The sequence below is a fragment of the Phragmites australis genome, chromosome 1 (genome assembly GCF_958298935.1).
Source record: "Phragmites australis chromosome 1, lpPhrAust1.1, whole genome shotgun sequence".
Classification (NCBI taxonomy): domain Eukaryota; kingdom Viridiplantae; phylum Streptophyta; class Magnoliopsida; order Poales; family Poaceae; genus Phragmites; species Phragmites australis.
This window is the reverse complement of record NC_084921.1, coordinates 42,950,029-43,019,346: the sequence shown is the minus strand read 5'-3', so window position 1 is coordinate 43,019,346 and position 69,318 is coordinate 42,950,029. Positions and strand designations below refer to the sequence as shown.

The 69,318-nt window shown below is 44.1% G+C and overlaps 7 protein-coding genes, 1 long non-coding RNA gene and 1 pseudogene across 21 annotated transcripts in view; 6 read left to right on the top strand and 3 right to left on the bottom strand.

Annotated features, from left to right (window-relative positions):
* LOC133920644 (homeobox protein HAZ1-like) overlaps positions 1-90 on the top strand; it is a 6,855-nt gene extending 6,765 nt beyond the window's left edge. The window contains exon 10 of the mRNA XM_062365247.1: positions 1-90. This exon is cut by the window's left edge and continues 1,402 nt beyond it. The gene's annotated coding sequence lies outside the window, so the exon portion shown is untranslated.
* A 1,240-nt stretch (positions 91-1,330) lies between these two features.
* Positions 1,331-5,790, top strand: LOC133920633 (dynamin-related protein 5A-like). The gene is made up of 8 exons (XM_062365238.1): positions 1,331-1,805; positions 1,931-2,122; positions 2,211-2,417; positions 2,535-2,963; positions 3,067-3,294; positions 3,378-3,573; positions 4,079-4,739; positions 5,283-5,790. Exons 1-8 carry the CDS (start codon positions 1,422-1,424, stop codon positions 5,467-5,469), a joined length of 2,484 nt encoding a protein of 827 aa, XP_062221222.1. The 5' UTR covers positions 1,331-1,421; the 3' UTR covers positions 5,470-5,790.
* Positions 5,791-18,172: 12,382 nt separating this feature from the next.
* Positions 18,173-19,228, top strand: LOC133920622 (VQ motif-containing protein 4-like). Its single transcript, XM_062365229.1, has one exon. It carries the CDS (start codon positions 18,368-18,370, stop codon positions 19,079-19,081), a length of 714 nt encoding a protein of 237 aa, XP_062221213.1. The 5' UTR covers positions 18,173-18,367; the 3' UTR covers positions 19,082-19,228.
* An 8,582-nt stretch (positions 19,229-27,810) lies between these two features.
* Positions 27,811-33,487, bottom strand: LOC133920583 (uncharacterized). Of its 9 annotated transcripts, none has more exons than XR_009910136.1 (10): positions 33,149-33,474; positions 32,970-33,079; positions 31,530-31,661; positions 31,376-31,449; positions 31,204-31,301; positions 31,034-31,102; positions 30,612-30,676; positions 30,405-30,503; positions 30,113-30,212; positions 28,233-29,636 (listed from the first exon to the last, which is right to left on the bottom strand). XR_009910136.1 is itself a non-coding variant. In XM_062365189.1 (10 exons), the coding sequence occupies exons 4-10, from the start codon at positions 31,408-31,410 to the stop codon at positions 29,357-29,359; spliced, it is 696 nt and encodes a 231-aa protein (XP_062221173.1). In that variant the 5' UTR covers positions 31,411-31,449; positions 31,530-31,661; positions 32,970-33,079; positions 33,149-33,487; the 3' UTR covers positions 28,233-29,356. The 9 variants fall into 9 exon arrangements, 3 of the variants coding, with proteins under 3 accessions (XP_062221188.1, XP_062221173.1, XP_062221180.1); XR_009910137.1 differs by having other exon boundaries at positions 31,204-31,309; positions 31,404-31,449; XM_062365189.1 differs by having other exon boundaries at positions 28,233-29,578; positions 31,204-31,309; positions 33,149-33,487.
* Positions 33,488-37,282: 3,795 nt separating this feature from the next.
* Positions 37,283-39,729, top strand: LOC133920575 (uncharacterized). 2 transcript variants are annotated; one of them, XR_009910126.1, is made up of 4 exons: positions 37,283-37,715; positions 37,788-37,992; positions 38,201-38,795; positions 38,885-39,729. It is a non-coding gene; the product is annotated as an uncharacterized LOC133920575 (long non-coding RNA). The 2 variants fall into 2 exon arrangements; XR_009910125.1 differs by having other exon boundaries at positions 38,201-39,729.
* Positions 39,730-39,766: 37 nt separating this feature from the next.
* On the top strand, positions 39,767-41,300 carry LOC133885070 (pentatricopeptide repeat-containing protein At2g27800, mitochondrial-like; annotated as a pseudogene).
* A 16-nt stretch (positions 41,301-41,316) lies between these two features.
* Positions 41,317-48,555, bottom strand: LOC133920559 (dihydroorotase, mitochondrial-like). Of its 2 annotated transcripts, none has more exons than XM_062365172.1 (7): positions 48,170-48,555; positions 47,866-48,047; positions 43,601-43,737; positions 42,694-42,859; positions 42,502-42,618; positions 42,014-42,174; positions 41,317-41,804 (listed from the first exon to the last, which is right to left on the bottom strand). In XM_062365172.1, the coding sequence occupies exons 1-7, from the start codon at positions 48,403-48,405 to the stop codon at positions 41,601-41,603; spliced, it is 1,203 nt and encodes a 400-aa protein (XP_062221156.1). In that variant the 5' UTR covers positions 48,406-48,555; the 3' UTR covers positions 41,317-41,600. The 2 variants fall into 2 exon arrangements, with proteins under 2 accessions (XP_062221156.1, XP_062221151.1); XM_062365167.1 differs by having other exon boundaries at positions 42,014-42,066.
* A 3,281-nt stretch (positions 48,556-51,836) lies between these two features.
* LOC133920514 (uncharacterized) lies at positions 51,837-55,532 on the top strand. 4 transcript variants are annotated; one of them, XM_062365152.1, is made up of 4 exons: positions 51,837-52,078; positions 52,448-53,733; positions 54,460-54,915; positions 55,142-55,532. In XM_062365152.1, exons 2-4 carry the CDS (start codon positions 52,696-52,698, stop codon positions 55,421-55,423), a joined length of 1,776 nt encoding a protein of 591 aa, XP_062221136.1. In that variant the 5' UTR covers positions 51,837-52,078; positions 52,448-52,695; the 3' UTR covers positions 55,424-55,532. The 4 variants fall into 4 exon arrangements, with proteins under 4 accessions (XP_062221136.1, XP_062221123.1, XP_062221130.1 ...); XM_062365139.1 differs by having other exon boundaries at positions 51,837-52,307; XM_062365146.1 differs by having other exon boundaries at positions 51,837-52,338.
* A 497-nt stretch (positions 55,533-56,029) lies between these two features.
* On the bottom strand, positions 56,030-58,447 carry LOC133920547 (uncharacterized). The gene is made up of 3 exons (XM_062365160.1): positions 58,185-58,447; positions 57,708-57,939; positions 56,030-56,834 (listed from the first exon to the last, which is right to left on the bottom strand). Exons 1-3 carry the CDS (start codon positions 58,359-58,361, stop codon positions 56,407-56,409), a joined length of 837 nt encoding a protein of 278 aa, XP_062221144.1. The 5' UTR covers positions 58,362-58,447; the 3' UTR covers positions 56,030-56,406.
* Positions 58,448-69,318: the final 10,871 nt, after the last annotated feature.

Sequence of the window (69,318 nt, the reverse complement as noted above, 5' to 3'; positions counted from 1 at the left end):
TGACTCGCATCAAAAATTTCTGATGGAAACCTCTTGAATCTGAAGTATTTATTTAACGTTCTGTGAATTTGCGCAATTGCCTTTGATGTACCCTGGGAGTCAGTAACACATGATATGTGGCTAGCATGTGATCTTGGTTGTGCAATCTGCGATCTGACATTGCTAGGAGGCTCAGATAATCCTTTCTGTTTCAGCAATGTACCATTGCATATTTGTGTAGCTCAGGAGCTTGGTGCCCTGGACGGCTGGAACCTACGTTTGTCGGTGGTGATCAACTCACTCTCCTTTTTGCGCAGAATAGAAACTTCACACGTAAAATTAATTTAGTATATAGTAATATGAAGAAATAAAAAAATAGTATATAAAAAATTTACATATTGTACTTCCCAAAAATACGACTACGAGATTGTTTATCAACCGATATAGTAATTTGGAAAAGTAAAAAATATAGTGATATAAAAAATAAATTTATATATCATATTTTTCAAAAATACAAGATTATTTGATCGATTGAATCGTTACTATCGTCGGAGTAACTTGTCTATTTTACAAGGTGCCGTTTGGATACTGGGAAAGGGTTTGGATACTGGGAAAGGAAAATAATATCTCACTGGAATAGAAACAAAATTCAATCATTGTCATCCATCTCTTCTCATAACCCTTCATTTTATTTTCCCTATCTCACCTCTCTTTTCCCAGTTACCAAACGCCATCTAGAGACGTGTTTGGATGCCTGCACGTGCGAAGCAGCGTGCCAGCCTAGCTCCACGTGTGCAGCGCGCTGGCCGTTTGGTTGCCTGCACCTTCACTCGAGCCTGCATTCGTCCGTGCGCCTGCACCTCCCCAGCCTGGCCGGCGAGAAACGCCGGAATGGCCGTTTCTCCCGGGCCAGACCAGCCACGTGCAACGGATTAGCGTTAATGATGGATAATTAGCAAATATTAACTCATATTAGTACATTTTAAATTAAATTAAGTTTTAATATGATAAATTAAGTACTATATAGTGTATTTATGCAAAATAAATATCATGTTAACACTTGTTTTTTTATTTCAATCTCATGCAACGTATACTCATACGGGCAACCAAACATAATCTTTTCTCAGCCAGGCTGAGCATATACAGCCAACCAAACAGATCCTACTGCATCTTCACAACTTATCTCAACTCAACCTGTATGAACTCATACAAGTTAAACTGAAGGTATACGGACAATCAAACAGGCTCTAAGAGATATGAATGTGTTCTACTCACTCCTGATCAATCCTATGGCTGTGAAGCCCAAGCTATCTAATCAACGGGCTGCTGGGCTGGAAATGTCCGTGACCCAGCCCATCTCTTCTTGGATATAACGGCGTCGCCGAACGGCTCCCAAGTCCCGTCCCATCCCTCCCCGCATTTCGAATTCAAACTCGAACCCCATGGCGGCCAGCGCCCTCTCGTCGCCGGCGGCGGGCCGGACGCCGAACCACAAGTCGGCGGCGCCGTCCCCATCTCCATCCCCATCCACCCGCAGGGCTGCCGCGGACGCCGCGACGGCGGCTGCGGCGGCGGCGGCCGCGGACTCGAAGGCGCGGTTCGAGGCGTACAACCGGCTGCAGGCGGCTGCGGTGGCGTTCGGCGAGAAGCTCCCCATACCGGAGATCGTGGCGATTGGCGGCCAGTCAGACGGGAAGAGCTCTCTCCTGGAGGCCCTCCTCGGCTTCCGCTTCAACGTCCGCGAGGTCGAGATGGGCACCCGCCGCCCCCTCGTCCTCCAGATGGTCCACGACCCCACCGCTCTCGAACCCAGATGCCGCTTCCAGGTGCGTGTGCTTCACTTCCAGTCCTATGGTTTCACCCGTTGTCTCTCTCCCAGGTCGAGTCTAGTAATTAGTGGTGAACTCGACGAGCGGTTGACTGATGTGGGTTGTTGTGCGGCGCGTGGCAGGAGGAGGATTCGGAGGAGTACGGGAACCCGATGGTGCTGGCCACGGCGATCGCCGACCTCATCAAGCAGCGCACCGAGTCGCATCTCAGGAAGATCCAGGCCGCGGTCTCATCGAAACCCATCGTCATGAGGGCCGAGTACGCCCACTGCCCCAACCTCACCATCATCGACACCCCAGGTTTCGTGCTTAAGGTACAGAGGTGAACTTGAGACTTCTCAGTTCTCACGCCTCAGTGATGGTGTTGGTCAGCTGTCTGATGGTATTTTCTGTTTGCTGCAGTCTAAGAGAGGTGAGCCAGAGAGCACGCCGGGTGAGATCCGGTCAATGGTGAAGTCACTGGCGAGCCCACCCCACCGCCTCGTTCTGTTCCTCCAGCAGAGCAGCGTCGAGTGGTGCTCGTCGGTTTGGCTGGACACGCTTAGAGAGATTGATCCCACTTTCAGGCGCACGATGATAGTGATCTCCAAATTCGACAACCGCCTCAAGGTATGCCTGCAGAACAATCAGCAATCTGGCACATAAGGTTGACTTGTGTTTTCAATGATAATAAGATATGGGAGCGGTATTGTGTCTTATGATGTCATTGTTCTTGATCATTTGAAGGAATTTACGGAGCGGTGGGAGGTCGATTCCTTCTTGAGTGCAAGCGGCTACCTTGGGGATAACATCCACCCGTTCTTCGTGGCTCTTCCAAAGGACCGTGGAACAATTTCCAATGAGGAGTTCCGGAGGCAGATCTGTCAGGTTGATATTGATGTGCTGCGTCACTTGCGAGATGCTGTGAAAGGGGGTTTTAATGAAGAGAAATATGGACCATACATTGGGTTCAGCTGCCTCAGGAAGTATCTCGAATCTGAACTTCAGAAGAGGTACAAAGAAGCAGCTCCAGCCACCCTGGCATTGTTAGAGCAGCGGTGCAGTGAAGTATCAATGGACCTAACGAGACTAGACTCCAAACTACAAGCAACGTCTGATGTCTCTCAGCTCCGGAGATCAGCAATGCTTCATGCTGCTTCTATTTGCACCCATTTGGTATTACAAACAAGATACAATCCGTCTTACTTAACATTATCTTCTAATGCTGCTGGAAATTGATGAAGTAGAACTAATTGACATTTCTTTTGTGTATCAATAGCGTGCATTACTTGACGGAGCAGCTGATCCAGCTCCGGAGATATGGGGGAAAACCACGGATGAGGAACAAATGCATAGTGGTATTGGCAGCTGGCCTGGCATAAACATGCCTGTAAAACCTGCCAACTCCACTCTTAAGCTGTATGGTGGGGCAGCTTTTGAGAGAGTATTGCATGAATTCCGTTGCGCAACATACTCAATGGAGTGCCCACAAGTGTCAAGGGAGAAGGTACTTTTATTTGGAACTATATATAGTTATATACACAAAATTTTAGGGGAAATTAGCTGAAATTGTGATACTGATGTCACTAGGTTGCGAACATACTACTTGCTCATGCTGGAAGAGGTGGAAGTAGTGGGTTGACTGATGCAGCAGCTGAGATAGCTCGTGCAGCTGCACGATCATGGCTTGCTCCTCTTATTGATACTGCATGTGATCGGCTTGCATTTGTCCTACAAAGTCTGTTTGACCTCGCTATGGAGCGCAACCGCAATAAGAACTCACAATGTAAGAGTTTGATTTTGTTCTGCTGGAGTTCATCTTCCTTACTATATTTACATGGGTACCATGTCGTTCATCATGAAGCTGATTGTCGCCGTCTTTAGAAATAAGTTCATTGTGCTGTGTATTATGACCAAACACAACTATGTAAGCTTTTGTTTGCTAAACTTGTTTGTTAAGAAAAAGGTGTGGATTGCATTTTTCTGGACCAAAGATATAAAGTTAGTCATATGCATTTCAACTTCAGATAATGCACGTTTTTGTTATGATTAATGATCAATGTTTCCATATTAGCATCGGCATTTACTGGCGAGTTACTTGTTTTATTGCATTTTTTACTATGGGTCAGTTGCGTATATGTATATATATTACTGTTTTCAAGCTTTAAGCTACCACGGCATCAGGTCCTGTCAGTTTTTATATTGTCAGCACTCAGTGGTCCTGTCATCCATACTACTTTCACCATTTGCTAAATGCTTTTTATTCTTATCCCCTTTTTTTGGCATAGCAGATCATCAAAATGTTGAAGATATGGATGGCTATGTTGGCTTTCTTGCTGCTCTCCGGTGCTCATATTATAAGTTTGTCAAAGAATTGTCCAAGCAATGCAAGCAGATAGTGCGACATCACCTTGACTCAGTTACGAGCCCCTACTCCCATATTTGCTATGAGAACGACTTTCTTAGTGGTATTGGATCCATAGGAAACTCCATGAATAGGTTTAACCACTTCCCTGGAGTTGCATCCTTTGATCTATCAGACAGCGGATCAGCACTAGAGGAAGCTCAGGAGAACGTGCCTCCAAACGATCAGCAGCATATGACACCAGCTACTAAAGGAAATGAATCAAAAGAGGTTCTCAGAGAAAGCCAGCTAACAGTACCTGAGACACCTTCGCCTGATCTGCCAACTGATTTACATGGTGGTAAGAAGAAAGATAATGGGATCCCAAATGATGGTGGACCAAGGAAAAGACATGCAAGAATGGCAGCATATACAAACAAGAATCACCACAACAACAGCATCATTGGTGCTGATGACATGGGCTCGAAATCAGGGTCATCATACTCCACCATATGCGCAATATCTGCTCAATATTTTGCCAAAATGCGAGAAATCCTGATTGAAAGGAATGTTCCCTCTGCATTGAACTCTGGATTCTTAACACCATGGTATGTTCATACTGATTATTATGTCAGACTTGTTCCTCTTTCTGCCTGTTCAATTAGTGTTTACTATAACATACAAACTGAAATTGACGTTTTCACCTAGCTGACCACATCCACCGATACTCACTTCCAGATCACTTGTCATTGAACTTGTAACTGATTTTGTGTAGCTGAACACATGCTCATATTCAACAAGTGTAACCACTAAGGAACTAACAGATCGCATGTGCATCAAGCAACTTATGGTCAATAGAAATTCTTATTCTACTGTCGACCATGAAAACTGTACATTTTCACTGTTTTTGGCTACTAAATAGTTCGATTTGCAAGGTTGAGCTGTCTGATTCATTCAACTTATGGTCAATATTAGATGTGCACTGTTTGAATCAATTTTCTGTATAGCTGCTAGCACATCTAGTAGGTCTGTAGGTGGGCAGGTGGCTGTCCAATATGAGGATGCTGGGCAGGTGGCTGTCCTTTTTAATGTGTAAGCCTGTCCAATACGTTTGAAGTTCCTGACGTGTTTCTTCCACTGGTGAAATGCAGCCGTGAAAGGTTGTTTCTGGCGCTTGGCTTCGAGTTATTCGCTGTGAACGATGAAAAGTTCATGGACATGTTTGTGGCGCCTGGTGCAGTTGATGCTATCCAGAATGAGCGCCAGTCTCTTCTAAAACGTCAAAAGATTTTGCTGTCCTGCTTAAACGAGTTCAAGAACATCTCCCGGACCCTGTAACGAAAATCTTTCCTGTGCTTCTCCTCAGACACAAGCTATTTTTTTTCTGTAACGAATATCTTGCAGCGGAGTCCGGGATGGTTTTATTGCAGCTGCACATTCTTCTTTAGCCCCATTTTCATGTATCTTTCTTAGCACAAGCTATTTTTTTTTTGTGTCAAATTCCATATTGACAAGCTCTGTACCACTATACGTTTGTTCAGCTTCAACATTGATGTTCTTGGGTATGCTCGACAATCTTACGGTGCGGCACTATTGACATTGCCGTCTTAACTGTGCCTTCTTTTATTATTTGTACATTAAGCATATGTGGTCTGCTTCGATTGTTTCTTTATTAATTGGTGGTTAGTTTTGTGTGAGTGCACCATTATACCGATTCAACACAATTTTTTTTATGCCCCGATTCAACAGAGTTGGCCTCTGAGATGAACTGACAAGGCAGGGTGTTCAGATATGCGCCTAATGAATATACCGGACCATTGTTGGTTGCAGTTGATGACTCCCTGTTTCTATCTATCTGGCCATATCGTTCAACTGTCATACTGTCATCTGCATGAAAAACAGCCGAGATCAGGCAACATCTTCAGCTTTCGTTCCCATTTCCCTGTCATGCTTCCCACTTTCCTCCCTTTGTTTAGAACTGTTTTCTCTTGTATATCAAGGCTACGTTTTATGAGATACTTCCTTCATTATAGCGATATTTTGTCGGGTATTTGAATGAATGATATGTCGTGTTGCTTTCCAGTAGTTCGTTTTGGACTCACTGGTAAGCGTATTCTGGTTCCATTTGGTAGAAAGGACATGCCTACTTTATCCACTTTGCGCCGAGAAAGTGTTTGGCAAGCCTCTGGGACTGTGTTGAACCCAGTCAGGTTTGCACATCGCGTTCATGTCTCATATCGCGTTGTAACTCATCAATCTCAGGCGCCCAACCACTCCGTTGATTTAACTAGTTGGTTTGTTTATGGGTTTGGCCCTGTGCTTTGTCATTTCCCTTTGAATCAAGCCATGCAAATAAATCTCTGCACTGATGCGAAATACCACTCTAGAAGGTCATGTAGCTTCCGGAAGGAATGTCTTGGGCATCGAGCAAGTGGCCTTACTCCTTACATGGTGCTTTGTTGTGAGTCAATGGATGGTGACGTGTCCTATTCCGCCATATTCGCAAGGCGTGGGATTCAGATGGCTCGACCCGGCCCTGCCTGTCTACCACACGGAGCTGCAGCAGATGCCTGCCATGTTGCTATCACGCCACGTTTTGACAATTGCCATTTAGTCTATCTCAGCTCCCAAAATGCTACCACTTTGTGCTGTGTTTTCCGTGACCATATCTTGTTTAAGCAGCCTCATCTCTCTTTCAGGCTCCAACTGTGTCTGACAGGGGGGGAAGCGAGGTGATGGTCAGTCTTGGCTGCAACTGTGGACAGACAGAGAGAAAGAGAGCATCACTAAAGACAGGAATTGGTGCTGGATTTCTCCACCATTTCGCAGGCACCAGATCCAGATGGACATCTCGTGATCGATCCCGTCCTCCACTTGGGTGGTCCATGCGGGGGTGCAGACGTGAAGTGCGAGGAATGGAACCGGAGGACCAGGGGAGTCAGCAGATCAACTGTTGGATGCTTGCCAGGCTGCTCTGAAAAGCGGCGGCCCATGTTACTCCACTACACTCTACAGAGTGTATGGACATATATTTGGTGGCTGTTCGGAGGGGAAAAAAAATTCAATCAGAGTCATAATGGCACTAGCACTGCGTAGATCTCTCTTCTCTCTCTCCAAAACGGAAAGTAAAGTGACAGCAGGTGTGGTCCGGAGCAATGGCCTTGTCATGGTCACTGTTGGATGTGGAATTGGCCGGGATGTGGCTGCACACTTTGATTGCTGGTCAAAGAAGATTTACTGGCCCCAAATGTAGAAATGCGAGAGCTAACACCTGGCTTTCGCCTCCTAATCCTACCGGAGACAAACGAGATACAGTACACCACATGGACTTCACTCGCCAGGAGTGAATGGAAAATACTCTACCGCTAACTGTGATGAGGTGATCTCTGGTGTACTGACAAAGAAGAAAAGCGTGCTCCAACCGAGAGATGGATGCAGAAGGAAATATGCTGAGCAATTTACATGCAACCACACTGACAAACAGTCACTTGGAATCAACCTACAATTGGCAGACGCGGTACCTGTCACGGCATTTCCGTGTGAGCACACTCCCACCGATTCACACTCCATGCTGACATGCATTCCGAAATCAGAGAACGATGAGGTCCACAAGGAGCCGCTCGCCAGACGCCACACGCCAGGCGACCGAACTGCATGATTGGAACGGGCGGTAGGCCAAGCGGAGCCACATGGACCGAGGCTGAAGTGCACTCTAAGGCCAAGGCCAAGACCACGGGTGCGCAAATTGTAATGGAGTGTTTGACCGGTGTTCTTCGCTGGCACCTCTCGTTGGCGGCGGACAATGATTAGCTCGGCGAATGCCCTTGGCGCCGTGCCGAGCCGGCTCCAGCACGGGGGAGGACGATCGCGTCGGACGGTGCGCGCGCGGCAGCTCGGCAATGGGCGCCGCGCAGGGGCGCACTGCCTTTCATCTCCTGCTCCCGTGTGTCCGCCACGCAACGTGCCACCACTGGCCGCGCTGGCAGTGTGGGTGCGGCTGAACACGCGCGCCGGGTCACCCGTTTTGCGAGCTTTTTTAGGCGAAAAGAACGGGAGATTTGGGACGTCTCGGTGGAATGCATCGAGAGATTGATTAGCGGTAGTGTACTCGAGGGTAAAAATCTAAAAATAAACGACAGATATAACCGTATTTACTAAAATAAATAATATATTAGTGTAATTATAAATCTAACATATGAATTCGGTACCTCAAATATAAAAAAATCGATTCAGGTATCTGAAGTACCGAAAACTCCTGTATTCGACACCTGAAGTATTAAATATAGTACCGTATTCGGCACCTCAGGTGCCAAAAACTCCATATAGATGCTGAATACAGGCCGGCTCTGCTCACACCGTGTCGGTCGGTACTTTCGGTGCGATAGGTCACGTCGTTTTGCTTTTGCGGCCTTTTTAAATGAGCGCGCTACCGTGTTTCCCTATAAAATATGAGTGCGCTGTTGTATTCATTGTAAGGAGCCGCAGCGCGACCAGAGAGCAAACGAGCAACGTGAGCAAGGGAGGAGAGGAGAAGCGGCAGCACATCGCATGGAGAGGAGAAGCGGCGCGAGGTGAGGAGTAGCAACAGCACGATGAAAGGAGAATCGGCCGAGATGAAAAGGAGCAATAGCACGAGTTACAATAAGTACTTAAATTATGTATTAATTAGTACTCGTAACAATAATAGTAATTAGAGTAAGTATATTATTTAATCTGTTCAATTACATTTGTATAATTATTTATTTAGTTTGATTATATGAATTTGATTATTTTCTTAGTTAGTGTAATAATAATTAGTGTGAATTCGTATAATAGTAATTATTTGCTTAGTCAGAGTAAGTAGATTGTATAATAGTAATTAGCGTGAATTTAATTAGTCAATGTAATTAGATTATTTAATTATTTTAATAACATTATGAAAGGTGGTGACACTTTGTGCTAGTGGTGGAATAGGGTGATGGCCTAATGCATGTATGCTCTTTATAGATGGAAGTAGGGTATCAATGCAATAAGAGAAAATGGAGAAAAAGAAAGGAAAAAGAAAGGGTAAAGGATAAAAAATAATTTTTAGGAAGATTTAAAAAAATTGGATTGGAGAGAAAGATTTGATAAAAATCACAATGTACCAAAAATTATCAAATTGAATTTTTTAATTAATAGTTGTGTGCGACTGTTTAATTAATATTTTAATTCAATCTATTAAAATAGTGGTGCACACAAGAACTCTTACCCTTAGGTAAAGAAAAGAAGCAGCTATAAAGTCAAATAGAACAATATTTTTAGTGTCTTCTACTCATCGTAGACTAGTTCCTTTCTCTCTTCCGCTCACTCGGCATAAAACAAATCTATGAATATGATAATAGTGCATTGTTAAATGTTCTAAAATTTTGCTAGAAATTATAGGTATAGTAGTATTCACCGTAAAATGGAGATGATCACCCAGGTTGAAAGCGGCTTGCTGATGCTTATGACTTCTGAAAGAGTAAATGTGGTGTAAAGAAATATAGCAAAACTAGCTTTCAAAATATTTTTGAAGTCAATTTATGATGAGATTGAATATTCGGTCAATATAACTTTCATGTTAGTTTAATTAATATTTTAATTCAATTTTAAATATTTTATTTCATTTGAATTCAATATTAATGATTTAATTAGCATTGTTAATTACTTAAATATTTAGCATTGTTAAGTATAGTACTATTTAATTTGCATTATTAATTTATTTATTATTTATCCAGAAGCATAATTAGTTGTGTATCATACACATCTAAGTAGTTATTTTATTAGATGTACTTTGTTTAGCAAATACGATATGACTTTTTATATTTATTATGGAGAATATCCCGTAGTTATGCACAAGAAGCTCATAATAATTCAGAACTGCCAGCATATAGAGAGTTCGGTTGATGTATCTAATGACCTGGATGGTCTGAAATAACATGTTATGAGCTTTTTGCATGTGAACCAGCAATCTCATATTGTTGTCCCAGAGGGTGTGCGGCCACGGTTTATTCCAAATAACTCGATCGTTGTTCATACGTTATTCGAGATAGAAAGGAATAACACATAAGCTTTGTACTCACGTAAGGTATTGAAGGAGAACTTTGATATGGGGTGTATGTAAACATAGTATCACGACTAGTGCAAGATGATGCAGTGACTACCGTGGAAGGATCAGGCTAGCAGATGATGCATGAAGAGATTTAAGGGCATGTCGGGAAGGGCAGTTCTAGTAGAGGAAACTAGAGTGGACCCTTCTAAGGTAGATACAGGATGCATGGATGATGAAGCCGGTGGTAGCGAGGATGAAGAAGTTGCTAACAATGATGATCTGATGTCTGCAATCTAGTACTTTTGTGGTGTTTGGTTGCTAAATTGTGTCGTCATTGAGTGTAACACCTTATTTAACTGGGGATACTGGAACAACAACATACAAGTCGGGCAACAGTTTTGTAACAAGGGGAGATCACCCACTTTATTAGCAACTATACTGTAATGACAATAAGGAATCACAAGTGCGTTCGATCTAACTCTACGAAGTATGAGGTCAGATGTATCAAGCACCTGAATTGTCCTTACTTCGTACGAGCACCTATACCGAAATATAAGAACTATTTTGCGATCAGTAGACACATCCCACATACATGCAATGAAGAGACTTTTAGGAATGTGAACCACGCCGTTGAAGCTTGTTATTCACCTATTTATTGAACCATGAAGCCTATAATATATTCTTATATGTGATTTTTAATTGCCATGATAATTTGCTACTAACTCAATATATGTATTGGATAGCTTTTGCAGTTGCTTCTGTTGCGAGCCCGAAGTGTCCACACGATTAAGGAGTTAGACCCTCGATTCCATGAGCCACTCGCATGGGCAGGACTATACCTTTCGCTCTCATAATGGCCAGAGCTCCCATGGCAGATGGTGGCAGGATACCTTTCCCATCAATTGAGGAGTCACTGCTCACATGTCTCATTGACTGGTGGCTTCCTGAGACGTGCACATTCCACTTTTCTTTTAGAGAGATGGCCGTAACATTGAGGGACATAGCCATGCTTATTGGGCTGCCAATCAAGGGCGCCCTGTTAGTAGTTTCACGATCAGTAAAGGAGCAGTGGAAGGGTTACATTGAGGGCAGCTAACTATTTGTTATGTAATGCTTTCAAATATTGTAGTGCTATTTAAGCTTCATTGACCATCTACATATTGTAGGTTTGGTATGCAATATGACAAGAAAGATGTTGGTCTCTCCATGTCCTGGATTCATAGGCTACTATAGTTCAATCCATGCCAACCGGATGCGGACGAGGTTACATTTTTACAGCACTATGAGGTGTACTTGTACATCCAGCTGGGAGGCATCATGTTGTGCAACAGGGCAGACGATTATGTCGTCTCCCATATTGTATGGTTAGCGAGTTAGCTCACATCACATCCTTATGAGCCGATATCTTACAGTTGGGGATCTACTGTGCTGGCTGCCACATACAGAGGATTGTGTGATGTAACCCAGCGATCAAAGAAAAGGAGTTCAGTTACAGGCTGCCTACACCTATGGAGCTAAGAGTACCTCCCAATTTGTCGGCCTTGGGTGCTCAAGAGCTACTGTCCAGTCCTCGTATCCGATGACATTGCAGATAACATGAGGCCTACGATGGGGTATCATCGCATAATATTATTGGTGTGACTCAGACTTATAGATGATCAAATGTTTCTTATTGTACATGAACAACATGGAAGCATATTCTCCTGAGCATGTATAGAGGCAGTTTAGGTACCAACAGGTGGTGCCAGTACCTCTCCCATGAGACGCCGGTCAGGTGCACGAGTAAGTGTGTTATCGTAGATAGTAATAGTACCTTTGGTGATCCATGTTAATAAATTATAACTATTTCATTCACGTACATAAGGAGCGCACAGTGGGGGAAGCAAAGGCATGCAGGACTGGGAATCAATGAATGTCGAGCACATACAGAGGTGGACGGAGTCAACCACGGTGGATGTCATCATTCCTGCTGGACAATACGACGATGTCATGTATTAGGAGTATCTTTTGTAGTACCATCTGCGCACACGTGCCACCTTACTCAGCGAACTTATAGAGTCGGGCCCCAGACCCTTTCCCGAGGATTGTGCCCACCTTCTTCATGTTGTGGTAATTGTTGCGATAACGATTTTTATTGGTTAAACCTCTATATTACTGACATGTCTCTCATCTTATACAAACCGAAGAGGCATATGACATGCATATGTAGGCAGAGCAAGCTTTTGGGGGAAGCAAGCGGGTCATCAACGTGGAGGAATCGGAAACCTCTCAGTGACTACATGAGGATGAGAGGGTCTCGCTTTCTGTCTGCTATATGTGGTCTAGCTAGTTATGCCCCGTGTTATAGGGGGTATAACCTACTAGTCGTGGAACCGTCCTGGGCCTCACACAGTAGGCGCTCGTCCAGTACCTGTGACGAACCCGTTCTGGCACAGTTGCGAGAGGCATCTTCTGCTTCGGAGCATCACGAGGAGTACGTAGGCTCCTGGCTCGATCAATGTACTTTGGGTTCACATGTCCTAGAGTGGACACAACCTTCTCAAGCTACACTAATACCTCCACCTACAACATCGACTCGTCACGAAGACATCATTGACTGCACGCAGCAGTCGCCTGACTGGAGTGGCACACATGATTTTCACTGGGCTTCTGTAATACAGGCCGCCGACTTCACCGAGCTCCTCAGCACACAATACCCTCAATATCCTGATGCCCCTGGGGGTTCACAATGGTACTAACAGTACGAGCCTTCAACACACCGGACTCCATCGGAGCATATTCTAGGGGCGTCCACACTACCGCATGAGGATCATTCTTCATGGTACATACAAGGTAGAGTTAGCGGGGCGGGATACACATTCGGTAGGGGTTCCACAGGGTAGGACATTAATGATGATGAGCAATGGAATACGAGGCAGGGGATATCGCATGCCGCTGGGATGAGGGCCACACACCCACCAGATGTGTACACTCTTGGGGATTGCGTGCGGTGTCATCGTTGTTGAGTCACTAGTGTAGTTGTTCGGTGCACTTGTATTTGTTAACGACACATGTATTATTGATTTTATTGTCATAGTCATTCCTATTATGTATTATTCATTGTATTGTAAATTTAATTATTTTCAATTTATGTAATGTTTGTTAAATAATTATGGCACACAATTTATGTAATGTTTCAAATAATTGTGATATTTAATACTTATTTAATATTTCTTAAATAATCAAGGATTCGTGCTTTACTACAAAGCCATAACGTTGCAGTGAAGGATCAGTAAATCTATGGCAGAATCTTCGAGTACAGACTTTCCATGGACACCTACAATGATCCATATAGCACTTAATGCCTCATTGCAGGTTGTGCGTGAAGGGAAGGATGATCCCTTCTAGGAAAGCAACTTAATCCAAGCCGTAGCCAAATTGCATGCAAGACTCTTCTATTCTGCGTTAACCACTCTACTCCAACATATAACCACCGAGGACAGTAGAGCCCTCTTGCACAAGCAGGGTCAAACGTATATCAGGGTGTGCGAACTAGCCGACCATCCTTCTGTTCTAGGTTTCTCTATGAGGTGAAGAACGATAGTGATGTTACCTGACCAACATGCATCCCACATTCAGATTTGTAATTTCATATGTGCTCACCCTACCTATATTTTTTCCATTGATTCGAATACTCCTATTTTGCATTGGGCGTTCTCGAAAGACGCACGATTGATTAACAAAGACATCACAAACTTCTTGGTGATGTATATGCTCTTCGACGGGAGTGTCATGTCTGGTTCGCGTAGAAGATGATGACGGTCAGCTAACCTAAGGGGTATAAGGGCACCCTCTACTTCTCATCAGAAAATGATGATAACGATGAGGATGATGATTTCATGCCCGTAATGCCTTGACATTCCACCAGCAATACAGGAGAAGGTTCAATAATCACTGCAATAGGATGTTCACGAACAAACATCGAGATGTCGTACAACCGATAAGGAAATAGGACGTGCTACTACCGTGATAGCTCAAGATAACGACAACAACGACGATTTTATGCCAAAACAACCCCTCCCTCTGAGGCCTCTATCTCCCGAGAACATTGATGACCCTAAAAATGATTATGGATTTACTAGTACCTATCCTTATAACTTCTCATTACCATCTCAGAGACGATAACCATCTTACCCTGATAGCATTGACTGGCACAACTGACATTCTTCCGCTAATTTGCATCGCCACTTTCCTCCGCCACCTTGAGATGATCTTGGTATTCAACATCTATACACTATGAACTATGCAAATGGCGGGCATGACTATTTTATTTTTTTACGAACTATTTGTGAATTATTTATCTAATCAATGTGATGGTAAGTTTATTATATTAACGTACTATCCAAGCACAATTCTTTCCAACATATGAAAGGTATTTGTGAACTCAGTCTTTAAACACGCCAATGTATCACCAGCACCTATACTACAGGGGCGCCCTCTACTACTCATCCAGAAAATGACGAGGACGACGAGGATGATGATTTCATGCCCTTAATGTGCACCAGAAGCGGTGGGTCGACATGAGCATGCGGTGGAGGACAGAAGCATACGAATGTCGGGAGTACGAGCAACAGAGAAAGAACTATGCTCAAGTGTCAGGAGGAGGAGCGTAAGAGTAAGACAGCCAAGGAGCATGCCGCGGCTGAGGCATGTGAAGCAGAGAGGGAAAGAAAGCGAGAGATGGCTCATCGCGCTAAAGCGGAGGGCCCAGATGCCCTATGAAAGGGCAAATATCCTATGTGCACTCAGTAGAGAGCATTTATTGTAACCTGGTCTATTTTCATTCCCTAAGGCATATTTAATTTAGCAGCGACATGCTATTAAATTAGTCTTTAGGCATACCGTACATGCCAACGTTTATGCCAATGTTTGTTATTGTCATCTCTTTATGGTTAGAGTCCATTCGTGCAACGTCGAAAAACTCCATATTACATGTAATGTTTATCAACATATGTGATGTTTATACTGGGTTATATGATATTCGTACTTCACAACTATTATTGTTCGGCAAATTAGATTTTGTATCCTCCCGACGTTACTTCCCTAAAAAGTTACCTGCACAAATACATTAAATGAATAATAAAATGTCGATAAAATTACATTAAAACAAATTTACACACACTCACTCATCCAGTTTCATTCTTTATTTATTCGCTCGTGCCCTAATAAAACTAAATTGTGCTAGAAAACCAGCCCGCTCGTATTTTATAGCGAAACACGACAGCGCGTGGGTTAAAAAAGCACAAAAACGAAACAATAAGACACGATGCGACCAGGTGCACCAAAAGCACCGACCCGACGCGATGTGAGCAGCTGGCTTGTATTCGGCACCTACGGTTCCAAATATGATACTATTCACCATATTTGGCACCTAATACATGGAGTTTTCAGTACATGAGGTGCCAAATACGGTGAATAGTATCGTGTTAGGCACCTCAAGTGTCGAATACAAGAGTTTTTGGTGCCTTAGGTCCCGAAATCGATTTTTAGATATTTGAGGTACCAAATACATATGCTAGATTTTCAAATACACTGATATATTGTATATTTTGGCACATACGGTGACATTTGTTGTCTATTTTTGAATTTTTACCCCATGAATGTGATTCTGTTTCCACAATGATCCCATAATTTGTTCGTAATGACATAAAATATATATATTAATACATAAAAAGCTTCAGATGTGTTTAGCAGAGCTCAGAGATAGTGAAATCAATGGAAGCTCTGTTAAACAATAGTTTGTAGTTTTTAGCACTCAGAGTGATTCTGTGAGAGAGATTACTAAACCAAACTAGTTGTTGGGATTTTAAAAAAGAAATCAGCTTCCCTTGATTCACTTCCCATATAGAATCACTTTTTTTTATAGAGTTCATCATATAAAAATCCCTAGAGAATCACTTTTAGTCACAAAACCTTTTTTTCTTTCCAAAGAGTCACTTCCTCAGAAAATTTGAATCAAGAGGAGATATATCAAACAAGCCAAAAAAAAGCCCCAGTAGAGAGGCATAACGAAAAACATGTCTTCAAATTTAAACATAGAAAGTAAGGATTTTAATTTTAATTTTTATTTTTCAATACTTGAAAAAAAACATGATTATTTTAAAATATTGCACATCTAGACTACATGTTTCGCGGATTCGAAACTTGTGTTAAAAGTTTTATAACTTGAATGAACAATTACGGATGTGCCAGCATACCATCATATATGAATTAAATAAATACACAAATTTGAAATACGTGGAAACGTCACTTTATTTATTCATCGTAGAATTACAAAGTACAATTTAACATGTCTCATACTACACTAAATACATCTGACTAAATAAACACAATGCATGAAATATGGAGTGACAGAGCCTTGTGAGCCTTTAGAAAAAGATATCCGGCCTTATAATGCGGATCCTATAATAAAGTCTAAAAAAGTGTACAACCTGGTCGGTCGCTAACAAAGAAGTTCCAACCTCGTTAACCGCAGAAGAGGTAAAGTCCCAATCTTGTCGGTCAAAAAAAAAAAACAAATGAAAAAACTTCTGAGTGGTACACCGGCCTTGACAGAACATGGAGCTCGGTGCTTCTTACAACACAAGGCCTGAGCTCAAGCGTCTACGGCAGGATGGTGGCACTGTCAGAGGCTTGGCCAGCAAGGGCAGCGTGGCACAAGGCCATGCGGTCTTCAGTGTATGGCGAAGACAGGAGCGCTAGCAGCAGCTCGGTGGCGGGCACAGCGGCGATGGCACATGACGTGGCCAGGCACAAGGCCATGTGCGGTCTTCAGTCTATGGCGACGGCAGGAGCGCGAGCAGCAGCTCGTCGGCGGGCGCAGCCGCGCTGGCACATGGCCCGCTCGTCGGCGGGCGCAGCATGTATCAGCCGGGCTCGAGGCCACGGCCAGCAGGGCCTGCGAAGCGGCACAGGAGGGGCGCTCGGTGGCCAAGAACTCGGCGGCCAGGACTTGGCCGGTCGGCAGCAGGGCCTTGCCCGTTTCTTCCCCTGCGCTGCGGGTGATGACATCTCCGGCCGGGGCGCAATCACGTCGGTCCGGACAGCAGCGGCGGCGTCGCTAACCTTTATCATCTGCTCGTGGCGGCAGGGCCTTAGACCAGGCCCTCTCGATGGGCAGCGGCGAGCAGCAGCATCGACTGCGGCGGGCTTCAGTCGGCACCACGATGTTAATGAGGTGGTGGTCGACGGCGTGGCGTTGACGTAGTGGGCGATCAATGGCTGCAACAGAGCTTCGGCTTGATGATCGAAGAGCTCCTCGGCAGCGCTTGGCGGCAACCAAAACTGGAGGGCAGCAGAACCTCAGCCGGAGAAGAACAAGTTTCCACCGCAAAATGGCATCGTTGTGAAAACGTGAACACCAAAGATGAGTGTAAAACACAGAAACTATGAGGTTCAGTCCACAAGGTTACCGCTCCTGCTTCCCCACCACCACACTACCCAACACAGCCGAGCACTAAAAAAGAGGAAAAAGACAGAGAAAACTAGAGGGAAAAAATAGAAAAAAGAAAAGCAGCGCAGAGCAGGAGAAAGAAACAGACTTTAGAGCGACCACAATGTGTACAAAAAGTTAAATGCACTCTTGTTGTGGATAAGATACATTGTGAAAGTCGATAATAGCAAAAACATTCTTGGGTCCGAAGTAGGTTTATTGCCTAATTATAAGGAATAAAATAATCGAGTAATATCTCCGCTCGGTGTTATTGTCTGAGATGTGCCCCTGTGCGACCGTGAAACAAGAGAGAAGTCCAGTGCGACCGTGAAAAGAGAGAGAAGGGAGGGGAAAGTTGGGAAGATTGATTTTTTAATCAAAACATGGGCTCCAATTTAATACCATCATATTGTGTGAATTACAATAATAAATAACCATTTTATGCAGAATCTACCTTACTACTAACCAGATAGTATATATTGCTCATGCCAAAAACAGTAGTATACATTACCGGGAGACTGAGAGAAAAAGAGATGGAGTAGGAGAGAGCATCCGTCCAAAATCTCACTCACCACCAGCAACGCGCCTCTAACTCATCCCCTTTCCTCTGTTCTTAACCTCCCCACCCTCTTCCTCCACTCAAATCCTCTTCTTCTTCCTCCTCTCTCCTCCCCCCTCCTCAACGACGCCGAAACTCAGGAAACCCACACTCAATGGAGGTTTCGACCAAGCAGCTTCTCCCCATGCCTCATCAGCAGGACAACAACTCCCCTTCGTCTTCCACATCTTCTTCGTCCTCGTCCTCCACCTCCCCGTCTCACCCTCAACACCGTACCCAACCGCACAACCTCCCACCGTCCCCCAGGCCCGTCCCCCGCACCATCGACACCACTCCCTTCCCCACCACCTTCGTCCAGGCCGACACGTCCTCCTTCAAGCAGGTCGTCCAGATGCTCACCGGCGCCGAGCAGCCCACCAAGCACGACTCAACAACGACAGCAACCGCGGGCAACAGCGGTAACGCCGGGACCTGTGGTGGCCAGCCGGCAAGCGGGTCGTGCCGGCCAAAGAAGCCGTCTTTCAAGCTGTACGAGCGGCGGAGCAGCCTCAAGAACCTCAAGATGATCGCGCCGCTGGCGATGGGCCCGCCGCCGTCGCCGCGAAGGGTCGCCACGCCGGAGATCCTCTCACCGAGCGTGCTGGACTTCCCGTCCCTCAAGCTCAGCCCAGTGACGCCGCTCACCGGCGACCCCTTCAACCGCTCGCCGGCGTCGTCATATTCCGAGGAGGCCGAGCGCGCGGCCATCGCCGAGAGGGGGTTCTTCCTCCACCCCTCCCCGAGGGCCGCCGAGCCGCCATGCCTTCTCCCGCTCTTCCCCGTCACCTCGCCCAAGATGGCCCCCTCCGCGGCGGCGCCGTCAGAGTGAGCCAAGATCCCGCCTTTGATCGTGCGCGCCTCTACTATGAAATTAGTAACATGCAACGAACTACTACCAGCGCTGCTACTCCTCTCGCCATACTGCACTTTCTTCACAGTTCATCTAGTTTTGTAAGGTGTTTGCTGTTGTTCTTGATCGTTGTTTCTGTAATTTTTGCTCCCTTCTTGAAACGAAGAACGGAGTTTTTTTTTCTTCTTTTCGGAGCCGCGATAGATTGTACAATCCGAGCCTAGACTCCGGGCTCGATTTCTTGATCGCTCGCGGATCCTCCGAAATGAAATGATGGATCAATCAATCAATTAATTAAGCTTGATTTTGAGATTGCTGTGCCTAGGCCGTTTCCTAATTCTCACCGGTTTACCGTTGTACTCTGATATCAGTTCTCTTTGCCCTTTTTCATCGTTTCCTCTTTGGTTTGATTCCTCCTGAACCCAGGCCACTGTTGGTGCGTCAGCGCTCATAAATACGGTTTTTGTAATTTTGCGGATACATGCAAAATCTGAAGCCACAGTATTCTGGTCAAAATCCGGTGCACCAGTAACCCTTGCAATACACGCTCACGTCTTAACATGAGGTACTAGCAGATGCAGACAACAGGAGTGTCTTTCCTCCTGCAGAAGTTCAGACCTCAGGCTTTCCTGACAAGCTCTGCGTCTGTCAGTCCTATATTTCCGAGAAGTTCTCCAGCAGACCAATGCCAGGTCGGAGCTTGGATCATCTGCAGCGGAGCAACGACTGCGCCAGGGCCACCGCATGGGTCCTTTCTGCAACTGATTGTTGTTCATCGAACAGTTAGCAGTCCAGCTCGGATGACCGGTCGAGACGACGAGGGGCCTGCTATTTGCGTCGCCGTAGCGACTCACAAAACTACAAACGGAGCAGAGTCACCGTGAAGGCTCCCATTTGGTGGCCAGTGGAGACCAGTTAGGCAGCTGCAAACTAAAGCCTTTTGGAATGCAGGATTACGAAAACATAAGAATAAAAAGAACGTCCTAGCACATTGAATATATAGAATGAAAAAAACACAAAAAATTGCAAGAATAACCATTTAGATGGAGCGCAAGAAAAACCTAAGAATCAGATGAGAGAGATACATTAGAATTTTTCATGATATTAGACTGTTATATTCCTTCAAAATTCTTATGAAAGAAGTTATTTTATAAAATTTTCATAGAAATTTGACAAACCAATTTCTTTGTTCCAAAAGACCCTTATAGGAAAATTTTCTAAGGATTGAAATCCTCCAAAATTCGTACGAATCCTCCAAAATTTGTATGAAAATTTTACAATCAAAAGGAGGCCCAAGTCGTGGAACGGAAGGGAGCTCAGCACTAGCAGCGTGTTAGGAATCTGCATCTTTCCGATTTTCTTAGGCGTATTTGGTTGTTCGTATCAGAGGCATCCTCATTCTACTTGAGCGTATATTTTTGCGAAGGAGATCGTTTGGTTGCTTGCATATATTGTTTCTTCTTGCATCCATAAATACGATTATTTTTCGGTTGGAGTCTAATTCGGTAGATATGTTTGAAGCTTATCTGCAGAGTTTGGCTTGTGGATGTATTGCATCTACAACCGGTCCACCATTTGTTACTCTCAGGTATAAAATATTTTATTTGTTCATATTGGTAACTAAACATTTTCAGATATTCATTGCATTCGCAGGTGTAGAGTCATTATATTTGTCTACACATATAACTAAATATTTTTCTATTTAAAATTACTACATTCACTCAGTATACTTCTAGTCATTCAGAATATACATTTTAATTTTATAAAAACCTATATGAACAAACAAACACACATATGCCCCGCGCTCCGCCCGGGCGTGCGTGCCGTTGGGTTGGCCCGTGATCCGACCGCGAGTCGTGTGGCGGGGGACGTTGCCGTGGGGCATTCGGCACGGGAGCACAGCCAGATTCGCCGTGTCCCCACCCGTGGGGTACAGGGGTCGCAGCCTCGCATGCTCGCAGCAGTTGGCAGACGACCGGTTCAAGCGCGTCGCCATGAGCCTGTGGCCTCCAGCTCGTGGCTCACGATCGGGCCAAGACTAGTTTGGTTCGGTGCGCGTCATGGCTTGTTTCGTTTCACGGTTGAGACCACAGCGGAGGGCGAGCGCTCTGTGTTTGTGCGCTCGTGCTTGAATTCTACTACGTATGTGCCGTTTGTTTTGGTTGTAACACGAGACGAGTTCACTGTTGGATAGTTCAGTTATCAGTAGCTAGTTTACGTATGTGCCGTCTGTTTAGACCAACTCCAGCACAGTCTGTTTCTAACACTACAGAGCAAGTGGCACGATGTTTTGGACGCCGGCTAGCCACAAATACCCATAAGTAGAGTCGGTTTTCACCTCTATATTGATAGAGCTACGGCAAAATGAGGAGGGATGAATGGCAAATTTGTGGACGGAAGAGAATGACCGCAACACTATTGACAGTGGATGGATGTGCGTATGAAAAGATAAGAAAAAGGAATATAAAATAAAAATAGAGTAGTTTGTAGATGAAAAATAAAAAATATTATAATAATATTAAAGAAAACTATAATAATATTATAAGAGATAGAATTTTAAAGTAGTTATTAGAGATTTATGTGGTGATTTTGCTGCTCCCTTCTCTCCCTGGCCTGGATAAGCTTCGGCGTTTGGGAAAGGCAGCAGCTTATGTTGGACCATGTTGGATCTCGCACCCGTCTTATCCCACGTCCAGACTGCACGGCGTTTCACGTCCCATGATTGGACTAGTTAGTGGAAGAGTACTGTAATCTACGAGTACTCCAACCCCTACCTTTGGATAAACAAAAAAGGAGTAAGGGGAAGGAAACGGAGCATTCTGATACGAGTTGCTTCAAGCCAAACTACCGCGTTCAGATCACACGAGCCAAATTACCCACCGGTTGGCTTCAGGTTTCGCTAAAATTTGACTACCGGGTGCTTGGTTTGCGCACGCACGCAGCAAACCCCAAATCCCGTCCATCATTTCTGCGAGTCGTGCGTGTGGTCACTCCAAACGCGACACATGTCACCCGTGTTCCCATGGCCACAGCTTTACTTTACGACCGCAATTGCAACCTCATCGCACTGTTCTTTTCGAAAGGACGGGGACATGCACGGAGAGATTGGCCCTTGGTGAAGGGGTGGCCGGTCTCGTTAGTCAAACCCAATCTGTCAGTCCTGTGAATGGAGATCGAGCAGCGTAAAGTTCCCGTAAACCCACCCCGGCTTCGTTGCGGTGCGAGCACTTCTTCGCCCTTTCAATTTGTTGACTTACTTGCAGACCCTAATAATTACACTCGGGCGCTGGGAGCAGGCCATCCCGTTGATTTTTTAAATAATGTTCATTTAATAAAAAATTACAAAATATATGTATTTTCAAAAAAGTTACAAAAATAGTGCTGACATGTCGACAATTGATTTACCGACATATGCTTTTATGTCCCAACAGACTCCTCACATGTGGCTTACCAACGGGTGTCTGTCGCATTTTTTCTGGCGATAGTCACTATTTTTGTAATTTTACAAAAATACATAATATTTTTATAATGTTTCATTAAATTAATATTATTTAAAAACTCATCCCATTCCTCTGGGCAATCTCATAAACTAATCCGGGTCATTAGTTCCTGTCATGTGACGATGCTGCGGTCTGCGGCTATTGAATTGGGTTTAGGACCTCCAGGACCGGGCGCCATGTGGTGCCATTAACTCCACAAAGCCAGGTCGTCAATTTGTGTACGGTTGGCAGCGGCAGCGCTGCCATTTCCAGCACAATTAGTCACTTCACACTTGGCAAAGCAAGTAGGTGCTTGTGTTAGTAGTACTTTAGCGGCCTGTTTAGAGCACGGTATTTTGTAATATTTATTAGAAATGCAAAAAAAACTTTTGTTCCTGCTATCCTGAAAATGAATATATATTGGTAAATACATAAGAAAATGGCTAGCAATTTTCTGTGCTTTTTCAAGGAGATGCGGATCACATGAGAAGGCCGGCTCTACTGTTACCGTCGCAAAAAACGACTCCAAAGTACTTTTCCCAGAGTTTAGCTCAACCAAGAAAAGTCAGTACAGCATTAAGTTCTCCAAGTTAAGCATGTCATAAAGGAGTGATTATGGCAACGGACACGTCTAGTAGAAAATGTAAACCAGAAACGTACAACCAGGGGACTCTTTTAAAGGCATGTCGGTTTAACATTTTTAAAGGCACGTCGGTTTAACATTTTTTTCGCAAGAGTTGATTCAACATTTCTTGTTGGCCCAACATTTTTTTAGAGAATTACTAATTAAACATTTCTACAAGCAATATTACCTAAAGATTTATTTAATAAAGGGTTGATCCAACATTTCTGTTGTTGATCCAACATTTCTTGTAGATTTAACAATTTTAGACACTTAATAACTCAACTCTTTTATATGATTTATTGATTTAATAATTTTTCTATAGTACATGTGAATTCAACCAGACCCGCTGACACACACAACACACGCAAATCCTTTCCTCCTAGTTGTCTTTGATGTCTCTGCTTGCTTTGACCTCCTGGATATTGTGCGGTCATCTTGATAAAAGATTGAATTGTTCCCTGTTTCAAATGAGTCCCTTATTCTCTCATCGCCCCCATTGATCGAGCTACCTTCTGTGGCTGCCTCGTTCTTCTTTTATGGCCTTGATGTTGCACGGAGCCATGCCACTGTCCGGTGCTCACAAATGCACGTGTTCGCATAGCAGGAGCATACCACTGTCTTGCTCTCATAGCCTCGTTGCCGGCCACGGGAGTTCAAGAGCTCATCACCGGGCAGAACTGGGCAACGGCAGCGAAGCGCAGGATATGGAGCCCCAACGGAGGGCTCGTAACCACACAGTAGGAGCAATGGAGACAACGGCATATGGATTCCTGTGGTCATGTGGATCCTCGTCTTCAGTGGCTCATGTCGCGATTTTGGCAGTAGGGGTCACTTAGAGCAGCAGCCGTGGCGGGGAAAAAGGGCGGCCAGAGTGACAAGGTAAGAGAGGGTGGCGGTGGAGAGCGGTTGGGGTTGGGGAAGAAGAAGACTCGCTTTGCCAAATCAAGATGTTCACTGAATAGTGTTCAAGTTAACATTTACCCCTAGTCGGTCCCACAGAAAAAGAAAGAAACATGCATAGCCCCTTGTAACCATTCAAAAATGGCAATTCCTAACCGGCCCTTTGCAAAATATCATACAAACGCGGATAACGTGCATGATTCACATCAACAACACAAGACAAATTTCTCAATCTGAGAAAAAAAAAGTGGGGGCAGAAGCTAACAAAATTGCACCTTACATGCGCCGCGTGTTGTGCATGGTCAGATGGTGTAGTGTCAGCGAAGGCTGCGTTGCGAAGCCGAACGATTACCAAAAGGGTCCAGTCTCAGAGTCCGGGGACAGGTGGTGGCACTGCAGTTTTATCACGATCGGACAGCAACCGACGCAGCCGGGACTCGAGACTCCGAGAGGATCCGTCGCGGCGCACGGTGGACCATGGTTAACAGCGCGCGTGAGGTGGCGGCTGTTGCGGTTCTTGGCTCGCGCGCGCGCGCCGATGATGCCGGGGGTCGGCACGCCGGCGGCTGCATGGTCGGGGCTCGGGCTGCCGTGCAGGGGAGTCGGCATGGCAACCAAACATTCCAGTTAGCCCGGGCGGGCGTTTTCGTGCTGGCCGCCATGCATCCATTCCCCTCCCCGGCCCCGGCTGTTGGATTGTGTCGTGTCGGCGTCGGCGTCGGCGTCGGTTGCGGATGTGGGGTGCATGGGGTTTTGGTATTGCTCGACTGCTCGTACAAAACATGTGAGTGGTACATGATTGGGGTGGGATTAGGGTGGTGCTTGCACGCCATGTGTGATGGAATCAAGATGTAGGTTTTCAGATAACGCGTACGTGTCTGTACTCAGATCGGAATAAGAGCCAACTGAAGCCGCGGTTCAATCATGGTGCTTACTATCTGACAAGAGTTGCTTCAAAATTCATGCCTGCTAGTTGCTACTCCCTCCTTTCTTTTATGACAACGCCCTTTTCCACGTAACATTTTTTTCCACGTCACATGTGTGTTGTTGAGTCATTGTAGATAACTAAAAGCAATCTATTTTGGCGTACTTTTTTTGCCCGGTTCATATATTAATAGCAGCAACGATGAACTGCAGTTTTGTAGGCACGCTACTGATTCCAAGCGTGTCCATTTCCGTATGCGACAGATTATAACATGGCAAATGGGAGGCCGAAACGTGTGACGAAGAGCTCGCTTGCTAGCCGAACCTTGAGATCATCGCGTGGTGCTGCGTTGACTCTTATTTTGGTCTAGGAGTTCACGATGCCCATGCAAAAATCACAAACAGATCAAGTCCAGTAGCGCATTAAAAAAAATTCTGGAAACGTGTGGCGCAACGCCCCAATAGATGAAGTCAGTCGACAACTATAAGCATTGCAGTAATCACCAGAAGAGTAGTTGAGCATGGAAAAGATTACAACATCTAACACATTTTTTTTACTATTCTTTTCTTCTACTCCCCTGGAGTTTAGTTCAAAGGACGGCACGGCCTTCCGGTGGGGACTTGGCTACGTAAGTTCGTCTCGAATCCTCCGAACTGGTCAGGTCTTCTTTGGGGAATAAGGAGGCAATACTAGCTTCCTATTGGCTAGCTTAGGACAAGCAAAAGGTAAGCATTGGGCTTGTGTGTTTTTTAAGTATGGGGAGCGTAGAATCCAAGGAAACTTGAAGCATATTTTAGAGCCCGAGTCAATTTTGTCGCAACTAATCTTGTCTTACAAATGGCACATCCAGTACAGCTCTCAATCAAGGAGAAGCGATTTTCCACTGGTTGGACTGCGAAAGAAACAAGAGGAACGTGATAAAAAAAAGGCACCCAGCTGGAGCAAGCAAACTGGAACTTGACAGTGTAGAGACTAGGGACTAATCTACGTTATCTTCACGCCAGAAATCACATCATCACACCGGCTCAAGGTAAACTTGTGGTGGAAGTGTTCAAATGAGTATGATTCTGTTCCGGAAACTGCAGCTCACTCTTACCTGTTCCACTGATTCAACTCACTAACAACATTTCAAGCCATAACTCTTCAGAATGGTCCACTTTAAAGTGGTCAGCATACCAAATGCTCCTGTATCTTTTGACATACAGACACCTAGGCAAACAAACATCATGATAAACCCATTTGTCCCGTTATAACGAATTCCCAGGATTTATATATCATCAAACTGCTTAGACATTGCAAAACCGGCCTACCATTCAGGATATCAGATGACTGTGAATGGCCTCATATGATTCGACTTCCTTTTGGTTTCCTTCGGCAGAAGAAATCACGAGGTGACAAACACAGTTGGGTTTCGCTGCTGCCATCTGAGACTGAAATGTTTCAATTTTTGCAAAAGAAACACAACTACGCTGGCAGGAGCATGTGAGCCGCAAGGAAGGTAGCTGTAGCTATAGTTCCTGGCCAATTAATTGCCGGGCTTAAAACGAACCCCCCTTGTCACAGGCTGTCAAGTTAGTACATTTAAAGTCCACAAGGATGGATACATCACTAAACCTTTACAAACATGCATGTGATGTTCTGCTTTTCACATAGTACTACTGGTAGTATCTCGTTAGATATAATTGGATATTTCTGTGAAAGAAGAAAATTGTGTTGCTAACTGGGGAGTACTTGCACCTCTTTCTTTCAAGCAGAAAAAAAAAAACACGAACAACATTATCTGAATCTTAATTCCCATATTTTGGGGTACTCTAAACAAGGGTCATCACACAGAGAACACATCCAAAAATCTATATATTCCATTGTTGTATTATTAGGCCCCTGATCCAGCGTGATTGTATGTCGATTAGAACATTTAGTGGTACTAGCACGAATTGCAGCTTTGGAAACAGAATCTTGTGATGATTTTGCAACTGATCAAGAACCATAGATCGCCCCCCCCCCCCCCCCCAAAAAAAAAGGATAGCACCTTGTCAGGCCTTTTGGCATTAAAAGAGCTTTGAATCTAAGACCGGTAGCAATCAATTTTCCCAACTGCGAAAGGTTTTCTATCATCTCGTCATAATCATTTCACATGTTTGATGATTGACTAGGGCTTAGCAAAAATCTCCCAGAACTGAAAACCGAACCGAAACCAAAAAAACCGATAATCGGTGTTCGGTGTCCGGTTCGATTTCTATTTCTAGACTATTCGGTTTACGATGTTTAGTTTGGTTTTGTGGTTTGAAAAGCCAAACCATCAAAAAAAACCGAAGAAACCAACCCATCCCACATTCCACCTACCCACGGCCCACTCCACCCACGACCCACTCCGAATTATCGACTCACTCCATCAACCACAGCCCACAGCCCATCTCACATTCCATTAGAATGTGAATTTCGGTAAAAACAAAAAACTGAATTGTAAAAACCAAAACCAAACTAGACAGTTTTCCAATATTTTCTAGCAACTTTGGTTTGCATATTCTGAAAACTGAATTTTTCAAAAACCAAAAAAACCAAACCAAAAAAACTGAATGCCTAGACCTATGATTGACGATGCAAATAGCCTAGCACTTGATCATTTTGAATGGAAACGGGTATGCTATTTAGCACTCAGGCCTATTTGGTATGAAAAGTTATGTAAGCAGAATAAACAGTTTCCTTTTTTGTTTTTGAAAACATAAACTTTTCTCACTTTTAGCTTTCGATCAGAACAAGTCCTAAAAGGAGCAGTTCAAAGAGTGATTCTGACATTGCATAAAATACTCAACAAGACCATGTCAGTGATAGCACAGAAGCAATCTAAGACCCATGTTATACAATAGAAGCACCCTGGCCCTTTGGTGCTTATTATTTGAAATCTTGAATTTATAAGGACGAATTTATGTAATTGTTGACCTCCGAGAAAATTTGCTTTCCGAAGTTAAAGCAGTCAATGAATCTTACAAATATACTCGGATTTGCAACACTTTCAGCTTCCCTGATATGCTAATACAAGATTCTAGTCACATATAGGTTTCAGCTGTTCAGCAATGCATACCATTCAATTTAGTAGTGAAAGTACTGTAGATCAGTCCCATGCTTATAAATATCGAATCAACTCAACAGCATATTTTCCTTTCCTGGTAGTCACAATTTCTCCAATCTAAAGAAAAAGTGAACAAGTAACATAAATAACCCAAGCAGATAACTTGACACTATATATCTAAGTACATAAGGGACTTCAGAAGTTGCAAAACAACAAAAATTTCAGCAGCATGCATACATTTGGCCATTTGCCTACCATCTGATTCTAAGACCTCACTGTCAGCAAAGCAATACGTTTACTTCATTGATATAGTTAAAAATTTGCTCAATCAATTCTTTACATGTTTACACCAATTCAAGTTAAGGGACAGAGCATCAGATCAGTAACAATACTATGAACTTCGGTACATGGTAAAATGATCTGGCTTCATTTGAAAATTTCGAGCTCATGTTTCACAGAATGGAAAGCCATCTAAGGTCAAAACTGTTGGAAATAATCTGCAAACTCATCGATCCCTATAAATACCAAATGTTATACCATGATTTTACATTAACATATGCATGATAGTCTGTCAGCCATCTAATGCCAATGGGAGAAGTTTGCGGGTGTAAACTCCAAAACATGGCAGTCCAAGACTTGTCACTACATGTTGTCTGAAAAACACCACAGGTGAGGCTGGTTACTCATTAGCAGCACGTGGATTTTGAGGCTGCAAACAATATAGACTTGGGTATCATTTTGGTGCTCTTTATCTGACTAGCTCTAAAACTCTATTTTGTATTCGACACCTTAACAAGTGCCAAGGAGCTACAGGAGGCACTGGATGGTAAATCTGCGGTTGAACAATACCACAATTTCAAGGTGGCCAACAACCAATGGGTGGTGAAGCAGGCTCATGACATCACAGCGATCATGGGTGAGATGGCTCAATATGGTGCCAATGTTGGTGCCAAGTTTGCAGTAGGGGCATTATTGCCAAGCTACCCCGATCCAGGAGGAGTTTTTCCACCACACTTGAGCACAAACATGAGGACATGATGATTGATGTACCGGTTGCCCATTTGAACATGGAGGTGAAGGCACATGCTAAGGACGTGGCTCGACTGGAACATGATGCAAACCATGAAAGCAGCACTGTACGATCTTTGAACATGTCATCTTGAAGTCGTGGCATTGTATCTTTGAACATGTCATCTTGAAGTCGTGGCATTGTTCAACCACATAGATCAAGTGCCCTGTGTCTGAAACCTCAACTTCACAGGCCTATCTGGAAAACAGTACAACCGTGCGACCAGCACTCGAAGACCCTTAATGATGTCGAGTCGATAACACATGCATGTGCTGCTAAGAAGGTGGTATTTGGCAAGAATGTTGGGACCTCGGGGGCAATGCACGAAAGTGCTGCCCAAAAAACTCTACACCACCCCATGCATGCACTAACACGGCATGGGCTCAAAGGCACCGATTGCTGGACTACCTGTTGCATGACAAGAATCTCGGTTGGAATAACAACACATCATTTGAAGCTGGACTAACTGTTGCATGACAAGAATCTCGGTTGGAATAATAGCACATCATTTGAAACTAGAATACAAAAACAAGAAAGAAAAGAATGGGTTGTTATTCTATGCTCATGGGACATCTCACACTGCCATTATATGGCCAACAGATGAGAAAAGCAGCTACCCATGACCCCGAGGACTCCTTGATTAGTTGCTTCATTTACGAAACAAGTCCGTGTATGCATCCCATTACTATTGTATGATCAAAACACAATCAAACAAAAATAACACATACAACTTAATATATTAAAAAGTAAGAGGACTTCCACATATTGATGAAACAATATAGATGAGAGGCCTCTCAAGCAAAACCAATAAAGAAACAAAACCAAGAAACTAGCAGTATCAGAGCGAAGTAGGTGACAATAGCAACTAAATTCTAAATGCGTACAAGATTCATTAGTTATTTATAAGAGAAGATTATCACATCTTTTTTCTTTTTTAATTACCTTTAACCTTCCCATCCCACTGACAGAAACGATGTCTCCTGATTTGAGGGTAACTCCATTTTTCAAAGCTGGTGTCCAATTCACACGAACATCCCCGGCACTGAACAAGCAAAGAGAGGTGTAGATCCAGAAAAATAATTGCTTTAAAAGCAGCAATTTAGAAGTGGTAGGCACTGACGACATAGTCCATATTAGAATAGAAAAAAGTTCAAACGAAACTATTGTGCTGAGATAAAAGTATGCTTTCTAACATTAAGTTGACAATTGACAACTCAATGTTCATAGCTCATACCTTATCAAGCTAGCAAGCTTTGTGCGTGAGATTTTAAATCCAGCGCTGGTCAGGGCATCAACCCTGAGCGATGATTCTACAGTTTTAAATGACTTGGTCCTGCAGTTTACAGAAAAATTGAGTCACTTGTGCCAGACTTTTACAACATAAAACTTTGAAAACAAGCTTATAAAGTTTATATAGAGGTATGAGCGCACATGAGCAAACCTTGGTGGTTCATATTCTAGAGCAAGCAAAGGAATTTGAGTGCATGAAACACCAACTTTCCCCACCTGCAGAATAAAATCCCATTGGAAATAAGCTGTAATTAGAAGGGTTTGCAGCAAGCAAAATCACAAGAATCATTAGAAGGCTATCAGTAATCATAAAAATACAGCAACTAGTCCTAATGTATGATGAGTAAACATAAAACGACAGCAAACTAGTAGCATGGGCATGTGTGTTTTGATCTCAAAAAAAAAGAGCTGTGTGTTTTGCATGACACCAGACCACTCTAAGGTCAACTGTGGGGATAAAATATCTCATATCTTCTCCAGCATACTCATTGATTGGAAAAACAGGGATGAGCACACATCAAGCTTGCGCAAAGTGTGAATTGTGGCAGAGCAGATGTAAGCTGTCTAATCTACCTTTTCGAGAGTGGAAATCAGATAGTCAACAAGTTCTGGATCAACAAGGACCTCAGCACCTCTTTCCCCCTAACAAAAAAATGAAAATAGACATCTCAAATGACGAGAAGGGAAAAGGGTAAGAAATGGCCAAATCATTCAGAAAACAAGTAATTGGGACTGCAGTGCACCTGCAAAAGAATATCTCCAACTTTCTCCCTTGTTATTCCTGTCCCGAGAATAGCACCAAGAAAGTCACCATGCGAACAGGGTTCCAATCGGAAATTACCTGAGATGCTGGGTTGGCCTCAAAATCAGCTTATATAGCAGATGGCAGAGCTTATAAGGTAAAACTGAGAAAACCTCAAAGCAGCAACTACATCTGTGTTACTTGTCATAGAATCTGGGTGTCCAACAAAAATTCGGCACCGCTCGGCCTAGATGAATATAAGAATGAGAAACTAGATAGGCTAATGGAAGCAATTAACAAAATTCCATTTGGGTATTTAAATTTCACCTGTGGGTAGCCACCCTGAGCTACTGCTTTTATATCTGCTTACTTCTCAATTGCCATCATAGCCACCTTTATTATAGGTGGAGTAAGAAAATTGGTGTGGAAAACATCTCTTCGTTGGGAAGCCCTTTCTGCCTACATAAGCTAGATGTTAATGTGAATCCACTAATAGCAAGAATAACCATATCTTATCTTATATCTAAAATAAAGCTGAGTACAAAAGATGGAACTAGAGAGCTCCAGGTGACCAAATTGGCACATTTTATCATTACCATCCGATTCAAATTCAATGGACACAAATGTGCTTACGGAGAAACTTGCCAGATCATAGATCTAGAATCTACTACAGATTTTTGCAAACCATTGTATAGCCCAATGGTGTGGCACCTCAGCTCTCTGGCTGAAGATCATAGTTCGATTTGTACCCCAAGTTGTTAGGGTTATTCCTGTTGATTTTCCAATATGACCTTCCATGGTTCAAGCTTGTGACCTAAGTGTCGTGAGTGTTAAGATGACTATACCAGACAATTGTCCCAACCATCTCAAAGCAAAAAGAATTACTATATATTTCTGAGGAATACTAAAATAAACAAGCAAATGTAGCTATATCCATGTATACTATGTTTTTCCTTCGAATACAAAATTTCCATTTGAGACCATAAGAATAGAATATAATAAAAGTGAGGAAGTGCAGGGTCAATATAGTTAAGATGTAAAATTGCATGCATGCAACTATGTTAAGTCAATAATATAGCCAGGCTAAAGTGACTAACCGATAAGATAGTGGCTTTTCTTTTCCGTCCTTTTTTTTCGTGAAGGAGAACCAGATACTAGTTTATGTTCTGTTCTGTTTTGGCCATAGTTTATAAACTGTAGTAAATATATTTTTCAGCTACAATAACCTCCATAGTGGAATCAAGTCTCTTTTCCATCTGCTGTTTATCTGTTGAATACTTGGAATTTAAACGTGCATTTGCCAACTCCAGAACTGTTGTCACTCATTATCTATCACAAGGACAGAACATCATAGCTTTTTATCTTCAGAGCCTACCAATTGAATGTAGCTGAAAGTTTATGTTGCATGCACCAAATGGACACTCTTATTGACAAACTCTTTCATAGGATAATAGAGAAACAGATGCACTTGAATCATTTCTCATTGCCCCTGTTTTTCACTTACTCCAATATTCTCTTAGAGCTAAAGCTGGAACATTACTCAACACTGGTAATGGTTTGAGAAAGTGTTTATTGCAATGGAAGAGCCTGATTCCAAGGTATTTCATCAAACACAATGCTCACAAGCCAACCTATACACACTCTTACCAACCGTTTATGCTCAATAGACACTACTCACTAGGGTAGTACCACTAGTAGTTCCGAAGTTCATTCAATGTCGATAAACTGAGCCAGATTTCTCAATTGTCATATGAAAAAAAAAATTACCATATCCAGAATGTTCCTGACTTCCTCGGCTGCATTACTGTCCACGCTTCCTTTCACCGCCGAATCCCTAGCTGCTGCGGCGGCAACGGCAAGGGTGGCGCTACAACGTCCTGCGGCGCGGGTGGCCAAGCGTCAGCGGAGAGCAAAAAACGAATAATAAGATGGGCGATTGGGCTTACCTCGCGAGAAGTAGTACGGGGCGGGAATGGCTCGGCGCGGGGAAGGGACGCAGAGAAGACGCCGGAGAGGACTCGCTGACGCCTCCTCCAGGGAACCGAGGAATTCGTCTTCTTTCTCTGCCCGGTGCTCTGCGAGCTCTGGGTAGTGGGTAGGGTTGTGCTGGTCACGGCCCTTTGGGCCTGAATGCTGAAGCCCTGGACCTGTCGAATCTGTGCTCCATTTCTCTTCTTTCCCCTCTCTCTATATGTACTTAAAACAATTTTTAATACATGTATTGTCAGCTTTTTCGCTCCCTACCCTGATTTTTTTCCTCCCGGCATGGGTTAATTACTTTTTACCGCCCACCAGATGGCGCATTTTAAAATGCTATCCATCCAGATTTCATCCCTTAAGTATCACCTGGCCCACATTTTTATCACGCCGCGTAGCGCCGTCTCTTCGGCCAGACGACGGAAGGAAGAGAGGGAGTGAGATGGGCGCTGGTGGGGAGGGAAAGGAGACGACGTTGAAAGGGAGACGACGTCGAAGGGGAGAAGACGCAGCTGGACACAGCGGGGCTCAGCTTGGCGACGACTTAGATTTAGGTGGCTAGGGCACACAGGGGAGAAGAGCGGCGCTAGGGAGAAGATGGTGCCAGAGAAGGATGGGCCAGCGGTGGCGCACTGGCAGGATGGCTGGTTGGGCCAACCGAGCAGTGTGGCACGCGCGCAGTGGCCTTGCGCTGCAACGGTGCGAGATGAAAATCGGACCCGAGCGGCGCGGTAAAGAGAAGGCTGTGAGCTCATCGACAATGGCCCGAAGACGGACGACCCAAGAGGAGTGACACCGAGAGGACGACGCGCGACTCGCGCTAGCGGCTACACGAACAGCGACAGGGTGCACGGGTAGCTACACACAATGGCAGCACGTGGGATAGGCTAAAGACGTCCAAATGGGTCGTACCTACTGGGCCGGTGAAAGGACAATGATGTCGCCTAGAGGGGGGTGAATAGGCGTTTTTACAAAAATTCGTTCCCTTTAACTGTTGGCCTAAACTTACAGTGGAATATAAATTAACGGATTTTTCACAAGTGAAAAACCTAAATATGCTAGGCTCAACTAAGTGCACAATCACCCTAAATAAGTGTAGAAATTACAATCCTAAGGTGATAAAAATTATTCAATTCTAGCAAGAGATATGCAATAAAACTTAAATTGAAAAATGCTGAAAACACTGTTCATATACCTGAAATTACTGTTTACCCGGAGTATCCGGTGTGTACAGGTCCGGAAACTCCGGTAAAGTTCGGATTCTCCGAGTTCTGTACAGAACTGAGCCCGAAACTGAATATAAAGGATGGGTAGAGAGTTCTAGCTCAAACCAAGTGGTGTCATGTGTTCCCGGAGATGATTCCAAGTAGATCCACGGACAACCTACACTCAAATACACACAAACAAGTAGATCGAGCAATATGCACAAAGATTTGAATAAGAACTCAAAAGTAAAGAAACAAGAGAGGAGACACAAGATTTATTTCCCGAAGTTCGGATTCACCACCGTGAATCCTACGTCTCCGTTGAGGAAGCTCCAACGAGTCGGGTCTCTTTCAACCGCTTTCCTCGATCCACTCTTGATTTCTTCTCTTGCGGAGGCGAAATCGAGCCCTTCACAAACTTTCCCGCGGCTCACCACAAGCACGGGAGCTCACCGGCGACACCTAGTCGGCTAGGAGGCTTCACCTCCAAGAGTAACAAACGCTTCGAGAACTTCTTGTCAAGAACTCAAGTGCTCAAGAATAGATTTAGCTCACTTGCACTCAATCTCTCAACCCAACTCACTTTTCTTCTCAAATCACACACTAGAATGGAGTGGGATGGAGTTCTTTTGGCTCTAAAAAATATTTCTTTCGTGCCCTTGCAGCAGCCCCAAAGGATGGGGTGAGTGGGGTATAAATAGCCCACTTCAAAAAACTAGCTGTTAGGCTCTTTTTTGGACTTTACCGGAATATCTGGCCTACACCGGAATCTCCGGCCACTCCAGGTACCGGAGAATCCGGTCTTCACCGGAGTCTCCGAGTACAGCACAGCTGACCTCCGAAAAACGGCGATAGCTTTTGATCCCGGAGTCCGATTTCGACGATTTTTGACTCTATGGAAAGCTTATTCAGAGGGCTACACATCCCAACTGAATTCATGACCTAAAACACATAGGATCAAACTAGGAACACTCCAAAATCCATTTTGGACACTTCCACACTTTCCGCTTCGGACTCTTAACAACAAACTCTCACTTTGGGTTTGGTTAGGAACTCTTGAGCACTGAGACGTGAGAATTAGCTCACGTTGCATCCCTCTTAATAGTGTGGCATATCTAGACTCAATTTCAAAGATAAAACACATTTAAACCAATTTGAGCATTTTGAATACTTTCAAGTACCGCTTCTTACTTTCAAGCCTTTGAGGATTGCTAACTTCCATAAAATCTTCACTCCATCTATTCTTGATTCCTCATGTGATTGATGTGAATCACTCATAGCTTCTCATAGCCTTGCACAGTCCATTGGCACAAAGCTTCACTCGCTCTTCACCATCGCCTTGGTCCTTCGGCGCCAAGCCATTTGCTTGCCCTTCACCACCGGATGGTCCATCGCAGCCGACTCTTGCTTGTCCTTCACCGTCTTGCCATAGAAAACCATTTTGTATTCGACATCTTCAGAGAATTCACTTTTTCATATATAGAGTCCACTTTTGTTCTTCACTCTTGGCATATGTGATTTCAATTCAACTTATGCCTTCTTATAGATTCTAACCCCAACTCACTCTCAGGCACAAAGCACATGGATTAGTCCATAAAACCTAAATGACAACATTTATACCTTAAATTACTTGATCTCCACAAGTAACTTATTAGCCTTCATGCATATTATCAATCTTCATATAGAACCTAACCCCACTCATTCTTAAACACATAGCACACGGGTTAGTCCATAAAACTCTATTGATAAGCATACATTTAGTTACTTGATCTCTACAAGTAACTTAGCCTTCAAGCTTATTGCTAATCTTATTAAGCTTCTTCTTCTTCTTATGAGCATCACTAAAATCTCAATAACTTTTGATGCAATTCTTTGAACTCATGATATTTCTCAAAGAATCCATGCTTCATCATTTATGCATCTCCTATGAAATAACCTAATAACAATTCTCAATATGATTGTTAGTTCATAAGCATTGTCATCACTTACCCGAGCATCACCTAGAGCTCATTCATCTTGATGCATTTTTATTCTCCTCATTCACTTAGAGCTCATGCATATCTCTCATCCATGCATCACCTATGGAACAACCTACTAACAAACTCAATACCATTGTTAGTCCATAGGTATTATCATTAATTACCAAAACCACACATAGAGGCTAGATGCACTTTCAGCCGACCTGAGGCACGGCACTGTAGGCACGGCCCAGGCACGGCACGACCCGAGTCAAGATGGGCCGGGCCGGCATGGCACGAGGCTACGGGCCGTGCCTGGGCCGAGCGCGGCATGACGAGCCGGCACGGCATGGCCTGGTCGAGTCGGACCGGCACGGGCACGGCCCAGCCCAGGACGGCACAGCCCGGCACGCAAATGCCCAATTATTTTCTATTTTTCTATATATTTTTAATTTTGTAGCTATTTTTATCTATTTTTTATATTTTTATCTATTTTCTATATATTTTTTATTTTCTATATATATTTTTTATTTATTTCGGTCCGCCGGACCGAAATCGTGCCCAAACCAGCCCGGCACGACACGGTCACCAACGGACCATACCATGGGCCGAGAGAGAGGCACGCGAACCGGTACGACACGGCTCGCTACAGTAGATAAGCTGTTCGGGCCTGTCCGATTGGTCCATTTGATCATGTTTGGGACAGGCCAAGAGCATGTCTGCGTGCACCACAGGACGATGGCACATGACAGAGGAGACAAGGAAGGACAGTGCGGTGCGGCACGATAGCTTATTTGATAGAAATGTGGGCCCGAATGGTATTTAAAAGATGAAATCTGGATATATGGTATTTTAAAATACGCCATCCAATAGGGGCTAAAAAAGTAATTAGCCCCTACCACGTAAGTCCCTTTTTATCCTTCTGCCCACGCCGATTTGTCTACGTGCGGATTTTTTTCGTTCCAACGTGCGCCTGGACGCCCGAGCCCTAATCCTCCGCGCCGCCCACCCCGGCCTCCAAGCCCTTCTCGCGCCTCGCCTCCGCGCCGTCCTCCGGCCTCTCCACCACGCCGCCGCACACTTCCGCCTCCCGCCGCAGTCCAGATCTCTGCGTCCTGCTCCATCCTGTGCGCCCAGCCCTTGAGCAGCCCCTTGAGAAGGGGCGAGCATCCGAGCTATGGGAGCCTGGGAGGCAGCCGTCATTGGCCGGTTGGAAGTGGGTGCCAGCCAGGAGGTACCAGCGCGGCCTAGTTGGGCCTGGGTGGGAGACGGAAGCTGGCGTGCTTGCAGCAGGTGCGTCATGCGTCTCCTCGTGCAGTGTGGCCAGATCAGCGGCACGAAGCTGGGGCGGCGGTGGGATGACAAGCAAAGTGGTAATCACACCATCTCTCTCTTTTCCGACTGCGTCCCTCCTCTGCATTTCACCACCCGTTCCTCATTCACAGGAAATGCAGACCATGTGCTCGATAGTTCTCCTCTAAGAAGTGAGGTCCAAAATCATCTTGTGACTCAGTATTTCGATTCCCAGCCAAATAACCACGCTCGGGTCTCTGCTCAGAAAAAAATCCTCATTCTTCGTTGCCATCTATCGGAGGTGTCACCATATATGCTGTTGACAAGGGGTTATGATTTGGGGAAAATCTTGGCTTGGTAAGCCGTTAGGATGCAGATCAGAGAGGGATTGTTGTTTCTGTTGAAGATCATATTTTCAACACAATTTCTTGGTTCTTTTCTATCAAATTTTCTGGGGAAAATCTTGGCTTGGTTAAGCTGTTAATTTCTTTAGAGTGTTTTACATTTTTAAAATTTAGGAGAATAACTATTCTGATGACAAATCATCATGCTTGTCCTTTGGCAGATGAAAGCGGCATTGTTTGCAGCTGTTTGCATCTGTCGGTTGTCAGAGGACTTCTCATGCATCATCCTTGAAGTGCTGAGAAGATTGACTTGCTCCTAGGGATCAGAACCACAAGTGATTCTGGCAGCAATTAAAGCTTTTTCGAAGCTTGATTGTATGTTGGCTCTTGGCTGTTATACATAGAGTTCATGAGGTGTTTATGGATATAAGTTTGTTGCTTAAATAATAACTTTATTCATTTACTTCAATCGGCCAACATCAGTGATGTTTGGGCAAATTTATATGGGTGTTGACATGTTTGTTCATATCTACATATGTTGAAAGCTAATATAAACATTAATGATATTTTATTCATCGGTTTACATTGGGAAAAAATACAAATAACTAATGTGAGGTTAAGGTTACATTCTGCTTTTCACTTCCAAAAGGAGATATTCTGCATTTTCTTTTTCTTTTTCTTTTTGCATGCAGTTGTTCTCACTAAACTTTAAGAAAGAGCCTTTTGTTGTTAATATCACAGGTCGGAAAACAGATGGTTCTAGGCACACTGGGAGATGTGTTCAAAGCTGAAATGCTCTCTTCGCTCTCATTGTAGGTGGAATTGTTGTTGTTGTTTTTGGGTCATGACTCTTCTCATTCTATGAAGTCTATGGCATTAAAGAGTTTATATTTTATATTTCGCAGAAATACCTGCCATTTTCCTGTTATTAGGACTATTTTTGGCAGATTGTTACCGCTATTTGATGATAAGGATTTTTCACTTCACTGTAAGAGTGATGTGTTAAGGATTCTGCAGAAGGTGATGGCAAATGACTTCTGTGCTTGCTGATTTAGCCTTTTTTTGTTGTAATTTGATTTGGTCGAAACCATTTTCAGATGTTCTGTGGTAAAGCTCCAAGCTTTAGTCATGAGAATGGTTCCGAGTTATCTAAGCTTGTTCTGGCTGCTGAAATATTTTTGCATTCTTCTTTCTGGGAGATGCAAGGTACAACTCTAGAAATTATTGTGGAAATCTTATGCTTGCACAAGCAAGCAAGGCCAGATCTGACCTCAACCACTGGGAGTGGTTCATCATTTGCATACCTGAATGCCAAGGAATTACCAACAACATTGAAGCTTCTCTGGTTGAAACAAATATTTGTAAAGCAAAACTGGATTCCACTTAATTTAATGGCAAGGAGAATGAATCCGGAGTGCATGATATACTTCTTTGCATGCTCAAATTTGCAAATGCTTGTCACGATATGCTTTGTAAATCATCTGGTGCAAGATGCAATCTTCGTGATTGCATTAAGAGTCTAATCGAGTGTGTATCATAACGCCCCTCAGTATTGGAGCACATATGAAGACTTTCATATGATTAAGCAGGCTGGTTCATGGACGTCTTCGACATCACCGACACTGGGCCACAAGGTGTCCGATGTTGATGAGCTGCTGCTCAAGGAAGAACAAGGTGGCATGTGCTGGTCGACCAATATGGCGAAGTCCGATGGCCGTCATACCTGCCTAACATTGGAGTCTCCCTCAACATGTAGTCACTAAATAATGTTTTTTATTTTATTTCTCATGGTTTGCAACATCTTCCAGTTTGAACTTGCAACTTTGATATTATCCTGTACATTGTTTGTTCCATTGCAACGCACGAGGACTCATCTAGTCCAGTAAAAAATGCTCATTTCTAGGACACGAATCCTCTTATTGTACAAATACTGCATGCCTGCTAACGTGTGAGGTCTGGACCCTCATGTCAACAAGTGTACAGTACTGGCCCCTCTATTCTGGATTCCTAACTTTATTATAGGGGCACACACTTGTGAAACAGATATTTGTACCAACCCCGCTTCCCTCTCCGTCCACCTCCCCTTCTCCACCAGATCTCGTCGCACCCCGCACCGCTTCCGCTGCGGCCCTAATACGTTGCAGCCCTCCCCTGTTGCCATCGTGTCCCTCCCGTCCCGCCTCACCTTGCTCTTCCTGGCTTCCTCCCTCACCTCCACCTCTGACACCCACCTCCTACTCTCGCTCCTCATCCACTCGCTCCACCTCCCCGCCTTCCGTATCGACCCTGCCCCGTTCCTCATTGCCATCAAACGCCTCGCTGCTGCTGCCGACCTCTACGCCCACTTCGACCGCGCCTGCATGCTCTCTTTCTCCCTTCTCCCCTAGGCCCCTTCTCTGCACCGCCCTCTACTTCTACTGCCAGTTCGGCAGGCTCGGCAAGGCCTTCCACGTCTACACCCTCATGTGCGCCTCTGCCGACCCCGCGGCGCACCCTCTGTCGATACCTACCACGCATTCTTCACCGTGTTGCTGTCGCGCGGCGGCGGCGACACCATGGTCCACTACATGTACATGGACAACGTGTCCGCGCTGTTCAGGCAGATGCTTGAGGAGGAGATCCCGCCGGACACGCGCGCGCTCAACGTGCTCATCAGGGGCTACGCGCAGTTGTTTGCACGTCAACGACACGCTGCGCGTGTTCCACCAGATGCGGCCCCTATACGGCTGTGAGCCGAACGCGTTCATGTACAGCTACCTCGTGCATGGGCTCAGCTCACAGGGCCGCACCAGGAACGCGCGGGTCGACGATATGCGCGGGAAAGGGCTGGTTCCGACGGAGCCAGCTTGCAACGCGTTCGTCAATGCGCTGGCGATGGTCGGGGAGGCCAGCGAGGCAGAGCGGGTGATGGACACATCACAAGGAGGGCGGTGGTGGAGGAGCTGTCGAGGGCTGAGAAGAGGAAGGACCCTGGTAGGGTGGTGAGGGAGATGGAAGAGAAGGGCATTGTGGGGTCTCGCGAGCTGCGAGAGCTCCTGAGTTCAATCCGTGATGACGATGGTGATGATAACTTGCACGTCGACGACAGAGGGAGGAGCACACGGTGACAATCCATAGACGGCGGTGACGAAAGTAGGACACAGTGAAAGGCTGGTTTGTCCAAGGGAGCACCGCAGAGTTTACAGCATGGGAGGTCCCTTATAAGAGCAACTACATGCGACACTGATCTGAATTCAGAGAGCATACATCCCCTTCAAGTCGCAGTAACCTGACAGCAACTGCCTTAAAGACGATCAGAAATATTAACTGGAAAATTTTGCGAGGACGAACTGTAAGATTGATGTATAAGATACATTTGCCCTTCTCCCTCTTCGGAAATTGTATTGCAATCCAATAAAAAAGAATATAACTCAACAAAGCAACCTTTCGTTGTTGCTCTCAGTAAGTTATTCTCACCAATCTTGCTTTCAACGATCTCAAATGAGGCAAGCTTATGGCTGAAAACAGTTTGCTATGCTGATTCTAACAGAAAAGGGTGAGTTTTCAAGGTCTGTGTTAGGATCCTTTAAGAACCACTCCACTTATTGATTCCCCCGAGTGCATTGTCGAACAATGCAGTGTTTATTCTTCAGGCTGATCAGATGGAAGCCATTCAAGGGTGTTGCTCGTATACATAGGCACAATCTCCCCTGAACTGTGCGCATAAGTTGCAGGAACTTTCCAGACGCTCTTTCTCAGGACAATCTTTGAAGTGTTTCTCGGGAGGCCATAAAAATCGGAGCCATTGAAGCTTGTAAATGCTTCTAGCTTATCTAGAGCACCAGCCTGAAATAGTGGAACAGTAGAGTAAACCGATCAGAAAGAAACTTTTGATCACCTACGTAATTATATATCTTTACAGTTTGCACTGCACGGTATGTGACACTTCGCAACTATAGTGTCCTCTAACCAAAACCAATCTATAGCAAAGTAATTTACTTGAAATCTAGTGGTGTTGATGATAGATAAGTATGAGAGCTTGAGACAACGATTACCTCTTCAAATACTTTAGCATAAAGAGACAGAGCAACAGGAGCGCTATATATTCCTGCACATCCACAAGAACATTCTTTATTCCGTTTATCATGGGGAGCGCTGTCAGTACCAAGAAAGTACCGTCCACTCCCACTTGTTACAACGGATACAATAGCTTGTCCGGGGTAGAAGGCTCAGAGACAGTTAATACACAAAATGCCGTCCATAATTTAAAAAGAAAATGAAAAGGATATTTTTTTACATGACAATTAATTGGAAAGTTGGGCAAGAGCTGATCTAATCATGCAACATAAAAATATAATACAAGAAGAATGTCACAGATCTAGTTTTATATTGCTTAAAGAGTATCCAGTCATTTTTTGAACCAAAAAAGTTATCACTCTGCAAGTGGTGATTTTTCGTATCTAAAGAAACATCCAGCAAATTTTTGAACCAAAAGAAATATTATTGTGTGGAATTTCTTAAAGGAGGGCGATTTGGAACATACTATGAGTCTCCCTTTTCAGCACTGGCAAGCAATAGTTGTGAGGCTGCAAGCCACCCTGAAACAAAGCATTCCTATTGAGGAGGAGATGCTGGGGAGTTACTGTTGCAGCAACATGACCTAAGAACATGGACGTGTTAATTGTTATAACCATAGACAAGGCCAGAAGCATAAGGTCATTCTAGGAGCACACACCTTCTTTGCATGATTCTATGAAATTCACCGCATCCATAGTTGTGATATGCTCCATGACAATTTTCAGCTTTGGAAGTTTTTGTACAAGTGATGCTAATATTCTATCAATGAAAACCTTCTCACGATCAAAGGTATCAACATGTGGATCTGTGACTTCTCCATGAACCTGAAGAAAAATTACAAGTGGGCATAAGAGCCGTTACATAAGGCATTGACCATGCCCAAAAAAAAAAAAAAAAAAAAAAACTAGAAGCAACCTTTACAATTAGGTATTGTCAAGGCTCTTTTTTTAACAAAGCAACTCGAGGAAACTAATTGCAGCGACACCTATTATCTGAAGTGACACTAGAGTATACTAGTCTGATTGGCGCGCCTACGCCACGCTATTTTTATTTTGCTGTGTAGAGCACAACAAAAAAAAGGACTAAAAAAATTAGGTTCACAAATTTTGTACTATAGAATTATTAATGTTAAACACATTCAATTAATTATAGAGAAAACAATAGTACTTTTATGCATGCACTTAGTTTTAACATGTAGGTGGAAGTAATACTAATATAAAATAATTCATTTCATATTTTTTTGAGTTTTAGATATTTTTCTTTACATTTTAGATTTTTTTTCAACCGATTTATTAATGTAACTAATATTTATTTCGACATTTTTCTATAATGTCCGAAATTTTTTTTACATATATATACACATATATATACATACGTATATACATGTACATGTATACCTATACGTACATGTACGTATATACATACATAGGGCCACTGCTACAGTAGCTACCGTAGCAGTGGCCCTGAGATTTCACCGATTCCAGACACTTTAGTATATAGTAGTTGACTAGGCATGGATCAAAACTCCCAATCAAAAGGCCATTAATGCAGGTAGGACAACTTACAAGCAATGGCATTTCCTGTCTGACCATCTCCTCGAAGACTGGCAAGCACTTCCCAAATATATCAGTGACACCGTCTTGGGAATTGGTAGTTGCTCTAGCAGGATACAACTTGACAGCAAAAACATCACCACTCTTTCCTAAAACAAGCATGAAATATATGCTTGCATATTCGTTCATAGGGCAAATCGGATATGTAATTATTGGAATAATTGTTGGAGACTCAAATGATGGATATGCAAGCATGATGACTTATATGTTGTTCTATATCTCCATGAATCTGGAAACTTTTGCTGATAACGTAAAGTTGTCAGAGTACGATTAACCTCTGGATTTGAAATCACTACTTATATACCTGGTATTGGCCATAATTTACAAGAACATTTTGTAGTATTAGTAACAAGAGGAAGGGTTAAGGATTTACCCGATGTGAGATATCGCATTATTCAAGGAACCCTAGATGTTGTCACAATAAAGAATCTTCAACAAGGGCGTTCTAGTGCGTTGTAGATTCTTATCCAAGACTTGTATCATTTGATGATGCCATGTGAATCGCTAGAAACATGTGAAGTGTATGACTAACCCAATAACGAAGGTTTCGTCAGGGGACTGGAGCAGGCTACCATGAGACGCAACCCTTTGTCCCGCTCATTGTAGCACGTGTGTCGCCCAGGGCATAAGGGGTATGATGACTTGGCCTCATCATCTCCTTACTCTGGCTTAACACCGGCGGTCTATTCAGGGTTCCAAACTCATAGTGACAACTAAACACGAGGGTTGCGCTCGTTGCGAGACTTAACCCAACACCCTACTGCATGAGCTGATGACAGCCATGAACCACTTGTGTCCGTATTCCCAAGGGCACCCCTCTTTCAAGAGGATTCGCGGCATGTCAAGCCCTGGTAAGGTTCTTCGTTTTGCATCGAATTAAACCACATGCTCCACCGCTTGTGCGAGCCCCTGTCAATTCCTTTTAGTTTCATTCTTGTGAACGTACTCTCCAGGCGGGATACTTAACGCATTAGCTACAACGCCGCACGGGTCGAGTCGCACAACACCTAGTATCTATCGTTTACGGCTAGGACAACTGGGGTCTCTAATCCCATTTGCTCCCTTAGCTTTCGTCTCTCAGTGTCAGTGTCGGCCCAGCAAAGTGTTTTCGTCGTTGGTGTTCTTTCTGATCTCAATGCATTTCACCGCTCCACTGGAAATTTCCTCTACCCCAACCGTACTCCAGCTTGGCAGTTTCCACCTCCTGTCTAGGGTTGAGCCCTGGGATTTGACGGAGGACTTGAAAAGTCACCTACATACGCTTTACACCCAATCATTCCGGATAACACTTGCATCCTCTGTCTTACCGTGGCTGTTGGCACAGGTTAGCCGATGCTTATTCCTCAAATACTGTCATTGTTTCTTCTCTGAGAAAAGAAGTTGATGACCTAGAGGCCTTCCACCTCCATGCGACATTGCTCCGTCAGGCTTTCGAACATTGCAGAAAATTCCCCATTGCTGCCTCCCGTAGGAGTCTGGGTCGTGTCTCAGTCCCAGTGTGGCTGATCATCTTCTCAGACCAGCTACTGATCATTGCCTTAGTAAGCTATTGCCTCACCAGCTAGCTAATCTGACGCGAGCCCTTCCTTGGGCGGATTTCTCCTTTTGCTCCTCAGCCTACAGGGTATTAGCAACCGTTTCCAATTGTTGTTCCCCTCCCAAGGGCGGGTTCTTACGCATTACTCACCCGTTCGCCACTGGAAACACCACTTCCCGTTTGACTTGCACTTGTTAAACATGCTGCCAGCGTTTATCCTGAGCCAGGATCAAACTCTCCATGAGATTCATAGTTGCATTAATTATAGCTTCCTTATTTGTAGACAAAGCGGATTCGTAATTGTATTTCCTTCCAAGGATAACTTGCATCCATGCACTTCAGATTATTAGCCTGGAGTTCGTCACCAACAAGTATAACCAACTCTTATCCATTCCCGCTCGATCGTGGGGGGGGGGGGGGGGGGAGTAAGTCAAAATAGAAAAAACTCACATTGGGTTTAGGGATAATCAGGCTCGAACTAATGACTTCCGCCACATCAAGGTGACAATCTACCGCTGAGTTATATCCCATCCCCATCCCATCTAGAAAGAGAATTAACGAATCCTAAGGCAAAGGAGCGAGAAACTCAAGGTCAGGCCACTCTTCCTCCTGACTTTCTTTTCGCACTATTATGGATAGTCAAATAATGGGAAATATTGGATTCAATTGTTAACCGGTCCTATCAAAAATAGGATATCATATCCCATATTTTCTCCTCAAATTCAGAGTCGGATACGGATAGTGTCAAATACATGTACGGATATAGATAGTCTCGGTCACGGATATAGATCGATACGGATCGAATATGTGACGAGTCCGATGCAGACAATGTCGATCACGAATATTTATCCGAATATTGAGTAAAATCAATAACCATATATATTGCATATGTTACGATTGTTCAACCATTCCACGTATCTAAAACTCAACTACATTAGAGATATAACAAGCAAATCAACAATATACTCCTATGGAAGGAGTTATGTTACAACAAAATTAGAGAAGTTATAAGTGCCCAGTATACTAGCTGAAGTTTCTATTAATTATTTGAACGTATTAATAACTTCAAATGAAAAAGGTATCAACTAGACATTTATAGATCTCATCGAGAGCTACAATGTTCATATAAAAATCATCTTCATCCGATTTTGTATGAAAAAGTTACAAATTCTGGAAGATAGGTTTGGATAGTTGTCAGATAGTCTTCGGATATATCAGATTTTATTCTCGGATATCCGATATCCAATTGATACATAGCTCCCTATATCCGAATACGATATCTGATACAACTATCCAAGATCCGATTCGATATTCAAGATTTCTTTTGGATATTGAGATCCGATTAGCATATAAATCGGATGAGGCGATCGGGCAGGCTGGAAAAATCCGACCTGTTTTCACCCCTAGCCGTAGCACATGGTCTCATAAAATATGTATGATTTTGCTGATCTAAATTGAGCAGGTTTCCATGAAGATCTTGTTTAGCATGTTCTATTCGATACTGGTACAAGAAGAACTCGAGTCGGTATTCTTAAAAAAAAAAAGAGGAGAAGTAGAACCAAGTCAAGATGATATGGGTCACCCCTTCTTCTTGCGCCAAAGGTCTTACCATTTCCAAAGGAATTGGGGATACATGTCTTTTCAATTTCCATTCAAGAGTTTCTATCTATTTCCACGCCCTTTTTTTTTAGACCTCGAAACATGAAATGTACAAATTCCTTTTTCTTTGGAACACATCAAGAAAAAGGATAATGGTAGCCCTCCCATTAAGTACTTTATTTTCATTTATAAATTTCATAGTAATAGAAATTCATGTCCTACCGAGATAGAATTTCGCACTTGCTATTCTCTTACCTAATAGACAAAGATTGACCTCTGTAGAAAAACTGATTCATTCGGATCGATATGAGTACCCAACTCCGTTGCATTGCCAGAATCCATGTTCCATATTTGAAGCGGGTTGACCTCCGTGCTTCTCTCGTGGTAGAATCCTCTTCCTGCTGAGCCCTCTTTCTCCTCGATCCACAGAAGAAGAAAAAATATAGAACTGGTACCGACAGTTCATCACTGAAGAAAAAACTCATAGAGCCGGGATCGCTAACTAATAGAATAATACTACCAACTAATACTAATATATAGATATAGATATCTAGAAATAGAAATGAACTAATATATAGATAATTGAAATTGAAATGAACTAATATACTTACCTCGTTCTATTGTTACCGCAGGTCTTATGCAATCGATCGGATCATATACATATCCCTTCAACACAACATAGGTCATCAAAAGGATCTCGGCAACATAAGTATCACCATAACATACAACAGAACATGCAACATAAGTATCACCATCCAGCAGTTCACAATCCATGGATTGGTAAAAGAAAACAACAGTTGCAAGATGACACTTTTAAATCGTTAAGAGTAGTATTTTAATCACGTTAGCCAAGTTTGTTCTAACTCATAGCATATTCTAATGTGGCAACCAATTAATTGCACAAGGCTAATGACATTAGTCATGTTTAGCTAATTGACAGCAGACTGATGCAAACGCACAGCAACTGCCCATTAAATGCTGATCTGCTGATGTTCGTGCAGCCAGGTAACAGCTGCTGTTGATCTCAAAAGAATAAAAAGAACACTTAAGGAACAGATAATTGCATGGAGAGGATTCATACTTGCGAGCTTGATCTCCTCCAGGCTAGTGTTGTCCGTGAGGTAGAGCGTCATGAGTGGAACAAAGCTGCTCCCAGGCGGCAGCGCCCTCGAGATCTCCTCCCTGTACTCCATAGCACGCGCCGTCGTGGTCACCGGTGGCTTTAAATTGGGCATGATGATGGACCTCCCAAAATTCTTCGCGCTGCCACAGAGCAGTAGAGCACAGACAGCACACAGACACACGCCTACCTCTCAGAGACATTACATCAAACACTAGGCGTGCATCGCCAGAAACGAGGCAGGAGCGGACACTATGGCGCGAACCTGTGGGGCAGCACGGCCTGGAGGACGCCGCCGTCGCGGAGGTGGAGGTGCCAGTCGTCGGGCCGCGTGATGGTCAGTTGCTGCGACGAGGCGGCCATGGCGGTCGCCCTCAGGTTCGGGCTGAGGTAAGTGCGGAAACGGACGCGGCAAGGATGCGAGCGGCGGAGGAAGGAAACCGATGATGGCTTCGGATGCGGGTGCGCGCAGACGGTCGTGGTGGGGACGGTGACCTCCATTGGGCTTTCGCTTTATTCTATTCCACTCCGGTGGCAAGCGCAACGTGGGGCATCGCCGACTGCGGGAGCGCGGCGTGCCGTCTTGGGTCAGCGGGGACAGCGAGAAAGAGTGCAGAAGCAAAATAATCCTAGAGATATGTCTAATGTATTTCGGTCCAACGTCCCAACTATGAAGTAAATTTTATAGGACATATAAGTATTTGTAAGATTTTATCTATATTATTTATCTTATAATTTAATAGTTTGGTTAAATAGGAGAGAGAGTGTGATCACGTGTCATCACATGTCTTTTACAAAATCTTATAAAATTTGCTTTCCTCAATCATATTTAATTTGATTTTGATATGATATACATTTAGTTGTTCATAAGAAATAGCAGTCTGGCTCAGCAGATATAAAGATTTTCTTTTGGATCAGGCTGAGGGAAACACCTGATTTAGTCTTCTCTGTGAGCTAGGCCCGATTAATAACATCATTAGCAAATAGTAAGGAATACTAATATATTTCAAAATAGATTAAGACATGATTAGATATATTAAGAGCTATTACAATGTATTATAGAATAATTAATATTTTATTAACACTTTTTTGCTAATGTTTTTCTCACACATCATATCTCTATGCAACCAAATAAATAGCGTCTCAGTGTAATCTGTCTCAACAATATAACCAACCAAATAAGCCTAGTTGCATCTCCTCGGCTAGTACCCACTCAGCCAAACTCACAAGATAGCTAGACTAGATAACCTATCACACCCTTAAAGATTCTTTAAATTAGATGATCTAATTTTCTGTTTTGTTAGGATAGATGAGATAAGTTAATTTTCTGTTTGGTTAGTGGGATTAGAGTAGATGGGATGTGCTAGTTTTTTGTTCGGTTAGTGGGGTTAAAGTGGATGGGATGATCTATTTATATTTTTATATATTTCATAAGCATTTCATTGAATTTGTGCATGTTTGAATTTTTTTTAAATCTAAATTGAATTAAAAATAGAACATCAAATGAAATTATAAAAATGTATATAAATAGAACATTATAAATAAACTTATTTTTTAAATTAGTATATCACATGAGAAGAATATTAGTGATTTTTTTATATTTTTAAGAATTTATTTGAGGTATTAAAAATTGTTAGAAGTTATAAATGCATGCTTTTTTAAGAATTTTAATTAAATATTAGCTCATGATTTTTGGATCAAATCAATTAAAAGGGATTGCTAGTGAGCTCTAGTTTGCGCATAAAAATATTTAGAATTCTTAAATCACTCTTATACTCTTAGATAAAATCAATAGTTAAATAAAAAACATTAACGCATACGCCGTAGGAGGAGCATGTAGATCACCGACGAGGTAAACTGGAATGGCTCGATCCGACCGATTTCACCTAGACGGAGCCATCCAACATCTCAATAAATATGCGCTCGTTCTGACCGCCCTGTCCAGCGTGTCCGAGCAACCAAACATAGGAAAAATAGATCACCATCTCCAAGATAGCTCCGTCTAGCTAACCAAACGCACGCTTAGGCTGTCCCAGCTCGCAGGCTTATGAAGGCTATCGGAGGACCTCGTTTCCCGTGAAGCAGACTGCATCCCCAAATAGTCAACATCTGGGGCACGTGCCCAGCTAAGAGGGATTGGTCAACGCTGAGCCGTATCTTTCATATGACAGTGCACATTAATGGGAAGTACATGAGTTGAGCCCGGACAGCTGACAGCAGCAATAGATAGGATCAGTTTGGACGCAACGTGCCAGATGTAATCTGTGTTGCGGCGTAATTGTGCAACTTCACCTGGACGTAGGCACCAGATGCCCAAATCCACGTGAAAAAAAAAAAATCCGGGAGAACAACAAAAGGTCTTCAAAAACACATGTAGTAGCCCCAAGCCCCCGGATGCTCTAGCTCCATCCGGAATCTACTAGCCCCAAACTGAAAGTGATCCCAGGTGGAATGGCACGAGCACACCGTTGCCTCAGGAAGTCGTGGACCATGCCAATGGACTCGCCCTACGCCGACACCGTAGAGGCGTAGGCGAACAATTCACGTTAAACACACGAGGACAATATGGACGTCGGATCCCATGGAATCAACGTGCAGAATACAGCCCATCTCACGTCTCGCCTTCCTCTCAATCATCCCCCTCACCAAAAGACCACTTTAATTAACGGGCTAATCCTAATAAAGTCGTCGCCAATAATTGACCGGTATTACACTCGCCTCTACGTGAACTCTAGTACTCCATCTTTTTTTTAACTAACGAAAAGAAAGAAAGATTCATCCCATCTTGTCACATCTTGATAGTGGCGAGTCTAATATTTTAACGATGGATACATATAGCTAAACATTTATTCGATAACCAATATATACATTTGTGCCTTGAAGAGTTAAGGATAAAAGCCAAACATATAGTTTATGATCCAATATGTGTGGATACATATACAGGTATGGTAATCCTTTTTAGATACCCATACGGATACGGATGCAAATATAAATAGTTTCATACGGATACAGATATGATATTGTAAAAATTTGATAGATACAGATTATCCAGTTTTTATATCAAATTATCCATATTTTACTCATCCAGCCCAGACCAATACTAGCTATTATATATGAAACGAAGTATATATTGTATCTATCCATGCAATGTAATATTTTGAATTATACTACTAGCTATTATCTGCTATATTATGCTCATTTGATGAAATATGTATTTTTTATTTGTGCTAGTGTGAATATCTCTTGCTTATGTGGAAGGAATAAAAATAGCCCTCAATTTCTTTAACCAATCCTACGATGTGTATATCTTGTTTTATATCTACTTATCTAGTTTTATTTGGACTCCTTTTGGACTTCATTGCTTCCTTAAAAAATGGTGATGACCGGTAATAGTACTTTAAGTAAGATTTTAACTATGCATGTGAATAATGCACACTCACGAAATCTTATCCCACTTAAGTTGATGGATTGCTTCAGAATAGATGTGAAACCCACACAATCCTAACACTAACAGACATAATTGTTTCATGCAACTTGTTGTTTGCACAACTGTGCACACACGTAATATCCGATTATTTTAGTCTGTTTCCAGTCTAGCTCTTTTCTATTTTTCTCTGAAACAATTTGTATTCGAATCTATGTCCATGCGATATCCACTTTGACTCTGAATTTGACAAAAAAAATAGATACAGATATGATAAGAATATTATCCGTCCGATTCCAATCTATTTTTCTCTAATATAAGCTAATTGGTCTTTTAGACAGTGAGGTGTGATAGTGAGGAAAGGCTCAGAAAAATATGAATGATATGTTAAATCAGAATATAACACATAATTATAAAATTTTAACAACTAGTATTAAGATCTGAGGCTATTATATATGATATATATGTCAATTTATTAAAAAAAATGTACATATATACACCAATGCCGTGTGCCGGCCACTCCGATCCGGGCTCAATCGCAACATTCTCCACCCGCGGCCCCGCGAAATTCCATTCCACTTCCATCCACACGCGGCGTCGCCTTTTCCCCGTGCGCTTTGGTTCCTTGACTCCTTCCCTCCTTCCTCCCCGCTTTACGCCGCTGCCTCGCCCTCGTCTACGCTGCTGCGCGTTCCCCCACGTTCCTGGCTGGCTGCCTGCTCGGTGCGATTCGGCTGTTTCTTCCGATCGGTAAGCGGCGGAGATGGGTATCCCGGGTTGATTGGGAGGCGTGAACCCTTCTTGGATTTGGACACCGGTTGCGTAAGGAAGTGCGGCGTGGAATGGGATGGGCTCTGATTTGAATTTCTGGTTTCGCGTCATGCTTTCCGCAGATTCACGCGTCTCGTTTCGCCCTTTTTCTTCCCTTGTTATGATGATTCTTGCACGCCTCTGTATTTTCCTTCGCTTAACCGGCACGGTTCGTCGTTCGTTCGATCCAATCCTCCTCTGTTCGTAACCCGTGGATTTTGACCAACGGAAGCATTCCTTTTGCTTTCCTAGTTAGTTTCGGTGGCTTCACGTATTGATTTCGAGTGTTTGCTTTTGAATTGATTTCAGGAGGCGTTGGCAGTTCATGGAATCTGACCGGATCACACGTCGAATCCGAGCAACCGAGCAGGCCAGGAGGTTCAAGAAAGGGGCAAATGTGGCGTCTGTTCAATGACCTGTGGGATGTGCTAGGATCCGGATTTTTCTCGTCCAGGTTTCTCTAATTCAACTATCTCGAAATCTCGACACCTCAGCCCTGCCCGTGTGTTGTGCGTCGGGAATCAGGATCACCCGATAGCCTCGAGATTTGAGAAGAGATGGACGACGAGGATTACTCGTGGGTGCGGCGGACGCGGTTCTCCCACTCCGTCGTCCGCTCCAATTCCGGCAGGTCGCAGTTCGGCGCCTTCGTCGAACAGTTCAACCGCGGCGCCGCGCTGAAGCAGAAGGGATCTGCCTCGGGGTTCAAGCTCCATGGCCTCAACATGGAGCCAGGGACGAGGCTCTCCGCCTCCTCCATTCCGACCACGAGTTCACTGAGCGCCCAGCCGAAGCCGCAGGACTCGCCTTCACTCGCCGAACGGAAGCAGCACGAGAAGGCTAGTGATCATCCGTTGCAAGAAGCATCGGCGAAGCAGGACGATGGCAAGGCTGCAAATGGGGAGAAGGGAAGCAGCAACCTAAGCGTGGCCGTCCATCGCGAGCCCGTGGCGCAGAGCCCGGAGGATGAGAGCCCTGGAGCTCTTGAGTTCTCCTTCCACCCCGATGATCAGAGCTTGAGGCTGCAGAGAGCGTGCTCTAGCCCCGCTCCTTTCCCGAGCAAGAAAACGCCACGCAGTGACGCCATGGTGCGCAGCTCTTCGCTGCATGTCCACGGCGAGGGGCCGAGGACGAAGCAGAGGGCGAGATCCCCTCTCCCAACTCGCGACGTTTCTGACGTGTTTCAGGAGGCCAAATCATCCAGCAAGAGATTCTCCACCCCACCGCCACGTCGGAGATCCATGTCTTCGCAAGCACTGAATGGGAGTCCGCCGGTGGCCTTAGCCCCGGCGAAGGCGCTGGGCAAGCTGAAGCAGAGGAAGGAGTGCCTTGCCAATGGAAGGGCGAAGGTTGCTGCACTGGAGGTGCTCGAGAAATGGTCCGTTGATCGCTCTCAACTGCTCATTGGGCACAGATTTGCTTCCGGGGCCCACAGCCGGTTGTTCCACGGAATCTACAAAGAGCAGCCTGTTGCCGTCAAGTTCATCAGACAGCCTGATGATGAGGAAGATGCAGAGCTAGCTGCTCAGCTTGAGAACCAGTTCAACACGGAGGTTGCCACACTGTCACGCCTCAACCACCCTAATGTCATTAAGGTAACATCATGACCTCCCATTTTGTTTCTTTATAGGTGCAGGCGTAATTCTGCACTGGGTGTGAATTAGCATGCACTGTCATGGAAGTAATTGTAGTTACCACTGTTCTATTATGTGATTGTGCTTCTCTAGTTATATTTGCTTGACACAATTTGTGCTAATATCCACAAATGCTTTATGTGTATGGCCAACTATCAAGGAAGTTTAAATTAATTGATGTAATATGCATTTTCTTTAATGTTGATAACTGATGCAATATGCAAATTGCGTAGGCAGAGCAACCATTAAACCTGTAACTTTTGGATTATGTATTTTTCTTGCTTTCAATTAGCATAACTCTTCTGCCAGCTGACTTGAAAACTTGGGAATTCCCAAAGGACTAGTATCAGTACTAGTTTGTTTAGTACCTGCACTTTTAGGGTTACTTTCCATGTGGTCCTACTGCCCTACTGAGTTGTGGAGATTGTTTGAATTACATGCACACCGAAATTCAGGAAATAAAAGACTATCCTTTATTAAGTAGGTTTGTTCGATCATGATAGTAACGATTCATGATCTAGCTTCTATTTTTAGAGTTCTAAGGACGATGCCTCGGTCTCACTGCATTGCAATGGACAGATAACGTTTTACATCATGATCTTTCTTCTATGAGTCTCATCCTCATCTCTTTTATCATGAAAAGCAAAATAATAATAATAATCCATTCACATAATTTTGTTTATGTAGCTGGTTGGAGCATGCAGCAGTCCTCCGGTATTCTGTGTCATCACTGAGTTCCTCTCTGGGGGTTCTTTAAGAGCGTTTCTGCACAAGCTGGATCACAAATCTCTTCCTCTAGACAAGATTATCTCAATCAGCTTGGATATCGCACACGGCATGGCATACATTCACTCGCAAGGAGTTGTCCATCGTGATGTGAAGCCAGAGAACATCATATTTGACGGAGAATTTTGTGCAAAGATTGTTGATTTTGGAATAGCTTGTGAAGAAGCGTACTGTGACCCTCTGGCAAATGACACTGGGACTTTCAGATGGATGGCTCCAGAGATGATGAAGCACAAATCATATGGTCGAAAAGTCGATGTTTACAGCTTTGGCCTTATCTTATGGGAAATGTTTTCCGGTTCAATACCGTATGAAGACCTGACTCCATTCCAAGCAGCTTTTGCTGTTTTTGACAAGGTACTAACCTGATTCCTATTCCTAATCTGCATGGTAATATTTCATTGGCTTGAGATTATCTATCTTGTTCAAAATTAAGAGATTCATTGCACAAGAAACAGTATATTGAGACAGTTTTAATTAGCTGCACTGTATGGTGAACGTTTCAGAACTCTTTGTCTCATGAACCTGCAGTAGTGTGCTTTTCGGGAAAGAAAATGACGAACATAATTTTTTTAATTTTCAGAATGTGAGGCCGGTCATTCCTGCTAGCTGCCCAGCGCCAGTACGACTTCTAATCGAGCAATGTTGGACCTCGCATTCGGAGAAGAGGCCTGAATTCTGGCAAATTGTTCAAATATTGGATAAATTTAAGATGGTTCTTGACAGAGATGGAACACTCGAGAGCATGCCAAGCTCTAACTGCCAGGAGACTCATGATCACAAGAACTGGCTAGCTCATTGGGTCCAGAAGCTCAAACATAGCCAGCCTGATCTCTCTGGACCTCCGCCGCCAAAACTGTTGTAACTATTCAGCATCTTCTTCTCCCTTCCAAACTGTGCTATTCTGATAGGCCACATAATGTAATTTTCAGTTCTTTTCTGGTATATAAAGAAAGATCACTTGTTTGTCTTCACGATTTTATAGCACGGTCAGCACTTGCTTTTCTTCACCATTGCACTGCTCTCCCTTTGTTTCAACACAAAATATGCATACGCAGCTTCCTGAAATGCTTTTTCAAGGGCTTGAAATACTTGATACCATCACATCAAGAACTCATTCGGACTTCTGAGCACACATCGATATATATAAATCCCTTTCTTACCTTGCAACATTTCTTGTTTAACATATCCACATTTGCTATAGCAGCCTTGTCACCTTCAGGACTGTATTTTGACCAATGCTACCATGCTATTGACTAGCAATAGAGCATAGCTCTCTGTAGACGGATTTTATTGCTGAGGGTGTGGGCCTCCATATTGAAAAGAAGAAGGTTTTACTGAAGTGTGCAACACCAAACTATGGATTCGATTGGTTTTACTGAAGCGTGCAACACCAAACTATGCTTGCATAATTCGAAATTCTGCTTCCTATCATCTGATTCACTTTTGGACTTGTAAATCCATCACTGTATAAGTTTGTAAAGCACGTAATAGTCGACGATGATTCGATTGTCTATTACAAGTGAATGTTTATTCTGAGCGCCTTAATTGTCACATTACCTCTTCAGGACTTCAGATCTTTGGCACTCCAGATGGCTATACTTATCAATGCAAGCCTGCGAGTGAAACTCACCTTTATCCCCTTCCAATAAGGGACATTCTTCAGTAACAATTCATAACTTGCAGCTACCTTACAGTACGTGACGGTATACGATATTACCACGGCACGAGCTGGCTCGATTGACTGCCAATTTAACATCGGTTTTCTGAAATCTGAGGAATCACTCTAGTACTCTACTACACTGCAGCTCACCGTCGCTCTCGTCCACGTCATGCATGCATCACAATTCACACGACCTCGACCGCTGTCCGGGCAAAGTCGAGGCTCAGGATGGACCCCATGAACTTGGTTTGCTTCTCTGGCGAGCCGACCGTCACCACTGCGGCCACCACCGGCGTCGCCGCGGCGGTGGCAGCGGCCGTCCGCTCGTGCGTGCCGAGCCACTTGGACTGCATGTACTTGTGCTTCCTCCATGGGCCCATGTGCATGTTGTTCTCCTTCATACACTGCTTGGCCGCGGCGCACATGACCTTGACCACGGCGCGCAGCCGGTCCGAGCGACCGACGAACACTTCAGGGAGCGCGGTCACCAGCGCGCGGTACCCGGCGCTGGCGCGCGCCACCTCGAACTCGGCGCGGAAGCTGAGCTCCACCACCACCCGCACCGCCTTGCCGCTCCTCGTCTGCACCACCACGTCCACGTAGCTGTGCTCACCTGTGCACGTTTCGGCGTAAGAAAAAAAAAAGACGTCAGTATCGTTCGGGCGTTCGTGCCGGCTGGCGCGCCGAACTTGTGAGGCAGAACAAGCGGTTCGGCGTCGAATATCTGGTTGAGATTTTGGGATGTTCTCTGTGCAAACGTGGTGGAATTCCCCTGGTCGAGAGGGTTGACGTGGACGGGGCAAGTTGGCGTCGTGACCGCTGAAATGTGAGAGAAAGGGACGTGTTCCTGACATATACTTGGCTGTTTGTGAACCATGTGAGTTTACAGCAGAGGATGACCAGGTTCCTGACGTTTTCTTATCACTTAGGAAGCGTCTATGAGCAGAGGATGACCAGGCCCATGTGAACCATGTGAGTTTACAGCGCCAGTGTATCTTGTTTCCTTTCTATCTACTACAGGTCGGCGCCACTGGCAGCATGCTTCTATAATTCAACTCCCTTAATTAAACAAATTCCATACGGCTGACATGACCAGAGAGCTAAACGGCAAAATCAGACGCCCATTTGCAGCAGGGAAGCACCTCTTGTTGCGATGGTTAAGATGTGAGGGTACGATTCCACTCACTAAGTTTAAAATACTGGTGTCCACGATTTATACCAGTGATTTCAGTGGTTTTTTTTTATGTGATACGTGTGTGAGTGTAGTATCCGTGCGCAGTGGTGTGTATAAGTGTGCATCATCCTTGTAGTAAAAATAGACACCCACTTGTGTATGCACTGGAAAAGCTTCGGTGACATAGAATCGTGTCTTGATTCAAAGGCCCTTAATTTGGATATTCCTCTCTTTCTTTTGTGATCGTCGTAGTTTCAGTGAATCGGAGACAAAGCACAGTAAAAGGTGAATTCCGACAACGTAACCAATTACCTGAAGGGATGTCCGGCGAGCGCGTCCACTTGGACTTGCAGAGCGCGCTGTTGTACCCGGCGTCGCGCAGCCGCTCGGCGACGTGCCGAAGCATGCAGCGTCGGCAGTCCCCGACCGCCGCCCGTCCCGTGCAGGAGCAGGCCGCGGCTGCCGCGGCGCGCATGTTCTTGATAGCCTCCTCCGTGTCCCCACGCATCCTGCTCTCCGCCGGGCTGGTCTTGGCCAGAGCCTCCTGTACATCCACATCCACGCATATTGCATTCATTCGCTCAGCACCAGAAGATATTTCCAGGCTAAGCCAACGCAAACAAGAGCACACAGAATCTATCCAAACATCGTGGCCAAATCAGAGTTATGTGGTCGTGGCGGTGCCGCCAACGAGCTGCAAATATTTCGTCCTCGTCTTCTAACCGAAAAGAAAATGGGCACTCGGTCAACATGCAAACAGACTGCCTATCAAATGGAGAGAAGGCTTACATGCAGCTGGGAGTGCTGGGCCTGCCAGAAGGCCTTGCTCTCGGCGGCGTGGCCGCCGCTGGAGCCCTCGTCATCGTCGTCGTTCTCCGGCCATCGCTCCCTGTCGGCCTCCTCGAAGAAGCCCAGCACCATGTTCGACAAGCTCATCTCACCGTCCATGGCCTCCTCCATCACCATGGTGTGTGTTGTGATTTGGTTTTTTTTTGTGGCTGCCCTACTGCCACAGGCTTCGCTTGCTTTTTGTGCTCGTCGACCCGGGGAGAGGGAGGTTATATATAACCGGGAGCGTTGGGGACGTGGCGAACGGGCAGTGGTGGGCTGGAAGGTACGGCGCTGTGGGTCCACGGACCACGAGGGTGTGGAATTGTGGATGAGGGGCGAGTGGGGCCTGGCTGTTGGCTGTTACACGGGAACAGCACGGATCCACGTCAGGCACCTAGCCGGATTCTATACGCTCGACATGGAGCTGTTTGTAACGCTCGACACTGGTTCAACAGGAACGGAACAGCTGAACCAGAGCAACGTTGTTCTGTTTTCTAAGTTCATGATTCGTGGTGGGTAGAGCCACAGACTTGCAGCATGTAACCAAACAAACTGTGGCATTCCATTCCTAGACACAATGTCAGGTCATCCAAGCAAGAAAGAAAAACGAAACAGAAAAAAACTAGTACGTTCTTGTACTTGGGACTTGAGGGCTGTTCTGGGCAACAGAAGTGCACACACCGAATGCAGCAGAGTCCAGGCCGCAGGCCATCCAGCAACCACCACTGGCGGCCTCGTTCCCCGTGCCCCGGGACTCCAATAATTCCACGCCGGGTCCCCGCCTCCGCTCTGTCCACGATAGCCTCATAGCCCGCCTAGCCTCCGCGCTGCGTTCACCGCCGCGCCGCCGAGCGGGGCCGGAACGTCGCGCAGATACGCTTCGCGCCCCGCATATCCGCGGCGCGCGGCATCTCCTCGGCTGCGGGCGTACGCACATCGGCAACGGATCATGATCGACGTCGACGCGTCGTGTGTGTGACTACTGTATATTTGTGTACCCGTAGAAGAGGAGATCCATGCTGCTGGAGCACGCACCAGTGCTCGATCTGGAGGCCGATCTGATTCAGAGGGGAATGAGTTTGCTCCAGCTTGATGGCCACGCACGCCTGACGCGAGAAATTTTGCCAGAGAAGAGCTGCTGTGCGGGCGCATTCTCAGATTTGGTATGAACACGTCAAATTTACTCCGCGAGGATGGAGAGTGCTCGTCTCTTCTGTTCATCACTGCATCATTTTTTTATTATTATGGGTGCATCAAGTGCATTATTGGGTGGATATGCATAATCAGTTTTGCATTATTAGGTAGTAGAAAGATGTCTGTATAATCGACATTACTTTCCAACGGTGCAGGTCAATTTTGCTCACCACCTGATGTGAACATCAATAATACATTTCGCTCATCACCTGATGTACACATCCCTATGCCCAACGACCGATCAAGACCTCTCGTGCATCCTTGGCAATTACAATATATTATACATCATTGCGATCCAGGATTTAGATCGACGGTTGCGTGTCATACTCAATTTTTCAGTGACTCACTAACCTTCATTATATTGCTATCTAGTAGACAGTAGTAATATATATGTGGCGGCCGGCTTGCCTGACGATCGAGATCCTTTCTGATAGACACATCTTTCTTATTATTGAAGAATCTGATCACACGCACGTTATTTTTTCAGATAAATATCAACCGTTGCGTGTGACGAACTGGTCATCATCCCACAATACCACGGGAGCAGCAGAGACACGGCTGACGCGTGAGGGAGCGGAGTGATTGCGTGGGTCGTCCAGGCTGCGGAAAGGATGGGTGTGTACGTTGCGGCCCACGGGCGTGTAAGGGATGTAAAAGGAGAGCACGGACTGGAGAGGAGGACAGGGATGGCGTAATGAACTGAATCCGAACGAAGGAAGAACCCGGACAGCTCTGCTCGTTTCGGAGCTATCTCCCTCTCTCGCTATTGTTCTTGGTGATTTCACGATTGCTCGTTTGTTCCATCGGAAGGTCTGTGATAACTGGTATCGCCGTAGGGGACCCCTGCGCAATGCCACGAACTGATTGCGTTGGGAGATATTTGGACCGATAATCTGTGCCTACGGAGTGGAGACACACCGTGGTTTCTCTTGGGCATGCTATGGGCGAGATGCATAGTAGGCGCATACAAAGACACGGTTTCGATTACAGAATCCCATGCTATAGTACAACTTGTTCAGAATGGGACCATTCTAATTAGCAACTAAACAATGATTGCCAATTGCAAGGCCAGTACATGCCGTGCCAGGTATAGTCAGAATAAGATATGTTCTTGCATGGACAACGAATAAAGCGTCCTAGCTCCATGACAAAAATAAGCAGGGAGACAAGTAACGTTCCGACAATTAAACCATGCATTCCTACCCCGCCGCAAGGCCGCTGTTCTGAAGGTAGACAAATGATCAAACCGAAGTTCTGTGCATGAACGTATAGTCATGAAAGAAAGAGAAAAAAAAAAGGCATAGAAACGAAAGCGATTTTGGCATTCGAAACAGCAATGGCCAGTGGGACTTGAGTAGTAGGGTCGATGGTGTTGGCTTCGATCGGATAACACCGCCAGCACACAAGGATCGGAGCTCCTTCTCTGTTCCTTCGGATGAGCTCGTCCGACGTATCGCCACCAAACGTTGCTGATGAAACAAGCACCGTGCTTAAACAATTCGACGAAGTAGGACGACGGCATTGATACGACAAGGCTTGTCGACTAACGACCGAGCTCTACTTGGGGATGGGACGATTATGTATGCATTTTATATATAAAAAAAAACTATGTATGTGTGTAGGATCAATAGAATTGAAGTGTTGAGAATCAAGTCTTGCTTAGGTGGTTAGATTTGAGAATCAAGTCTTGCTTAGGTGGTTAGATGTGAGGGATTAAATTTTAAATTTACTCTTTATGTGTCTTACTAAAATAATTTTTTTTAATGGTAAGCTATGTATCTATTAACAACGAAGCCTATAGCGACTTTGTTAATATCTAAGTTGAGCATCTCTACTAGTGTTCTTTTTATTTTTTTAAGCCTTCTCGGTTTACTTTTGGATATAGAAATCATCGTGAGTCCCTTTTCCCAAGATTCAGTGGCTCGGTGCCTGGTGGCAATAGGAAAAAAGTTCAGTAATGATTTAACAGATATTACGATTAAAGGAACGGGTATTATATTATAAGCAAAATCAGCGGCATGATAAGTTAACAGTGCTTTTAAGTTGATTAGGTATATTGTAGGAGCACTTTTAAATTTTGTTTGAGGCATAAGAAAGATATATTGTAGGAGCACTTATACTTTTGCTTGAGGCAATTTTTAAATCGACCATGGTCTTAAGAGTTAGGATAACTACTAAAGTCTCTGGCCAACCCTTTATGCTCCAAAAAGACGTTAAGGGGAGGCAGAGGTTGTTACGAAACCGTATCAGCGAAGGATACTTGTGGGTTTCTGCGGAAACTCAGACTCCAAGAACCATATCCTAGATGTGTCGTATATACGAGGAGAGAAGAGAGATTGTATTGATGGTTATATTGAAATGATAAGAAATAGAGTTTCTCCTTATATCTATATCTACTTGTGTTTGCGTCTATTATTTGCGGTGTTGATCGTGAGAGATGGAGATGGTAAAGTGCTAACTGCTGACAAAGTAGTTTTACCGCCGGGGTAACTTATTCAAGAATTATTTCTATTCTACAATATAGATTCACTCCTATTTTATAATTTGTAGGCTAACTTCCACTAGTACCATTGCTACTTAGAGCTTGTTTAGAGGATGAATTAGGACACTTAAAGTTTAATTGGCTTTAAAAATTTTACAAGATAAACCTATATCAAATTCTATCTAAATGTACTTAGATTTATCTAGTGTGTCTACTCTACCGCTCAAAAGAATTTTACAATATATAGCCAATTATAGCAAACTACTTTAGGAAGATAAATGCGTAAAGGTAGAACAAACTCAGAATAAAAGCATTAACCCAACGACTCAGAAAAGCTGTTAACATTGGATGATCCAGTGATAACAGTAGTACTAACACCGAATCATCTAGTGAGTACAACATCAGAAACTAGCCGTTGGATTTCACTCAAAGTTATCCTGAACACCGGACACTCTAGTGTATATATTATCTCCATCACCGAACTATATGGTGAGTACATTTGAGTCATCCGAGTCTCTGCAGCCTCTCTATGTAAATTACTTCGATGTAAACCTCTGATGTACACAACATCTATCGCTGGACCATCCGGTGAGGTATTTTTTCGATCTTCAACTATTGAAAACGCTTCTATAGGAAATACTCTGGTGTAAAGCATCTGGTGTATACAACACAAGCACCAGACCTTCTGGTGGTTGATCTTCGTTCTTCTGTGTTTGGATTCTTCTCTGCAAGAATTAGTCCAACGTGATCCTCCGGTGATCACCGGATCATACAGTGAAGCCATCTGTATTCTCCCCTTTGTCAACAATGCTCCGCTGTTTCTGCTCATTTGACACGAATCATCCGGTGAGGTAAAGCTGCCTCTGGACACAAAGCTCTGGTGCGTACAATTCTTCAAGCACCGGACCATTCGGTGAGTACAAATTTCCTGTGACTTCTCCAATTCAACAAAACTTTGTCCCGGCTACGATGACTTCTTTATATATTACATCCATGAGATCTATTAAAATATATACTTAACAAACATATTAGTCTCATTGATTATATTATTATTAATCATTAAATTCACAATTATAACCTAATATAATTATTTTTGTTACAGCAGTAGCTCCGACGCCAAGCTACTCATCTAGCCACAGGCGTCCGTTCGGACGCCTAGAGCTGCTGACTGGCTAGACAGCTCCGGCCAGGTGAACAACCAAACATGCCTATAATCACTCAATCCTAGTATTTGTTGGCCCTTTGGCCCTTGGGGTATGAGTAACATGGCGTGTTTGGTTCGCTCTCTCACCTCGCCTTACTGAGCGAGGCTAGCCATCTCGGCGACAGATGGCCGAGGTAGATGTTCAAGCTGGCGAAGAAAAAACTGAAAATCACAGGCACCGAGACAACTAGCAAGGAAACCAAACGCAAATACCAAGCTGATTTCTTGACAGGCCAGACCAGACGAGCAGCCGACTAGGGGATCCATACACACCATTAGATATATAGTACACTTGATTTTTGTCGGGGCCTTGTAGTGTCTTGGAAGATGAGACATGTGAGTGTAAATGGGGCCTTGTATACTCTGTTGTATCATGTAATGAACTATGCGACTCTAAAAAAATTTAACGGAACACGCGTCATGTCGAGCCCACACGGTCCATAAGTTGCAGGCCAACCGCATGGCCCATACAGAACCTATGCACGAGGGCTGTTTTCGAGTTTTTTTTTATTAATATTTAAATAAATAGATCTCTGATGATAATATTTATATAATAGGTGCTTACCGCACTCTAAAAGGACTAAAATAAAAATACTTAAAAAAACTTTCAGAGAGCAGTAAGGATATCATGGTGGTAGTAGTGCCACCCCTTACCACCCTCTCAGAGGGTGGGTAGGGCTCACCTCGAGCACAACGCTCCTTCCCACCCTCTAAGAGGGTGAGTAGGTCTCACCCCCACGTACGTCGGCCGTACCATCTCTTATCGCCCACTGAGAGGGTGGGTAGCTCCTTTGCCGCCCTCTCAAGGGGCGGTTAGCCCTCCTCATTCGCCCCCTACCACTGCCCTCACGCTATAAAAGGCTGAAAATCAGACAAAATATTCATTTAAATCTAGAAAAAAAAGAGGGGAGGAGAGGAGAGGGAGGCAGCGCGACGAAGACCTACTGTTTTTGATATACGGATTTTGAATCTTAGTTTCCGGTAATTTTCTAGACTTATGTTTTTATTAGTAATTAAAGTAACACTTGATCTAGGGTTTAGTGACATAACAATAGTTACATTATATGAGACCTAGGATTTAGAAAGGTAATAAGAAAATGATACTTTTCTGTCTTTTGTAGTATACTGTAAAGGTCAATTTCAATATGGTAGGATAACCATCAGATATATAGTAGTATTTAGAGTACGATAGTTTTGATTATCTAGATTTTGCAGAATAATGATGTAGGTAATAATTATAGATAATTAAAAATTTTATTAAGTAGATAAATGGTTAATTAGTTTAAATTGGTTAGTTTGCTTATGAGCAATATTGATTGTAGTGAACTAAATGTATTGTTAAGTGATTATCGGTGCCAGTAATTTTGTTAGAGTTTCGATAATCAGAAGTATAGTTTTTCGATATTAAGATTGGAAATATTTTTGGATGTTTCCAGGGATGTCCGTTAAATTATATTTCCATATATATTATGGTGAAGATCAGATTGGTTATGGTCCTAGCAGTGTAGATCTCTCTAGATTTCAGTATGTCGTCAAAGGACTTAGTAGAGCGAATGAGAGGACTATAGTGGGCATGTACAAGTGGCTGAGACGCCATTTTCAACTGGATCCCCAGCAACATGAGCTTAAATTGAGAGCTGTGTTAAACCGTGCTACTCAGGGGTACTTCGGGGAGCTTGTCCCGATTAATCCAACATCTACTTGGAGGCAGTACGTAGATATATCATATGAACGTGGTCTCTCTCTTGTGTTGCTGAGGTGTACCAGAAGTATCTAATAGAGATAACGTTGTGGAAGCAGTAACAGGAACAAGTCAGGCAGTGGTAGATAAAGCAGACCCGACAACTGTTGGGGACGAGCAAGACGTTGGGGATGTGCGGGAGATGCAACAAAGTGGTGTAGCCGATGAGTGGTAGCACATCCCTAGCATAATTGAAGAGACGGAGATGGAGGATTAAGAGCTGGAGGAAGCCATTGCATATAAGGTTTCATTCGACAAGGAGGGAAATGCTCTTTTTCCTGTAGAGTGGAGGAATCAGGAATTTTTAAAGCTAGTGGTGAGTGAGGGTCATCAGACACCTTGAAAATATCATGAGAATGAGGTGTCTCAAGGTACTATGTACCCTAGTAAGGAGGCTCTTATTGATGCAGTGAAATTCTGATCATTGTCTCTTCGGAGGTAGTTCAAGGTTGCGAAGTCGAGCAAAGGGAGTACGACGTCAAGTGTTAAGTGCCTAATTATCCGTGACGGGTGAACGCATTCAGGGGGAAGTTGGTTGACTACTGGAAGTGCTCAATAGTTAGGGAGCATAATTGTCATATTGAGAAAATAGAGTTCTCCTATTGAAACCTGTCATCTGCTTTTGTTGCTAATGTTATGTACGGAGAGATTGTGAACAACCTAAAGTATGAGCCACGATCAATAATCTGTGCTATTGAGGAAACATTCTAGTATACAATAAACTACGCCAATGCTTGGAGGGTGAAACAGAAGGCTGTTGAGATGAGGTTTAGGACATACGAAGATTCATATGACAACTTACCATATCAACTAGCCACAATATGTGCGAGAAATCCTAAACGTTACTTTGACATCAAGCATTACCCCTTGACTGATGTGAAGTACAGGGAGAAGCGAGTATTGTAACGTGTTTTCTTTGCATTTGCGGCAATCATCAAGGCATTTAGGCATTGTTGACCCATTATTTACTTGGATGAGACATTCATCACTATGAAGTATAAAGGACAGACATTGTCTACAATTGAGGTAGACGGGAACAACCAAGTCATACCACTAGGATTTACCTTCGTGGAGAGAGAGAACGGGGAGAGCTGGTATTAGTTACTTGAATGGGTCAAGCATGCTATTATTATGGACCAACCTCATGTATGTTTGATTAATGATAGACATGTAGGGATGTTGCAGGCTTTGCTGGATATGCAATACGATAGTGTTCGATGGTGTGTAAGGGCAAAGTGGCCCGACTTGAAGAGCATGTGGTGCATGAGACATATGGGTGCAAACTTTTACAGATAATTCAAAAACAAGGATTTGATTAATCTTTTCAAGAAATTGTGTTGCCAAAACCACTAGAGAAAGTTCAACGCATTACGGACAAGACTAGACGAACTAACCACGAAGTAGACAATTGAGCTAGCAGACACAGGAGATGACCTGGTTGCTCTTGAACCCATCCCAACAGATACTCCCCAGATAGTAAGGAGGTCAGGATCAGCTGTTAGGAACTTTTCGCAGTGGATACAAAATGAGCTAAGAGAGAAATGGGTATTGATGTATGACACTGGAGGGGCAAGGTATGGGATAATGACAACTAATCTTATTGAGATCTACAACTAGGTTATGCGGGGTATGAGGTCCCTCTCACTTGTTGGAATTATTGAAGGTATTGTGTATGAAACTTGCAGATATTTCCTTGATCGCTATGCAGCTACTTTAAAGGCAATAGTAGATAATCGTATGTTGTATGGATCGATGCTATGTGAGTATATGGAGAAGGTTACAAAGGAAGCTTATATGCACCGCGCCAATAACGAGGGAGCTGCGGAGCACATGTTCAGTGTCTTGTACCATGATAAGGGTTGTAGGGGTGGCAGACGTGATCGTCAGGATTGAAACATGCATCTGTACGTGCCAGAAACCATAATTTTTACACAAACTATGTACACACGTCATAGCTACATGTGGGGAGCATTATAAGCTACCTAGACAATATGTTTCCCACTACTTTATTAAGGGCCAGATATTGAACATATGGAACCATGAGCTTTATGGCTACGATATTGTTGATACGTTTACAAGTAATTCAGGTCCTTCACGAATCTATGTGCCAAACTTTGAGATGATGAAATACATATCGGGACATCGACAAACTCGGTGGATTCAAAATGATATGGATGAATCTGAGATAGGTCCAAGGGTGAAGCGATGCAGAAAGTGCGATGAAACATGTCACACATACAAGTATTGTCTGAAAATGCACCTGGTGTGTAGATGTGATCATGACGGTGGTCAAGTGTGAATGTGTTTAATGTATCTCGATGTTATATTTGTAAGGTTTTCGCCCTACATATATACATTGTATTTGGACCTCACATTTGTATTTGATTGTGTACCTATATGTTGTAATATGTTCATGTAACTTTGTGTACTTGTATGTTATATACTGTTCACGTAACTATGTGTATATGTTCATGTAACAGACTATTTATATTTGGTTTTAATGCAGATATGACACACCCACTGACCCTCGAGCTTCTTGACCCTGCAGTGGACAAGGAGCACCACGATATTTTGTTTGCCGTTCACCAGATGGAGTTAGGAGTTTTCTGACCACGTGGCCCCGAGGAGCTACTTACGATTGACGATCATTGGGAGCATCAGTATGTCGTGAATTAGCTACGTATATACCTGATTATTTATTTATTGCATACTCTACATTCACTTAATATTCCAAATGGTACAGATTGGCAGCATTTGGACTCCTATCACTGTATCGTTTGGTGGAGGCCCGAGCAACAGAGAACCCTGAGGCAGCCACGAGGTGATTCTATTTCGACCGCTCACTGATTGCTACACTGGTCGACCGGTGGAGGCTTGAGACCTACACTTTTCACTTTCCTTGTGGAGAGATGGCTCCGATGTTGTAGGACATAGCCTACCTCTTAGGCTTACCTTGCGCCAGAGCCATTGTTGGAGTCATCGATGTGGATGCAGACTGTATGAACGTCATGCTCCAGTGGTTCGCCCCTCTTCAGCAGACGGATGACGCACCCGCCTACGTTCCTGAGTTCCTATCGGATTCGCGAGGGTCCATGAAGAAGTGGATCCTCCATTTCCAGGTACCTTGCAATTTACATTCCCATTTACTTTACAATTTAAAAGATATTTTACTCATCATCATTTGCATTACTTCAAACCTGCATACATCCACCGGACGCCGGTGTGTACTCGGTCTCGAGGCACTTGGAGGCCTACCTGCTTTGGTTGTTCGGCTGGTTTATGTTCACCAGCGGCCAAGGCCACCTGGTGTTGAGGACCCTTGTTCCGTACGCTAGGGGGGTCGCAGATGCGAAGCTCGATGATGTACCCTAGTTGAGCTGGGCCTCTACTATCCTGACGGCGACGTATTGGGCCTTATGCGATGCGTGCATGAAGAAGGAGCCACAACCCACATTTGTTGGGTGATCTCTCCTGCTGCAGTTGTGGTCGTACGAGCGGTTCGCAATCGACCAACCCATTGTGGACCAGTCTCTGTACCCTGAGGAATGGTACGGGGAACCCGAAGAGGACGGGCCCACCATGGGCTCGTTGTAGTGTTGACATTGGGTCCGTATGAAACATAGCTCTACTTCACTTGTCACATGTTTTAATTCCAGTTTCTTACTATTTTTCTCCACAGTCGCACTGGGCGCACGAGTAGGCCCACAACGCGTACGAGCTTTTTAGGTCACAGTTCGACCATCTGTGTCCAGAGGACATGGTCTGGACCCCTTACAGCCACTTGATGATACAAGCTCATGCGCCTTTCAGTATGTCTCCGTTGTACATCCACGATGAGAACTACTGGCTTATGAAGAAGCCACTCGTCTTCGACATCTACCTCAAGGAGTACTCATCCCACCAAGTGGTGAGGCAGTTCGAACGCTTCCAGGTGTTCCCCCTCATCAATGTTTGCACGGTTCTAGGCCACATTCACAGGTAACAAAAATCAAATATATAATCCATAGCTTTCGTCTCATTTATAGTCTATCTAACGTGGTTGACTTGTATCGGGTGGTAACTTCTGGGCAAATCACTTGGTGCCATACGTCTCGACATAGGCCCTTGCCCTTGAGGATGTCGTCAAGGAGCCTCGTCTTTTTGCCGACCCGAGCTTCGAAGAGTAACTACGGTGGTACATCCTGCGTACACGTACACAGATCACCTACACCTCAGATACTGTTCGGCAGCACATCGCTTCCACTACGGAGGCCTATCTGAGCCATTGGGACGAGGATGTTGTATTAGCATTATGTTTAATTAACGTCTCGTTTATTTATCATATAATCCCATAAGAACCACTATAAACTGAAATTCTCATTTTATATTTGTTTCAACAGGCCGATATCATATATGATATCCTTAGGGCGCGGCTGGAACTATGGAGCGTCTCAGGCAAGGGATGCAGCTTAGTGCGACGGATGTAGCGGGA

What these genes read in the sequence shown, in the direction of transcription:
- LOC133920583 (XM_062365189.1), bottom strand. Translation starts at nt 31,410, where the DNA reads ATGACAAGTAACACAGATGTAGTTGCTGCTTTGAG. An exon ending in CTAGAATATGAACCACCAAG is followed by an intron (nt 30,504 to 30,611) that starts GTTTGCTCATGT and finishes TGTAAACTGCAG; the next exon opens with GACCAAGTCATTTAAAACTG. An exon ending in GTGGGATGGGAAGGTTAAAG is followed by an intron (nt 29,579 to 30,112) that starts GTAATTAAAAAA and finishes GTCATGCAACAG; the next exon opens with GTAGTCCAGCAATCGGTGCC.
- LOC133920622 (XM_062365229.1), top strand. Translation starts at nt 18,368, where the DNA reads ATGGAGGTTTCGACCAAGCAGCTTCTCCCCATGCCTCATCAGCAGGAC.
- LOC133920547 (XM_062365160.1), bottom strand. Translation starts at nt 58,361, where the DNA reads ATGGTGATGGAGGAGGCCATGGACGGTGAGATGAGCTTGTCGAACATG. An exon ending in CCCAGCACTCCCAGCTGCAT is followed by an intron (nt 57,940 to 58,184) that starts GTAAGCCTTCTC and finishes GTGGATGTACAG; the next exon opens with GAGGCTCTGGCCAAGACCAG. An exon ending in CTCGCCGGACATCCCTTCAG is followed by an intron (nt 56,835 to 57,707) that starts GTAATTGGTTAC and finishes AAACGTGCACAG; the next exon opens with GTGAGCACAGCTACGTGGAC.
- LOC133920633 (XM_062365238.1), top strand. Translation starts at nt 1,422, where the DNA reads ATGGCGGCCAGCGCCCTCTCGTCGCCGGCGGCGGGCCGGACGCCGAAC. An exon ending in CCCCAGGTTTCGTGCTTAAG is followed by an intron (nt 2,123 to 2,210) that starts GTACAGAGGTGA and finishes TGTTTGCTGCAG; the next exon opens with TCTAAGAGAGGTGAGCCAGA. An exon ending in CTTCTATTTGCACCCATTTG is followed by an intron (nt 2,964 to 3,066) that starts GTATTACAAACA and finishes GTGTATCAATAG; the next exon opens with CGTGCATTACTTGACGGAGC.
- LOC133920514 (XM_062365152.1), top strand. Translation starts at nt 52,696, where the DNA reads ATGGACGACGAGGATTACTCGTGGGTGCGGCGGACGCGGTTCTCCCAC. An exon ending in ACCACCCTAATGTCATTAAG is followed by an intron (nt 53,734 to 54,459) that starts GTAACATCATGA and finishes TTGTTTATGTAG; the next exon opens with CTGGTTGGAGCATGCAGCAG. An exon ending in CTTTTGCTGTTTTTGACAAG is followed by an intron (nt 54,916 to 55,141) that starts GTACTAACCTGA and finishes TTTAATTTTCAG; the next exon opens with AATGTGAGGCCGGTCATTCC.
- LOC133920559 (XM_062365172.1), bottom strand. Translation starts at nt 48,405, where the DNA reads ATGGAGGTCACCGTCCCCACCACGACCGTCTGCGCGCACCCGCATCCG. An exon ending in GGAGGAGATCAAGCTCGCAA is followed by an intron (nt 43,738 to 47,865) that starts GTATGAATCCTC and finishes TGCTTGTTTTAG; the next exon opens with GAAAGAGTGGTGATGTTTTT. An exon ending in ATGCTAAAGTATTTGAAGAG is followed by an intron (nt 41,805 to 42,013) that starts GTAATCGTTGTC and finishes CCACTATTTCAG; the next exon opens with GCTGGTGCTCTAGATAAGCT.